This window comes from Pelecanus crispus, chromosome 4, assembly GCF_030463565.1.
Source record: "Pelecanus crispus isolate bPelCri1 chromosome 4, bPelCri1.pri, whole genome shotgun sequence".
Classification (NCBI taxonomy): Eukaryota; Metazoa; Chordata; class Aves; order Pelecaniformes; family Pelecanidae; genus Pelecanus; species Pelecanus crispus.
The window spans coordinates 40,199,299-40,250,691 of record NC_134646.1 but is presented as its reverse complement, the minus strand read 5'-3'; the positions used below and the strand labels follow the sequence as shown (position 1 = coordinate 40,250,691).

The window sequence follows — 51,393 nt, the reverse complement described above, 5'->3', positions numbered from 1 at the left end:
AGTTTACACAATGTATTCTCTGTGTTACCTGGATCTATATTTAAGACAGGCAGCAATAAATTATCACTTTCCATCAGTTTTTTGTGTTAATTTTGCTATTTGTTTCATTTATGAAGCAGATACTTATAATACTCTTTAAACATTCAGCAGCTGTGATAAACACTATCTTCCTGCTCCTGTAACAACAGATTTGTGCTGACAACATCCACCACTGCCTTGTCATACCACTGCTGGAAAAACACGGGAACCTGCTGCCTGGTTCACTTTTGATTTCCAGAACAAATTATAAAAAAATTTAAAAATTTTAAAAATTGCCTCTCTCGTTGTTGCTGTACTTAGCAGAGCAACTAGCACAGGGAAGTTGCCAATGAAGAACTGTACCAACCAAGTATATCTTGTAAATGTGTTTTCTAAGTCAGGAAGAGAAACTGAAATGTTCAAGCACACAGAAAGAGGTAGTTGAGATTAGCGGTTTATAGGAAATCAAGTAACTTTGACAGATTTTTGAAAAACACGTGAACTCTTAAAGATTTTGTCACAGGGAAGCTCTTTGCTAGGAATTTTTTCCTTTTTTTGTGCTAGTAACATCTTAAAAGTCTGCTGACATATGCTGTCATCTGACTAGCATGACAAGAGCCCTGTACACTGCCACAGTAAAACACACTCCTGTTATCCATATTTAATTTCTGTTTCTCTTCCTTCAGCTCAAGCTAGCTAGAATGCAGACAGCTCAATGCATTTAGTCCTTGGGATAAGGAAGCCTCAAAATACTTCAGAAGTGTCCTCCTGCAAATAAGCTGGAGGGTGGGGATTGGCATTCACATGCTCTTGTTCATGTGCAATTAGCATCCACGTGAGGAAGCAGATTCTTCAGCGGGAGAAGAGCTGGCTAGGGTGGATGATTTCTCCTGCTTCAGTGTATCTTTGTATTACAGTCCAGGCCCTCATCTGATTAAAATCCAGGTATTTCAATGAGATCAACAAAATCCTGCTAGTTTAAGACAGCTAAGGACCTGCTCCTTGGCTCTGATCCCCTTTGGGGTTGCAGGGAGTTCTCACAGTGTTGCAACAGGATGGACATGTCTCTTTTGGTCTCTAGCTAAAAAGAAAGGATGCACTGTTTTAAACCCCCAGAAAGAGAGACCTCTCTAACGTACACTCAGCCATGCCTCTGGGAAGGGGTGCCTGACAAACAACAAAACACCTTACCCCTGTTTGCCCAATAGCGACATCTGCGTCTTGTTAGCGACTCACAAACTTTTAAAATGGTTCTTCTCTCAGGTGGAAGTGAGCTGTATAACTTCATTCCATTGATGTGAATAGCTAACAATTTTGCCTCAAGCCTTTGCATTACTATTGTGTTTAGGTATGAAGTTAGATTCCTCTTGCCATGGAGGAGAGGAGCTGAAGTACAAGCAAAAATTTCATCTTTAATTAATTCGTCTTGGTCCCTCGTGTTCCAAAACTAATACCAATGCTCCAGAACTTAAGTATTTGCATGGATATTTTGTTATATTCAAATAAACTTTCTGAAATTTTATTTGAAGTACCTGCCATTCTTAACCCATGCTTATCACTAATACACTTTTAGGATGGGTCCCACTCACCTTGTATGTAAATCTCTGAGCCAGATAGTGGGTTGGTACTCCTGGGCAAGGTAGATACAACTCATTAAAAACATACATCAGCACATCTCCAAAGTGCAATATCACAAATATCACTTTTTTTTGTTTGAAACCAGCCATAATGGTGTGGATATTCAGTTGATTTGAACTTGGAGACCAACACTGAAGCTAGGGGAAGTATTTTCCTACTGTGGTTAGATCTTAAAAGATCTGTGCATGTGGGAATCAAGTTGCACTTCACTTTGTGGGACCTTCAAACCCCACACTTCCAAGGGTAGTCTCGTGGGAAATAAGAAAGGGATTTGTAGGTGGATGGAGATGTGATGGCATTTGAAAAAAACTGGTCCACAGGTGGCCTGAACCATTCTGCAGTGTTTGCAAATCTTTGTTTTTGTAAATTTTAAAGGGGAATAAAAGTACTGAACATATCCAAAGCATTACATAGATTTGAGATATTAACTTAAACGCCTCATGCTTTTGCAATGAGAATACATATGTTTTGTCATCAAAACCATGCAGGTACATCATAGCCCTGGTAGAACATCTCTTAGCCCCAAACATTTAAGGTTAAATCATACGGTATTTTCAACCTCTAGAATGCATTTGCAGCTCTTTTAAAGCAACTGAAAAAGCTTAATTGGCCCAGATGTACTCACTTACACAATTATAAAGTGAAATAGGGTAGACAACATTAAAGGCCGTGGATGTGGAATCCATAAAAATGTGATAACTTGTTCCAGCTGTAATTTCCCATAAAATAATTTTCATGAATTTATCTGCCCATCATTTCCCTGAATTCATCTGAAACACTGTATAGTGGTCAGAAAACCAGGAAAGAACTCACATTTCCCTTTTCTCCAGAGCAATTTCTGGGGCCAGATACCTTTCCCAGAGTAGCAAGAGAGAGTTAAGATCTAAATGTAGAATTATTCTGGAAAACAAGTAAGGATCCCTTTTTGGGGTTAATAAAGCATGACTAGTTTATTCCCTTCCACTCCTTCACCCTACTGTATGCAGTGTGACAAGACAGTCCTCTCAGCTGCACCAGGGAGTTCAGTAATTAATTCTCAACATCTTTCCTGAGATGCTGCAGAGTCCTTTTTTCACTGGACATAACTATGCAATTATTTACTCGGTGAAAAAAAACCCCAAATCTTAAAGGAAACAAAGCTTAGTCAAAATAGGGAAGATGGAGCAGAAATAAAATAAATACTAGCACTAAGCTATCTAGCTTCAGCCTTCTCATGACTTGAGCAAGACAGGCTATTCTCAACCTATTTACCCAGAAAGCATAAAGGTGTAGGTCTATAAAGCAAATCCTTGTGCTTACAGTCTCCTACCAGCCAGCCCCTGCTGATTTATTCAGGACAAGTGCCTGCCCATCTCGCAGCCTTATTAACCGTGCCTCATGGGGCTAAGGTGACTACTGTTTTCCAAGCCTATTTCCTCCAGCTACCTATGCAGGCCCTGAGGCTCACTGAGGATACAAAGACCCTTAATGCTGATTATTAGACACCCTTCAAGGGCTTACCGACCTAGTTTAGAAACCACATCTCACAGAGTGATCTTGGCCCTAGCCAGATTATGTATGCTGGTCGACACTTGAAACTTTTATTGGCTTGCCTGTGCAAGGTAAAGCGTGCCAACGTAGTCATGCCAGTAAAAGCTCAGTGAGAATACATAATTATAAAGATGCCTTTCACAGCTACAGCTTATTTCAGCCCCCTCACCAAGATGAGGCACTTAGAAGAACTTTCGGGAGAAGGGAGTTAATACTGGGACTATTGCTTTTACCATAGCTGTTTTAATTATAATCATGCAGTTAAAGCAGAAAAAAAAAATCCTGCACTGCCCTTTCAACTGAGAAGACAGGCATTTTTCATCACTCCTCCTAAAATCATTTCCCTCTGTTTTGAAGCATGGTTTGAGGCAAGCACTCCAAATCTTCTATCAAACTTGGCTCTCTCTGATGATCCCCTTAGGCTCCTGTTCTGCTGTATTAATTGAAGCTTAGTGCAGTAGGAAATTTGTCCTCATAAATTTTAGAAATGCTGCATATTTATCTAGTAGTACTACAACCTGAGATACATTTTAATTTTTGATGTCACTAATCACTTCTTTCATATGGAAAAACATGCTGCCATGGTGAAATCTTATGACTTTTTTAGGCAGGAAAACATCACAGAACATTAGGAAAGCGTAAAGATTTCCTTCCTTTATAATGCTTGCTGTGTGATACATCTTTGAACAAGTCACTAACATGTGTCCCTCCTTGTTATAAAGCATATAACAAAACATGTGCACCTACCTCGCAGGGGCGTTCTAAGGGCTGGTGCTTGTAAAGGCCTTTTGAGGATGAAAAGCATTATACGAGTATTGAGCACTAATCTCGGGCATGTGGACAAGCCGCGCACATTCGAAGTAAAAACCTTTCTAATAACATCCATCTGCATCTTGAATACAAGAAAGAAATCGTAAGACAGCCTGTCAATGATCAAGGCTTTTTCATGCAGCTCACCCTACTGTTTGGCGGCTGGCCAGCTCGGAGAGTCTACAGAGGAAAATGGCTCCGAAGGAAAAAATGTGCATGTTAAGCAGAGGACAGCCTTTGTGAAGGGTGAGAAAAAACAAGACAAATACCCTCAACTGCCAAAGTGCTCTCTGGTACATGGAGGAATGAAGTGAGACGAAAGGGAAGGAAGAAACTGCAGTAGGCAGGAGCCTCCTCTTCTCACTAAAGATAACTCTAGCCTGTATGCACTATAATGCCGAAATAAAACACATTTCTGCTTCAGGACCAGGCCTGCTTTACATTAAGGATGTGTCTCTGTGGAGAGGCTGGGAGAAGCCAGGGAAGAACTTATTTGGAAATGCGGCACCTAAGCCAACCAAGAAGGCATGCCGACCTTCAAAACTGTAGTAATGATACCACAAAGTCCTTCAAAAAAGTTTGTGGGGCAACGCAGTACAATCAGAGTATGCTGAGGAGGTCCAAGCGACTCTTCTTCAGATGGACTGATGCCGAGCTTTTTATTCAATGGGACTTATCTGACTGTCAAAGGCACTCTAACTGGTGCTGCTGACACGCAGGGCACTGGCTCCCTGAGTCCTCCCCTAATGTTACAAGCCCCCGTGCAGAATCATCAGCAAATTATTTTGCCTGACATATATATATATATATACACACACACACACGTATATATATCTCCAATGTCAGAACTAGCCCCCTTACTTCCTCTCACCAGTCATCTATGGATTCATTTCACTCAAGCTGTGCTCCAGCTGTACAGTGTTGCAATGCTGCAGCAAGCATATGGAGTTCCAGCCGATAGTCCTCCTTCACTTCCTACAGGCTTTCAGTTTCTCGCTCTCTCCCTACTGTACCTCCTGCACTACCTCTGATGCAGCAAGGTTTAGTTAAAATAAGCAGGAATTGAATTAATAACAAGAAAATCTCCATCTATCATCATATAGTTGGAGAACCTCATCTGGAAAGCTTTCCAGTCCTCCATTAAAATGTTTACATGCAAGATCATAATTTACATTTAGAAAGTACCTTTTATTCTGATAGCTCTTCTTTACTGAAAAGTTGATTCCAGTTATGACTCATGCGTAGCCTTTCATTGAAATTCCTGCTGTATAGACAGAGCCCAGAATTAAATATTTAAGCAGCTTTTAATTCATGTTATCTTGCCACAGATCAATTTAGCACGACTCATCAACTGCTAACATGATCAATAATTAACGTGGCTGCAGGTCATCTACATCAGAGTTCTGTTAGTCCTCTTCACGTCTTCCTGCGGTTCACTCCACGAGCCCAGGGACAACAGGCCAGCTCTGCCATGGCTCACTCGAGCATAATTCATAGAGGAGCTCAGTCCACTGAAATTAAAAAAAAAATTTAAAAACCCCAGAAAAAACCCTCAAAAACCCCCAAACCCCACACCAAAGCAAAAGATTTTGAATATGTTCTCAGAAGTGTTCAGGATCCAACAGATGAGCCCTGGTGAATTTTCCTACTGTAGGATGTTGCGTTACTAATCCCAGCATTTGATTTCCTGGCCTCCCTCTCTCCACAGCAGGGGTGGCAGAAGAGCATGTGTCCACACCTCAGCTGTTCCAGTCCAGAGCCTGGCGTCTTAACCCAAAATCTTTGCAGCTGAAACTGAGATGCCACAGGGTGGACTGACGCAAACACTGCTCACCCAGGTGGGAATATATGCCATCCAGTCAGTCTCTATAGGGATGGCAACCTGCAGCAGAGAGACTGGCAACTGAAAACAGTGGTGGTAGAGATCCATGGCATGCAAAAGTGAACTTAGTACTAGCGTTCATTTGGCTCGTTTTTTTGGATGAATTTTGCAGTGTAGCTGCCCTAACATGAGCTTGAGAGAAGTGATTCAAATGTAGGCAAAGCCAGTAAATACTCCAATAAAAACAGTAACTTGCCTGAGATTTCCAGGGCTTTTTATTAACCAAATTCAGACCTGCCATAAGTACTGACAAACATATTCATTCTCATAGGAAAAACAAAGCAAAACAAAACCACACTGTGCAGCGACAGACAAAGCACAATCTTCAGAGTCAAACCTTGGGAAGCATGAAAATCACATATTAAGGGTAAAGGCTTTAGTATGCCTTACCATATTCACACCACCTACAATAGCGTCGCTACCAAATAAATAGTATCATTAATGTCTGCTACCCATAAATCCCAGTAAGAAAAACGTAAGGGTTTTTCTTTTCCCCAGCCTTTATGCAAAAACCTTAGCAGCAAGTTCATGCATTCTTGTATTTGTAGATTGCTTCACCCAGTTATCACAGTTGTTCATTTAGAAAGTCTGTTTTAAAATAAAATAATCTACCAAGTCTAAGCAGGTAGAAAAAACAGAATGTGTGCTGCAGCTGCAGTGTCACCTCATACCTCCCTCCATCTCAGAAACAGACCCCTCCAGCAAGACAGCTTGTTTGTAAGGCCTGAGGAAGTCCTGATGTCCACCATGCAGCTGCTTCAAAACTGGATGTACCTTTACAAACCTTTTTAATGGCATTACTGTTCTTGTTGCTGCTGAAAATTTTGAAGTTGTATGATTTAATCTGTAGTCCAATGACACAGCAGTCATATTTTCACATCTTCTCTCTTTCTGTGACTTATTAGGCTTTTTCTATACAGAATACAACCATGACAATTAGAAGGGTGGTCTTTTACTTTCATAATTAGACATGTACCGTCAATTGTAGAAGAAGTTCGCATCGTGTAAAGGCAGACAAGAAAAATGAAGGTTATCTCCTTTCCTGTATGAAAATCAGTACCAACAGAAGCACACCTAACAAGCGTAACATCACTTGTGTAAGTATAGCACCTCGTCCGCTACACTGGTATTTTAAACTGCTACAATTTTCCATGAAGATGAGGGCTTGAGGACAAAGCCAGCCTCGGCGCCTGTCTGTGCATGCTACCTCCCAGCTGCAAGGCAGCATGGCACACCATTGAGGATGACCATTGTAGATGACAGCAGGAGGCTGTACCCAGGCCCCCGGAGATGCCCGGCAGAGGCTGGGTCCGCTCCCACCCTGTCATGACAGAGCACAAAAGAATCTGGCTGAAAGGCTTGGGGAAGAGACTATTGGGAAAGTAAAGGGAGGAGTAGTGAGAAATGGGAGACACCAGACTGGGAAGAGGAGGAGAGACCAAGTCATGCTGGGAGGAGTAGCTGGAGGGTCAAGAGGAGGAGCCAGGAGCAAAATGTTGTTGAACAAGTAACCCTTGGTGATTCAGAGCCAGTGTCCACCAGCTCAGTTCTTATGCAGAAGATCAGTATTTGCCAGCAAGCGTGCACAGACAAGCATCGCCAAACAAACGCTCAGATGCTGCCCTTTAGGGATGGTTGGGAAAAACTATCAAAGCGACAATAAAAAAAGCCTCAGTACACAAGTCAGAGCTGCCACAAATGTTTAACTGGAGTGTTAACGAACACTGCCCTGTCCTTGATTATTCATTAATTAGAAGTCTTATTTCAGATGTGGTTGGAAATATACTGAAATCTCTTGCTTAGCATTTTTAGTATTGTATGTGTTGCTGAAGAACTGAGGATTTGTACTGCACCATACCAGTCCCTTTGGATTTGCACACGTAGAAATACCTCATGCCCTAAGGTGTTTACAAGTGAAAGAAAAAGCAGGAGACAACAGATGGAATCAGCAGCTGGAGGATCGGTAGAAATCAAGGCAGCTCTGACAGGCATGGCAGCTAGACTTTTGTCTGGGGTTCTCTTATTCCATATATTTTGCCAGCACAAAAAATAAAAAAAGAAAAAAATCAACAAAATTAGTGGGTGAACCAGAGAAAAAGTAACTCTAGAAAAAGACCTGCATGTCCTCACTTAGATCACTTTCATGGAGTGGAGGATCCTGAAGAGCCACAAGTGCTGCCCAGGAACCATCTTTTTGGATAAAAGCACCAAATAGCAGCTGAAACCCAGAAAGTGAGGGTTTCTACAGCTCTAGTTTCCTAAAGACAGATCATTTTATTTGTCAATGGGCAGTCTCCAGCAGACCTATTGCACCTGTGGAAACAGATGTGGGCCTCACTTGGAGCCAGCTCTCCAAGAACGCCTGCAGGGGCTGCCTCCCCAGGGCTGCCACCCTGCCAGCGGGGGGATCAGGCCAGGCCAACGCCAGGGACACTTGGCGTGGGGGATGATATGTCACAATGCATCAGTCCTTGGTGCCTCGCGGGGCGGGAAGAGCCCGCAGCCATCGTGGTGGTGGGCAGAGGAGCCCAGATGCAGCAGGGGCTGGACCCTTCCCAGGCAGGGAGAGCCCGCACCATGCCCTCCTCCCCCTGCAGAGCCTCAGCGGGGGAGGCACTCATGGAGGCAAGGGCGATATTTTCGGGTAGGTGATGACGCCGGAGTCTTAGAGCCCCTCGCATGCTGGGGATGCTGCTTCAGCCTGGAGCAGGACTGCAGGTCCCATGGGCACAGGGGAAGGGCAGCGCTACACACCACGTACGGACGACTGCATATCTGCATTGCTGGGGTTTGTCCAGTGAACCCCCATTTAACATGATAGACTGGCGATTAACATACAAGCAGCATGGATAAGAAAGGTTAATTAGTAGCAAAAACTGTATGTTAAATGGTGCCATAGTTTTTGTTTCATTGGACAGTTTGATGCTTAGATAGAAAGAACCCTAATTTCATTGTTCATATTTTTCCTATCAAGTCAGTATCTGGGTATTTTTCAACCACAAGGGAATTTTTATTGTGTGCTAGGCGCACACATGCAAGCACACCCAGAGACAGTAACAGGAACTGGATACTTTTTCAATTTGGAAGCTTTTGTGCCCTGCTCAGCAGTTCTCATTCATTACTTAAAAAGTGTGCCCCGCACCTGCATATTGAAGAAAAAGCCCTGGCAGTATTCGAGGAGAGAACGAGATTCTAGTCTGAGGGGCTGAATGAAAACCTCCTGCTGAGCGCCAGCAAGAATTTCTTGGTGTTTCTAGTTAACAGCAGTTACAGAGATGTTTTCCTACTACAGCTCCATTTGAATTTCAAATGCACCAGTATAAAAGAGCAGACTGAAGAATAAAACTGACGGCCCAAAAAACATGTACCTTTATGAAATGAATCTGAATTTGTCTTGGAGCCTGCTTTTCAATTATAGTGGTGGTCTGTGTATAGATTCGTGTTAATAAAGATTTTTTAGTAGTACAAATTTAGCGACTGAGACCTTTCAGTGCACCTGTATCTTGTAGCAATTAAACAATAATTGTATTAATTGTACTTTGATAGTCGCTTTCTTCCTTAAATGCCAAGATACTAGAAACAGCATCTGGATGCTACAAATTGTGTTACAATACAGTATGTGTATTTTAGTAGCACTGAACATATGAGTATGTGCTCTTCAAGTTATGCACAGCAGTAGTTCCTGCTATTGGGGTACGAGTCACAGGAACATAAAAACTGCAGTTTGGGGTCAGATTAAGAATTCATACCATCTAATATCCTTGCCAGAATTGCTTTTAGATCTCATTGACAGTTTTTGCCTTGCAGCTTCTTTGTGGCAAAAGGTGACTCAATTTAGCTATGAAGTGCGTGAAAAAGAATTTCCTTTGATGTTTTAAATCCATTCCCAGCAATTTAATTCTAGGTTTTGGCTTATGAAATGTTGCAATTGCTCCTTATTCAACTTCTTTAGAAAGGTCATTATTTAACAGCTCTCTACTACAGCCTCTTTGGTAATTTCTGAGAGAGAACATAAAATTTATTTAGACTTCCTGAAAAAGTGGAGTCAAACACATGGTCTTTAATTCCAGGTTACTGCTAATTTTCAGGTGTTAAGATTAACAGAATGGCACAGGTAGATAGGTACATCCACATCAACCACTTTCAGTACCTTTTCTTATTTTAACATGTCATTGAATGAGATTGGTAAGAATGGGAAACCAGAACAGCACACAGTATTCAAGATACAGGTGCAGCACCAATATATTCAGTGGCATAATATCTGGAGGTCATGTTGAGTTGCCTGTTTGCTGCAAGCCAACATGATACCATCCCCACTCCTTGCCAGAAGGAGCACATGGTGGTAAAATTGCATGGTCTATGTTGTATAAACAGCACCCAGTGACAAAACCAGCCTGTCAGTTTACCTACTCAACTCTTCTGCAGCATTGTTAATACCATTACAAAACAGAGCAAGTTTCAGAAAAATGTCAAGTTGGATAAACCTATTTTGATTCCAGTACTGTGCTACATGCTGTCCTAAGAGGTTTTTCTACCAAAAAGCTTTTCAACCCTGCTTTTTATCTAATATCATGGTAAGATTGCTGTTACTCTCAGTAGACGATGGATTACATTCTCTTAGGAGCACAGGTTTTATGGGGAAAGCACTTTTCCTGAGAAACTAATCTTGGGAAGTGCTTTGGACTCTTCTTGCTGACTGTCCTTAATCCAATAACGTTGCAACAGTATTGTGTGACACAGGCGCTGCTCCTGTGAATGATTTCTGCCAGGCAATTCTGAGACAAGAGGAATAGTCAAGGTTATTTTTAAAGCACCAGAAGTAACTTAATCGCAGCAACATAATCGCTAATCGAGAATGCACAGCTTGCTATTAGTGACACTGATATCTTGTAATGGGAAAAGTAAATTTCCCCTGATTATTTATAGAGTTCTGTTGCATGTAATGGAGCAAGAATGTTATTGCAGATTTACAAGTTAGCAGATTGGTTCACAATTAGCATATTGTTCATATGTATTCTAGGACTCTTAAGATAAAAAGCCAAGCATCTTTGTTTCAAGTTCCTAATATTCCAGATAGGCCTACAATTACTGCTCCATTTCCAGTGGTTTAAAGATTAGGAGATTAATTTTTTAAAAAATTCATTAAATAATTCCTTAAAAATAAAACGGGATTTGTTTATGTAATAGTATCTGTAAGCTTCTTGGTTCTGATTTCAACAAAATTTATGACTCTTTTGTTGTGATCCAATTTTTTAAAAAATAGTGTGCTCGCATACCTCCACAGCTGTATCCTAGAATTTCTACTGATCTCCTGACCCAACTGGCAGCCCTAAGGTCAAAAGCAGCTTGACCTTCTCATACAGCCTCAGAAACCATCTTCACAAGGAAGAAAAGATGATAAACTGAATGATAAACCTGACCAAGCAGGACTTCATCACTATATCATTTCAGTCATTCTCACAGAGGATCCTGATTAACTGCTTGAATCACTGTTAGCAGGTGACAGGAGGGTAGAGCTTGCTTTTATTCCTTCTGCCCTCTTCCAGCCTCAGGCTCTTAATCAAATTTAGGAGAAAAAGCTAAGCAAATAAAAGTGGAGTTCAATATTACTTGAAGTATGGTGCAGGTGATACATGTTACCTTTTGAAGATATTTAACTGGGGTATTAAAATGACACTTCTTGTGTCTAAGGGCCCCATTATCTCTGTCTTCATAACTTATGTAAAGAAGGAAAGTGCTTGCATTGGGTTTGCATGGCAAGGTTTCAGTAGTGGGGCGGGCTACAGGGGTGGTTTCTGTGAGAAGCTGCTAGAAGCTTCCCCTGTGTGTGATAGTGCCAATGCCAGCCGGCTCCAAGACAGACCCACCGCTGGCCAAGGCTGAGACCGTCAGCAGCTGTGGTAGCACCTCTGTGATAACATATTTAAGAAGGGAAAAAAACAAAAAAAACCACCAGGGCACAAACTGCAGCTGGAGTGATGAGTGAGAATATGAGAGAGGAACAACTCTGCAGACACCAAGGGCAGTGAAGAAGGAGGGGGAGGAGGTGCTGCAGGCACCAGAGCAGAGATTCCCCTGCAGCCCGTGGTGCAGCCCATGGTGAGGCAGGCTGTGCCCCTGCAGCCATGGAGGCCCACGGTGGAGCAGATATCCACCTGCACCCGGGGAGGACCCCACATTGGAGCAGGTGGATGCACCCAAAGAAGGCTGTGACCCCATGGGAAGCCCGTGCTGGAGCAGGCTCCTGGCAGGAGCTGTGGACCTGTGGAGAGAGAAGCCCAGGCTGGAGCAGATTTGGCAGGACTTGTGACTCTGTGGGGGACCCACGCTGGAGCAGTCTGTTCCCAAAGGACTGCACCACGTGGAAGGGACCCACACTGGAGCAGTTTGTGAAGAACTGTAGCCCGTGGGAAGGACTCAAGATGGAGAAGTTCATGGAGGACTGTCTCCTGTGGGAGGGACCCCGCACTGAAGCAGAGGAATAATGTGGGAAGTCCTTCCCTGAGGAGGAAGGAGTGGGAGAGACAACAAGTGAGTGATGAACTGATTGCAACCCCCATTCCCCATCCCTCTGTGCTGCTTGGGGGAAGGAGGTAGAGAAAAATCAGGAGTGAAGTTGAGCCTGGGAAGAGCCGGGGGGGGAAGGTATTTTAAGATTTGGTTTTATTTCTCATTACCCTACTCTGATTTGTTTGGCAATAAATTAAACTGATTTCCACAGCCTCACCCCCCCCCCAAAAAAAAACCCAAAACCCCAAAAAACAAAAAACCTTGTGGCTCAAGAGAAAGGCGGTTTAATTAAAAAAAACCAAAAGCAAAGTCTGCATGCAGAAGCAAAAAAAAAAAAAAAAAGGAAACAAAGATTTTGTTCTCTACTTCCCATCAGCAGGCGATGTCCAGCCACTTCTTGGGAAGCAGGGCTTTGGTACGTGTAGCAGTTGCTCCAGAAGACAAATGTAAATAACAAATGTCCCCCAGGCTTCCTTCACTCTTCCAGATGTTCACAAACAGGCTATGACTTGGGCTGCATCTGTCATCCTGACAGGGTGTTCAGGGCAGAAGCAGTATGCTCAGTTGTTGGGCACCAACACTGGCTTGGTTTGAGTCATCGTACTTGTCTGCTTCCTTGCGAAACTCACTCTTTGTCGGTTCAGGTCATTCCTGCTACATTACTTCCTACAACATACAACTCACAAAACAGATTATTTTTTCCCCCAAGGTTAGATCTCTTTGATGCACACACCAGGTCTCCCCATCCTTCCACATTACCCACCAAGTACACCCAGGTCCCTGAGCGAAGGCAATCCCAGAAATGGGTTTGCCTTTTCCCATGGGAGGAGGAATCCACACTGCCTTCCGCAGCCACTTCCCCATGTGCACTATGGGGACCTTATCTCCTCCCACAGTAGGTAGGGGTTTTGTTTGGGCAGGACCAAGACAATTAGCAGATCCTCTGGTGTTAACCAGCCAAGTGGCTTCTGCTAAATTCATATCACAGTGTTTCCATGCCCCATTGCCCAATGCACTCAACATAGTCTTTAACAGTCCATTATACCTCTCAATCTTTCCAGAGGCTTGTGGGTAATAGGGAATGTGATACACCCACTCAATGCCATATTTCTTTGCCCATGAGCAACCACTATGCGTACCAAAGCCCTGCTTCCCAGGAAGTGGCTGGACATTGCCTGCTGATGGGAAGTAGAGCACAAAATCTCTGTTTCCTTCTTTTTGCTTCTGCATGCAGCCTTTGCTTTTGCTTTATTTAATTAAACTGCCTTTCTCTTGACCCATGAGGGTTTTTTTTGGGGGGGGTGGTTTTTTTTTTTTTCCCATCTCACTTTCTTCCTACCTGTCCTGCTGAGGCGGGGAGCAATAGAACAGCTTGGTGGCACCTAGCAGCCACCCAAGGCCAAAGCCACCACAGTGCTAAAAAAGAACCATGACTATACAAGAGTCTGAACTTCCATACTCTACGCAAGTGCCGCAACTGATGGACTATTTGTGATTTCAGAACCTGCAGGAGGGTTAGATCGAAAGACTTAGACCATCCTTCTGCATCAGCCTTCACCTGCTGATTGCTGTAGCCCCTGGTTTGCACGCAGTCCCTCCAGGGACCCAAAGGCATTTACATCTGTGTGCGTGCCAGGGTGGGAGCACCGCTCTGGGTGCCATCCTCCTCAGGATGATGCTGGCTCAGCGGTTCTGACCTTCAACCACTTGTTCCCATCTCACACTGTTTGTTTTGGCACAACTGTTTCTCCCCAAGCCACTCCCTGAGGCTACATGGAAAATGAGATCAGTGAACTGATCTGGGCTAAAAATAACCAGGAAAAAAACCAAACCACGTGGTTGAGAAGCAGTTGTTTCAGCGCCATGGGCAGCCCCGGGTAGGCAGGCAGAGGGGCTGAAGCTGGCTGTGCTGCAAAGAATAGCATGTGGCATCCCACCTGGTGCTGGTGACTCTTATTAGATGGTGATCTCAGGGTAGTTCTCAGATCCTGGATTCCTATGCCAAGCAGGTGAACGTCATGATTTCCATTTGCATGGGTATACCCAGGAGGCTGAGATATCTCAGATACCTCTTTCCCTAAAGATAGGCAGACAGAAAGTCAAAAAACCAGCAGTAAGATGCAGAAACTGTTGATGCCTATGCTGTTCCTGATGAGTGATTACCTCTGTTTACTGATTGCCATTTGGTGCTTTTCAAGAGGAGATATATTTAATGGATGAAAGATAGAAAGCACTTTATGATGCTGAAACTCTGTCTCCATCTTTTGAAGGAAATAATGGAAGTAAAATAAGCCAGAGAGACATGTTCGCATTTGGAGTAATGTTTGAACTTACGGTCTGTAACAGAGCTTAAGCTTTTCATTATTTCTCCATTTCTTGTTTACAAATTAATATTTAGCACTCAGTCTGGCTTGACATCAGTTTTAAAACAGAATAGAAAACCTTCTTGTCACTGACTTAGAATCACTGGCCCTGGGGCTCTGCTTTCTGAGCAGCTCACTCCTGCAAAGCACAGAGTACCTTCAGCTCGTGTGGAAATTAATAGGTTCTGCTTGTAAACACACGTCTTGGGCCTGCTTATGCTTTTCATTAAGCCATCATGAAATAGCTATTCCTAGATAACGCCAGCTGTGGCCATTTTATACTGGAAAGCAATTGGGATGTTCCAGTTACTGGAACCAGGAACTCTTACTCCAGAAAAAGAAAGTCCACACATGGAATTAATTTGAAAAGAGTTAATCAGAGCAATACCAAGCACAACTCATGGTATTTCCTAAATGTTTCTATGGTTTATGTCAGGTTAAAGATGTTCATCACAGGGTGACACGGCAAATTTTCACCTTGACTCTCTGAAATCTTACACAAAATATGCTTAACTGTATCCACCGCAAGTAGTAATCCTAACCAACAGCTTCAGCTGGTCAAATTAGTGTCATCTGGAAGTTACCGTTTGGCCAGTAGGATGAACTATTTCTGTTGTTGTTGAGGGAGTGGGAGGACACTAATTCCCTAAAGGGTGTTGTAAATTTGAGCAATGGTTCTGTATTTAGTAACTATTTGGTTCTCTGATTTAAATGTACCCTACTAGGATATGTTCTTGCTAGGGAATAAGACTGCTAGGATTTATATGATTATTTATTTACATTAATATAAACAAAATTAAATTTTGCTTATAGTTAATATTTCAGCAGTAACAGTGAAACAAAAGGAAAACCAGTCTCAGTTTTATTTGAATAATTGTCATTCCTACCATCCTTTCTTCCCCCGTTTATCATTCTGGGAATATACCCACAGCTTTCTCCATAACCTTGATCAAATAAATATGTCTTTCACTGTGCCTGGAGAATCAGTGCATCTGGACCAAGCTAGGGAGCATACTGCAGAGATTTCAAGTCTCCACAGAGTATGTGCTGCCAGCAGTGCTTCTCTTTATCTGACCAAGAATAGCCTGCTCAAACGCCTTTGCTAAGCCAAAACTGTTGAGAGGCAGTCCCTCGGGAATCAAGTCAGGGTTTTTCCCAGTGACAGATATATTCCATCTTTATCCTTATTAATGGAACATTTATAATTGATTTTCTTTGTTTACTCTTTCCCTTATTCTACAAGGAAGAACAAAAGTCTAAACTTTGCTTTCTGTATGACAAACATGAAGGCATTCCTTACAGAGTATTAATCACACAGTGGGAAGCATTGGGAGACTGCTTGACTTTCTATTAAATCACAATTCAATTTCTACCAATTATTCAAATACGTTGTTTCTTCTGAAGCCCAGACAGAACAATAACACATGTAATTATTGAAGATTCTTCTCCGGAAAGGGGAATGTTCAGTTACATGAGAGCCCAGACTGTGGAGTTGAAAAATAATAAACCCAATGGAAAAATCAGGACGTAGTTCCAAGTTCTGGCAGCAAAGTTGATTTAAGAGGTTCCTGCTTGTTATTGTTGCACCTATGACACAGTCCACTGCCTCTGCACTTGTGCTGATGAAACTGTTTGGGGGATGTGCTGTAAACTGGACTAGTGAAACAATCTTAGGAAAATTTCCCCATCACCTTTAATTAACAGTGAAAAATGTTATATATTAGCAGGACACCGTCATGCAGAGGCCTTGGAACCACACTGTGTATCAGCTATTAACTCAGAGAAGCAGGCTCAGTTAGTCCCTGCTCCTCAGAGCTCAGCTGCTGATTACAGGATGCTGGAAATATGGATACAATGGTAAAGGAAGCATTGCATGGACTGCCAACACTTAAAATTTAGCCCCATGCTGAATAGGACTGAATCTAGTTCTAAAAGGTGCCCTTCCCTGTTAATGCAATACAGTCAAAACAAAAATCATCAGCCGTTACTGAGAGGCTAACCTGACTTTGAACTGAACTGGAGTGATCTTTGTTTCAACTGTCTCTGCACATAGTGATCTATTTTCAGTTAATATGGCTCCTGAGAAGACATATGGCTTGGAAATGAATCCCTTGCCTGGGAATAGGAGTCAAGTATTATCTACACTTGAAAGTTCAGTTGGATTAACATATAATTATAGAAACTATTCTGGAATAACTCTCCAAGTGTTTCACAAAAAGAACTCCTTTCTGTTCCTGTTTTGCTTCATCTATTTTCAACAGCTGCTCTGTGTGAAAACTCACCCTCCCATCCTGTACCTTTGGGGTTTTTTTTTTCTGATAACTATGATAGTTTGGAGGATGAATATTTTTTTCATCCTCAGCCTGGATCAATACAGCTCTACAAGCTAAAACAATAGCACAAATATCAGTAGACCAGCAGGGAACCAATTTAAATCTATACCAGCACTGAAATCGTCTGGCATCATCAGCTGCTGCTCCAGTAGGAGACTTTGTCAGCACACTTCTAATGGTTTGTCCTTTTAACTAAAAACATGGCTTGTGGCTTTTCCAGAGGCCTGAACCCACACTATGCTTTATAATGTCTCCGTGTGACAAAGCCTCAGGGCTGAGCCTGGTTCAAAAGGAGCTCTCGTTGATGCCCAAAGGCCTGTCTCCCACTATAATGATGAAACATTTGTAGAGCTTTACATATTTCCGCCCCCCCCCCCCCCCCCTAAATATGGATGACAGGTATTCCCTCTTCAGCTGAAAACCTGTGTGGGTTTGTCTGGCTAATGATATTCGATGGCTGAATCCTTATAAAGTTCCGGTTATAGAGGTGATGATGGAAACGGTAACAAGACTGTCCCTCTCAGGCAATTGTGATCTTAACAACTCAGTCATACTAAATTTGGGGTATCATTTTTGAAGCTATTATCCAAGTGCTTTGTAATATCTATTATAGGCAGAATCTGCCTTCAGATGCTGTCAAGCTCTAACAACCCTCAGTTTTGGCAGTAAAAATATCAATACTAATCTCAGGCTGTAAATTGATGCTATAGGGACTTTGGTGATTTATGAGTTCCCATAATACTCTTTTGCCCTGTCTGCACAGGTGAGAGACACAGCTTGCAATCACAAGCCCTCAGGTTAAGTTTCTAGTTATCTGTGTTGCTAAAGCAGTTTTCTAAATACTTGATTTACTTATTTATATTTAGTCCGTACAGCCCATAACAGCAGCTTATGAATTTCACAGTGCTCCTCGCAAAGAGCACCGCTGCCTCTGTTTTACAGACTGTGAAAGTGTGGTGTGGAGGTTACTGCTGAACCCCAGCATGAGTGAAACTCTGAGGTCAGCTCTGTGCCTTAGTCTCCCACCCTCCCACGCCTTGAGTTTTAACCAAAGAAAACTCAGGTACTCAGGCTGGGTGGGAGCCGTGATGCTTCCCAGACATGTCCCACCTGAAGGCTCAGTGGACCAGCAATGGGGAGTATGGCTTGGCTTCACTGTTCTTTTACTGTGCCTTCCGGATTTGCACCTGATCAGCTGGAACAGCATCTCATTCCATAAATTCAGACTGTTTCTTAATTCTACACTAAAATTCCTTGTAGACACATCTCTGAATGACCTGAAGAAAATCTCTTAAAATCACTGGGCTTTGTTATTTAAAGTGACTTTGATTCAATGACATTTTAACTTGACAATGAAATCAATTAAAATGAATTAAAGCCACTTTATTCCTGGATTAGAATACATATATTGACTTAATTTAGTAAACCAAAGCCACTTTAAACTCATATATTCTGCTAATACGCATTCATTTCCTGAACGTGTTTATAGAAATAAAACTGAAAGCACCATTTTAACAGGTAGATACCTAATAAAAAAAACAACAAAAATTTGCTTTTTACCAGAAGAAGGAGGCTAATTTTGTTTAATGTCATGCGCTTTTTTCAATAGCCAGATTTTCAGAGCAGAAAAAAAGGAATGTTTCAGTGAAAAAACCCAAACATGACTCTTACTCCAGGAGGCACAATCTAACAAAAGGTATAACAAGTGTGACGTTCTTGCAAAGCGGAACAGCTGTACAAAATTGTTGCTTTACAAGTAAGATAAAAGAAAATAAAGCACACTGAAATAGGTTAGTAGCAAAAATAATTTAAAGAACAAGTTTCTCTGTCTTTTCTGTCTACAAGGCCCGGATGCTATATGCGATTACAGAACAAGGAAGCCTGAACATACTCACAACATAGAAGCGACATCTCCAGCGATAGAGGGTACCCACAACCCTAACTCTTTGTGGTGTCTGGCCCCCCCATCCTTCATATATATCGCCTCGCAGACCTCACTACCCTGGCAAAATTGGGTGGAGCGTGAGGGAGCTCAGCCATTTCACCAGGAAACATCTCCAGAGTGGAGTGCAGATTAAGATACGGAAGACATCATATATGAAATTACCTGAGTGGCAGAAGAAAGTTGCACTCTGCTTTGCAGTTGCATTCTGAATTATCATTAGGGCTGAGATTAATCATAGACTAAGCAAAGAACAAGAGGGAATACAGCTGTTAGATTAAAAACTGCGCTAAGCAAAACATCAACCCAGGCCTACAGAAGCTTCCAGAAATATTTTTGTAACCGTTTGCCCAAAGTCAGGCTCCCAGGTGGATGAAGCTGCCTGCAAAATAACCTGACTAAAGCATCCTACTTAACATAATACAACAGCTGCTTTTAAGGGCTGAGTGGCTGTGGGCTGGATTTTCCCACATGACTAGAGTAGGCAGAGATGCAGGAGGAGCTGTTTGAGGGAGCGAGGTCTAACGTGATGAGCCATCAAGTGATCCCACCTGACCGAGTCCCAAACTCTGCAGAGAGACCCAAAGCATCAGATTTGCAGCCTCAGTGTGACCAGAATCCCGCAGGGTTTGTGTGCTCACAGATGCTTAAAGACCCTCAGTAACTCTGCAACCCTGCATGCTACTCAGTTTCATGCAGGGCATGGGGTGCGGAAATAGATAAGAAGCTTCAGACACCTGAATTTGTTCCTCTTTCCACGTTTTCTAGATCCTGATTTTGAACCTCTTTCTTACACATCTAGTTACAGCTGAATTTGTATTTGCAGTAGGTTATAATAAAAAGTCCTTCATCTTGATTCCTGCAACAATTTATATTTATATCTGTAGATATGAGACACATCACATTTTTCTTATACATACATATGCAAATTCACATGTGATCATATGGGTATATTTAACATCGCTATGTTTATTGCATATTATTGCATAGGCTAGGGTTTTGATTTTTTTAGGGCTGTATGAAAAAATGCTACAGTGTTTTTTTTCTAAAGCAAGCTTTTTCAATAGTTAACATGCTCTTACATTGTGCTGCAGTGTGTCTACATTGAACACGGTGTATCCCTCCAAGTATACCCTTCTTAAAACACCAAAAATAGAGAAAGTATGTAAGTTATTCATGGTTTTTGTCTGTTATACACCATGTTGAAAATAGACATAACTCATTAAGTGGACACAGCGAGGGGAAGGGAAATCGGTCCCTCCTGGGAGCAAATGAGCCTCCTTGGCAGGGAGGAAGCTTCCCAAGCACAGAGAGACAGCTAGAAAAAGCAAGTAGAAATGAGAAATCTTGGGAACTGGAAAGCTGTGGCATAATTGGGATTAGAAAAATGATGGGAATAGCAGATGCTCCTGAAGTGGTGGAAAGAAAAATAATTTTGGGGGGCCAAAGGACAGTGTGTAGCATTTGCTGCAGTCCAAGAAGCTGGTGAAAGGTTATTAGAGCAGGAGCAAACCTGGAAGAGAGGACCCATGCCACATGGACCAAGTGAGCAGGGTTAGGTACGTGTACAACCCTTTCAGAGCCTGTTTTCAGTCCATTTTCTGCAGTTATAAAATCTGCCTTGACTTAATATCTGCTCATGTGAAACCAACTTTTGCCCTTAAGTGGTCTTTTGCGTTTCTTGAGGACCTTTGAAGAAAAGTTGTAGGGCTTCCTTGAATCTGTAGCTGACTCGGAGTCCCCTGAAGTGGAAAAGATCAGCTGCTGGGTTATCAGCTCTGAACAGTCGCCCTTTTTGGTCCTCACGGGGGTCTGGTGTTCTCCTCCCAAGCACACAACAGACTGTCCTCCCCCTCCCAGGGGAAAGTAAAGCAAGGCAGAGGGGTAGATTTGCCTTTTTGATCCTCCCACCTGGATGCAGAGAACAAGAAGAGAAGGAACTCGCCCAATCTGTTTTCCCCTATTCACAGCTATTCACAAACAAAGGAATATATTCAGTAGCATGGCAGGAAAGAAGCTGCAGGTGGAAGTGTTTTAAGTGGATGGAGCTACTTGTCCGAGTTAACAAGCCCTTGAAATTGAGAAGCCTAACTGTACCAGATCTGTCTGAAAGGAAGTGATATCTGGTACGAAACTGGTAAATCTTTAGTTTCTAGGGGTTGATTCTTTGTGACTTAATGTAATGCAGGCAGATAAAAGTCAGCAGCATTCAGACACTCCGCAAGCCTCATTTGATCCCTGAGGACACCCTTTTTGCATTCTTGCTGTACACCACCTTTCTAGGTCAAACTCTGAATCTTCATAGACCATTTCTCTGCAATGTCTGAACAGACGTACAGTCCTGGCAAGAACTGTTGTATTGACTAACATTTGTCGTTACTCAAAAAACTTTTCCTGCTGAAACGAATCTGGTGTGAGTCCAAACTTGTGAAAACACAAATAAGGGTGTGCACATATATTACACATTTCCATAACCTCCATAAGTGTGTTATACCTATACACCAGGCTTGTGATATTGCTTTTCTGAATTTAACACTGCGTACCTGAATTTCTTCTTAACAAACAAGCGCCAACGTGCAGTACTGAGGGGCACTTTGGTACGTTTGCGCAGAGCTGTGCGTTCTTAGGAAGCAGCAGTCATTTAGGAAAGACTCGTCTGATATGAGCAGGTACATCCCAGGGACACTGCCGTATGCCAACAGACAGTCTGGATTTTAATAGCAGAGAGGAGGGATGTTAGGTCTCTCTCAATTACAGAAGAAGCCGCTGCATGAAACGTGTGATCATAGCTCGATACATTCTGCAGCTCTGGCTATGAGAGAGGCCAGCAAAAGCTGAGCTCTGCATAGGTGACCAGAGGTCCTCCTGCCTTGCCCCCTTGTCCCCTGTGTGGCAAAGAGCAGTTAAATATAGCATAAAATGTCACCTTTTTTTCCATTATCAGCTATCTATTCATAAATGAACTCTCCAATATAGAATGAACTCTCAATATTCAATGGGGTTTCTTTTTTATAGTCTACAGATTTTATGGTCTGCTTTGTATTTCTAAGTGGGCTTTTTCTAGTACTAAAATGGATCTGAACCATTTTCTTCATGTAAAATCAATAGCAGACATGGATTCCAAGTCTCTCTCTCAAATATCTAAGCATCAACAAATAATCACTAATCTCGTTTCTGATCTGCAGACATTGCTCCCAACACAGATTAAAACAAAACCAATTTAAGCTGCTTAGTGAAGTTAAAATAAATAGCTTTTAGAACAATTTATTAGAAAAATAAAGATTTTAGCTCATTATTTATCATATGATCTTTAAGAAAATTTAAGCTAAAATACAGTGCTTGTATTTACTCTCCTTTACACCACAGACACACTGTTGAGATATTCTAATCAAGCGTGTTTAAGACACCCAGCCTCATCAGAATAATGCTTTCAAACATATTGTACAAAGCGGTAATTCTTAACTTGCAGTGCTTCTGCCAGTGTTAACACCCCCAAATTTCTGAAAGTGAAAGCATATTGCATGCTGAACAAGGGCCTTAATGCTGTCACCATAGAGATGACACTTCACAACCCTTATTTGTGTCTCCTTGATTGCACTCTCTTTATAGACAAGTGCTTTTTGTTTCTTGAGGATGATTTCTCTAGATGATGTTTTAAATAATGTCTTTATAGAGACATAAATATTATTTTGCAGTATGATGAAATTTTCAAGATAAGGAATACAGTAACCCTTCAGATAGAAGACAGACAACAATCAGTTTGAATAAATGCGAAGGAAATTCCTTAGTCAAAATGACGAACAGACACTCTCTTTGTATCCATGGAAAAGGATGAAAGAACCTGTTATTTGTATTTGGCCAATGAACTTGAAAACACAGGGGAGAAAATATTTTGGGCAAACCAAAATAAAAATATTTTTGTAGGACTGGAAAACCAAAACCACTTATTTGTCCTTCAAAATCGGAAAAAAAAAAAAAAAAAGACATTTTGAAACTGGTTTTACAACATTTTTCTTTTTTTCCCAGTAGAATATTTTGCATTGTTGAGCTCAAATTCGTAAATGTTATTAGCTGCTTTCCAGTAAATAAAATACTTACAAAAATAACCACCCAGCCCCATTTAATAATAGCTAGAGAGTGAAAATCAATGTAGTGCACAAGGGCTATGCACTTCCAAGCTAGCTGCCTTTCGAGCTACACAATCTTACTGCAAGAAGCCCTTGCCCCCACCCACCATTGTGCAATTGCAGCAGGGAAGCAATTTCTCTGACCGGTGAAGTACCATGCACACTCGTAGTTCTGCATAAGTGCTTACTAAGAGCAAGGAAAATTATATACAATAACAAATGTCATACTTCATTTTAATATGAGAAGGGACTTCAGCACAAGGTTCATATCTCTGAACTGGGCGTATTTAAGCCTTACCATTCAGTGTGGGACACCTCTGCTGGTCAGCAACGTTTGTGGAGTTTGGTTTGCTGTGTGTAATTGCTTCCCCAGCCTTACTCCTGATGAACCCTACAGCAGACCCAAGGAGCAGCATTCCCTAAGTTACTGATCAAAACAGTTGCTTTGCCTCCTTTTTCTGACTTTTACTCTAGTTTATTCTTTCTTAATTGTGTTCGTTTCCATGACAGCTAGGCCCATATAAATAAAACCGCTTGAAATACCAATTTGATTAAGCTTATATCAAATGATAACAATCTAAACACTTCTGCAGTGATCAGCCCGCTCCTAAACACAGAAAGCTTTGCACTGTGACCCATGGGCCAAATCCAACCCAGAGGACAACTCCACCCGCCCTGCCACCCCTAATGGCCACGGTACGGGGAGACGGACTGAAGGCAGGTCATCTGCTCTTCCCAAATACTGCCTGTATTTGGAGCAAGGAGCTGCTGGTTCAGCTGACAGACTCTAAGCATCAACACTGTTACGTGCCAATCACCATGATGTCTGGGCTACATATGCTTAATAGCCACTGATTTCAGAAGCTGATTATCTAATTGCTCTGTCATGTCAGCTTTGACCTCACGCTTGGCCCAAATCCCCCAGTCTTTGATGTTGATTTTCTAGAAATAGCCTGGCTGCCTTTCCAGACAAGGAAAACCAAGCGCAGGGTAGGTGGTGTCAGGGGCTTGTGCTTTTGACCCTGAAGGCAATATGGATTCAACTGATTCGGGGCACTTGACTCTGTGAACTTGAGCCTGAACCCACACAGCTGGTATAGAGGGGGTAGACACGGCCGGCAGAGCTCTGTTTCTCAAGCTGTAGCAGGCAAAAGTGACCTGTGAGCTTAAACCTCCCCAAAGCAGGAATAGGCTCCCTTTTGTGCAAATGGTACAGTGGACTCAAACCCAATTAAAGTTTTTAAGAGTAATTTGCTGGTGCTCCTTTTACTAGAGTTTGAATGCTGAATTGCTCATATCTGCCAGAGAAAACCACAGAAGAACTTTGGTTTATCTCCTCTGACATCTCTGAGAAACAGCGCTGCTATATGCTCCCCTTATCTCTCAACACACCTTATCAAGGAAAAAAACAACCCCCAGAAAAATGTAACTCCCAGTGACTGACGTGATGGATGTCCCCATGCAGGCTGCCTTGCCGTCGCCCAGGGTATCAGCTGGGACATCTTGGGGGGCTGCTGTGGGGGGAGCCGCCCGCAGCCTGCCCCAGCGCAGCCTGCAGCACCCCGGGCAGGCGGGAGGGTCTGCACCCCCCTCCATGCTGTGGGTTGCTGTGACAGCCACGGGAGTGCTGGCAAGTCCCTCTCCGTCTGCGCAAAGGGGATAAATCTGCACGCCTGAGTCCAAGCACCGATGTCCACCCTCGTAATGTCTCTAACTGGGCTATGGCACCCGCACAAGGGAAATGCAATTTTCCCTCGGAGCAGTCGTTCCCCAGCGTTCAGACTCGCTGGTACTGCAACTGTGGCACGGGTTCACACATAAAATGGGATCTCTTTTCAGCCTTTGGTCGGGAACAGGAACGCTTATTTTTTCAAGTGCGTGTGTAAATTCTTCATCAGTTGAAGGAGGCCACCAGACAGACGCGACTGTTTTAGTACAGTCCTAAGGAAAACAAAGAGAAAGAGGAGAACGGGATAGCAAGGATGAAGGAAAGGACAGTCGCAAGTGGGGACACAACTGGGGGACATGGGCCAGTTCGAAGCCTTTGTCTGGCTACTGGTCTAAGTACAGCTTAGGCAAATCATGAGCTACATCAACACTACTTGAATTCTGTGGGTTAAGAAAAAAGAAATTGCCTAAGCAATTGTCACTGCTTTGTCTATGTCTGACATTTTCACTGCTCAATTGCACAGAACCTGAACAACACCGAGCAAATAAGGCCAAGAAGCAGAGAAGTCAGGGAGGCCAATTAAGCCACCCTGTTTTGGCGAGCTTCAGAGGAGCTCTGATTCAGCTATTTGTACCAATTCTTTTCCCAACATATGTCCGAGTCCTGCCCGCAGATAAGCATGACAGGAATTCAAATAAAGACTACTCGGGGCATAGGTGTTCCTGAAAAACACACATGTTATGCTGTGTTGCTTCTTTCCCCAAGACAAATGTAATATACGTGATTATCTCACTCAAGCAAGTTAAGTTAAAAAAACAGCTTCTTGCTGAAGATTGAACCTTGACTCACTTACAGTGATATCTGCTGTCCTGGCTGCGTTTGTGTCCTGTGATCTCAGAAGTACAGTCTGTCACGGACTTTGGGTTTTATCCCTTTTCTGTTTTCCATTTGTGACCTTTAGATGCATTTTAAATAATCCCTTACCTTTCCAACAATTCTTCCTCTGCTTAAAAAATCTGCAGAAATGCATTTCTCTAAGTGACACTTTATTACCTCTTTAGATAATTCTTTTCAAAATTTTAATGGAGTCAAACCGCTGCCAAGCTCACTGTCTCCGCAACCCTTGCACAATGTGGAAGCAAGTAATGATTGTTATTTTTCACGTTCTCTAGTTTCAGTGTCATATCTCCAGCTAAATCTTCCAGATGGAAATGGACCTGGTCTTCCTTCCCAGTACTACTGGAGAGGGGGACGTATACCTTAAGGTTAACGTTGTACCGTGTTTTATTTCTGTTTGACAGACAGGACCAACTCGACAGGCTGCTGAAGATAAAGCAACACATTGGTACCAAAGTCATTGGTAACCACTTATTAATTTTTTTAAAATTTGCTCTAATCACTGCCCTATGAGGACGTTCCCTGAGAATTCCTGGAATAGGCAAATTATTGGCATACTTGACTTTGAAGCTCAAGAGATCTAATGAAAGCCTACCGCTGGCACCCACTGCTGTAGAAAACTATTGAGAATAGAGTATTTAGCTGATATTTTTTTCATAAATCAATAGAAGTATTCCAGAGCTAAACTACAATAAATTTCAAGCAGCCAGAAGAGCTCTCTGGGGAATATTTAATCCCCTTTGAAGAGAGAGCCCTGTTTCACAGAACCCCAGTTAGTTTTTAGTGAGAATTAATTTTTCCAGTTACTTTGATTAATGCATCTTGAAAGAAATCTCAGGTTTATAAAGCAATAATTAGTAATAATGATCTTCAGCTATAAATGTGCTACAGAAATCGGAGAGTGACAGCAGAAAAAAACCTTATGAGACTGGCAGAGCTCCTCCAGCAAAACCATGCATGTGAAAAGAACTTACACTATTCCGCTAATATATAAGACTTTAAGAGGTTCTCCATGACCAGGAGCTTCGACTGCTGAGGCATTCGTAATGGAGACCTCGGTAAAACACGAACCGGTGAAAAGGACTAAGGGCATTTATGGAGAAGGACCGCCCAAGTTTTGTTGTACCTCCTCTCCTTCCCCCAAGAATAACCCAGTGGGAAATACAGTCTATTACTGAGTGCAAGGCAATGATCTCCACTGGAAAATGGGACACACCTAAATTCCCTAGGACTCGCCTGGGAAGCAGCAGGTGATGACTGAAGCGCATTCACAGTCACAGCGGGTCTCCAGACATGCCCACCTGCTCCCAGGGCCACAGGAACGTGTCCTGCCCCTTCTCAGCAGTCATAACTGCATCTCTGCATTGCCTCAGATGCACCAAGCAGCACGGTGCCGCAGAAGGGCAAGGTCGCACAGCCACGGCTCTGCTCAGCCTCTTCCTCCCTCCTCTTTGCTCTCACCTGCATGTGCTGCAAACAGGAGCCGCTGCCCTCAGGACACTGCTTCCCTGCCCAGTGCCCTGTAGTACAAGGAGCTCTCACAGCGTGTTAGGCGGTTTCTTTTTTTCCCTTGCCGGTTTGTACAACCTGGAGCAGGCTGGGGGCTCAATCAGGTGCGATAGATACACCCAGGAAACGCCTGCACAGCTCCTCCAAGCTGAACTCCACGTTGCTGGTAGTAGCAGCAGCACTGGGAACAGATGGGCCAGCTGGTCTTCAAAAGCTATAATCGTTCCCTAAACTATGGCACGGGTATGCTTCCTAGTGTGCGGGGAGTAGGAAGTCATTATCAACTTACTGCTTATTTTGGTTATTACAGTAGCATGTGGTTGAGACTCTTGTAGACTGGTCACAAGCTACAACACAAAAATCACTTCCACAAAATCTGTGATCCCATGGTGTCTTCAGTCCAACACTGGAAGGCAGCCAGTGCCATCAGGCAGCATTGCAGCTTTGTCGTTTTTGTAAAGCATTCATAAAACATGCACCTTATTAAGCACTTGGAAAGTAATCTTCTTAGTTTAAATTGATTGTTGAACAAAGAAGCAGCAGTTTGCTGTTGGGGAATGTTTTATTTGCTTTTCACCATAGGAAGGTGGATAGGAAAACAAAGACACACAAGTTGGAACTAAATAAATTAAATGCATTCAATTAGCTAATGGAGTGTCTCACAAAAGGTTGCACTGTTAGAAAATTAAATTAGTTCTTCCTAATATGCTGAGATTCTTTAAGTCATTAACACCTTTGTTTTTGGAAACTGTCTGAAATATTCAGGGAATTATTTTTAACTGTAAGCTTTTTGCTTTCTTTGCCATACCTTTCAGTCCTGATTCTCTTCAGTCTTATAATTAGTGCTAATTTGTGGAAAGCATTTCTAAGATAAATAACTTTGGTGAAATTCATGAGTACAAGGAACATATTTCAGATTTTTCTAATGGAACATGGTGTTCTCAGAGATCAGTTTCACAAGCTATTATATGATTTAGTACCACCGGTTACAAAAAGACTCAACTCAAGCATGTTCACTGATGGCTTCTTATGCCTTTTTACAGCAAAACAACTGAAAATGGAAGATGGAATTATTTTGAAATTGCGGTTCTGCCTTTGCAATGTTATTGTGGATGAGCTCCATCCAACTTATATTAGGTTAATTAACAGCAGTGTGGCATTTGCTGGGGACAGCTACAGAGTGGCCAGACGGACCTCTTTGGTGCTCTACCACAGTGGTGTGCTCTGCGTGGTGTAGTGGCAGAGACTTCCCATTCCCTTCACACCATCCCAGTTGGAATGCTGCAGGGTCTGTGGTTAGGAAGTGCAGTGCACGATCAGCCACGTCTTTATAACTCCATCTAGTCCTTCCTGAAGAGACAGGGGGAGAAGGGACAAGAAGATTTCCTGCAAGTACACACGTATTCAGTACACGCATTTTCAGAGCGTACCCCTTCCTCTTTGCAAGCGTATTTGATCTCACCCAAATCATGAGGTGGCGGGTCCAAGGTGCACCCCAGCCAAGCTAGAGATGAGGCTGGAGGAAGGAGCAGTGCTCAGCACTGCCTCTCATTCTCACTGGAGAGTAATCTGTCCCATGGAAAAACCCAAGGTCCGCATTAAAGGCAGCTCGACAGCAGGAAGCACAGGCAAAGGTCCTGCGCAGGGCTGTCAGGGTTGAAAAAGAGGTAGCTAGGGACATAAAGGCACTTTTCACCAAGAGCATTTCTTTCCCAGGCAAGCAAAACAGCAAAGTACATACGGAGATCCGTTATCTTGATATTCACGTGCTTAAAATCAAGCACTTTGCTGGATGAGATCTGGCATGCCCTTATGTAAGCAAATTATTTTTTTCTGCTTCTAGCCTAATAGAGATTGGAATATTTTGAGAACTCATAGGTCTCATTGCTATGGAAACTAACTCTGTATCTTTAGGTCAGTCTTGCTATCTCTGATTTGCAGAGTCCGCATCTGATCTTAAAAAAAAAAAAAAAAAAAAAAAGAAGAAGAAAAAAAAAGCCCTAGCTGTATTTGCTGTTTCAGCCCCACTCCCCTTTGTCTCACTTCTGTAGCCAAAAGCAGAGTCCAACAGCCTTTACAGGGAAGAGAGTTTGTAATAATAGCAGTCCAGTGCCAGGTTACTGGTTTCAATGCCAACAAGAAGTGAGGGGATTTACGCTGACAGTATGGACAACTGACCTCATCCAGGGGTAGACATCCCCATAGGGAAACTGGCCTCATACAACTGCGATCTCTTTTTTTCTCTCTTGCTTGGGTGAGCAAACCAAAATGCTCACCAATGCTCTGAAATGCTAAACAACACTTTTCCAATCCAGAGCTTAACAGTGGGAGGATTTACCACTGCATGAACAAGGAGAACTGCTGCCACAGGAGCGATTGAACTGGTACCATCTCAGTAAAACAGACTGGCCCCATCTTGCGCCAGGACATCTGCCTTATTGTGAAATCTGGGGTTTTCCCTCTCCCTCCCAACCTCTCTCCTTCTGCACAACTTCAGCTATCCTCATCTCATGGTTTACCCAAACTTGGACCAGCAACAAGATACAAGAGAGGTAAACACTCCCATAGGGAAACTGATACTTGACACACCTCAGTTTCTTTATAGTACTGATGGAGTTATAACATGCTTTTGCTCAGAAGTGAGATGTATTATAAATTCTGCTGTAAAAAAAAATTACTCTTTTGGCAAAAATGGTAAATCTACCAAGAAGGCAGTGCTTGTCAGTAAAAATGAAATATTTTTCTCCAAACTGCAAACACTTATACCTGCTTAATACATTTAATGGTTGGACTGGATGATCTTAAAGGTCTTTTCCAACCTAAACGATTCTGTGATCACTTTCTAATTTAGCACATATAATCTATATACCTTAGTACAGGATAAATGTGCCTTCTCCGGGTGGCCTCAGCATCCATGGCTATAGGGGGAGTTCTGTCCATATTCTTCTCTGCTATTGTTTGCTATTTTCCATTTTTTCCGTTTTCCATTTTTTCCCCTTTGGAGAATGAGGTTAATCTCTTCTGTTGGCTCAAAGATGTTTTGGTTTTGGTTTTGGTTTTGGTGTTTTTTCCCATAAAATTAATCTTGTATTCCTACTAAACTGGTGCAGCTCCTTTTTCTGAAATTTTCCCCCAGAGTGAGAGAAATCACTATCTCACCATGCTCCCCTTTTACCCAAGCCAAATATTAAATATATAAGATCATAGGCAAACACTCAAACTCCTGGAGAATCAGGATTATGCAATGGTGGAAAATGAGAAGAAAGCATTTTTTAAAGGTTGAAGGGAATTCAGCTTCAATAGACAGGGAAAAATCCCACAAGTTTAATTCTTGTAATGGATGGCAGTGACACACGCTCTGCTTTCTGGGATGAGTATTATTCCATAAAGGAATGCAATATGAACCAGTAGTTAAACTAGGACAGATGTTACTGGAAATATTTAAAAGATGTTTACTTTATATTATTAGTGATCAAATATGCAATGTTCTTGGGTATGTCATCCTCATGACTTCCCACAAGACATAATATTTTCCTTGTTGGAAAAAGCAAATAACTAAGTTGTAGGCAGCTTTTTAGTAACTGAGATATTTTTGACTGGTGATGTAGCTGCTTAAATATCCACCAGAACCACCATCCCCCAACCCAACCGCTTCCCTGGGCTTGCCTCCCTTATTCCCTCCACACCATAAAAATGCTTCCCCCATCTCCCAGTTACCGCCTCCCAGCCCAGCACTGGTACTTTCCTTGGTAGGATTCCAGTGAGGAATTTCCACCCTCAACTCCCTGGAGCAAGCTGTCCCTTCCTCCCTCAGCCACCACTCAGAATAACCTGTTTCTTCCTGGCATTTACTGGGTGAACCTCTCTGGGCTTGACTCAAGAAATGAAAAGAAATTTTTCTGATTGGAATGTGAAACTGGCAAACGTGGGGTTTTCCTTCACAAAGCTTGCAAAGGTTTCAGGTATTGCAGTAAAACTGCTGCAGTCTTCTCTGAGGACATGCTTGTAGTGATTAAAAAAAAAAATAATTAAAAAATCACTGCAGTTAATATGTTCCTGTGAAGTTAAAGCTGATTTAAGACTGCTCAAAGTTGCATTAATATAATCCCCTTTAACTAATCAGGTGCGAGTTGTGTGTGGAATGTACCCAAATCCTCTGTTATAGATGAAAAAAAGACTGATCAGCTGCAAATAAAAGGGAGGCGTGAACTCTGCCTTCTTTTTTTCTCTCTCTCGAGCCTCCCACTCCTTCAGAACCAAAGCAGACCCTATTGCACTAAAGCAGGGACAGCACAGAAGAGAAAACATTTCTTCATGGTCCCCTTACTGCTTCCCCCTGCTGAACACCCTGTCCTTCATCACCTGCCCGACGCAAGCGTCATCCTGGTTGCCCCCAGCAGCCTCTGGCTTCTGCACCCTCCCGCCCCGCTTCCCCCGAATAACTGCAGCCATGTCACCCCAGGGAGGCCGGACCAAATGTTATTTTTTTAAGGAACAATGACCCATATCACGTTTGTGAAGCCAAAAAAGCAACACCGTTGTCTTCCCCATTTCATCCTTATTATATACTCCCATGTTGTTGAACTCCTCTTTGGTTTCTTAGAGTCCATTTACCCTCCTTTTTCGGTTCCCTACCCATTGCTCAATCACCTCCAGCCACCGGGGCTGGCGTGGTGGAGCAGAGGGGTTGCGCAGTGGGAGGTCACCGCACGGGGCTGCGGCTGCATTGAGGGGAAGGTCACGGGTCATGGCTGGGCCTCGTGCTCCGAGTTTGCCATGCAAGGGGGTTACCCTCTGCTGCAGCAACACGTTTTGTCCCCTTGGCTCCCCAGCCTCCTTCCTCTTTTTCCTCCCGGTTTTGCTCTGCTTTCCTGCACGAAGCACGAAACTGGAGTAGCCAGAAAGGTGACTGCTGCCATTTTCCAACTACCTCTCCCACACATCCATCTTTTATGGGGATCAAACATTTTTGCCTTATTGTGAACTTTTCTGGCCCATTGGCGACGGCCGGTGAAGGAGGCTTGCTTCTAGAAGAGCTGAAGCTCTGTGCTGAGGTGGAAAGGCAAAATATTGGGGAGAGCTCTGTGTACTGGCCAAATAGCAAGCCTTCCTCAGGCTCCTACTTTTTAAATGCTCATCTGCTAAATATGTTGCTTTTACATCATTTACAGAATGTTTCCCTGCCTTTTCTATATACATTTGCTCAGTATGGTCATATATTACTTTTCTCATCAGCCTGAGGGCACAGAAATTGATACAGGTCTTACACCACTGCAATCCCATTGACTTCAAGGGAATTACTTCCCATTAGAGCAAGTGAAATCAGAACGAATAAATACACCATTTCTCTGCTATTCACCGTTAATGCTGTAAAGCCCACTGGAGTAGTCAGAGAAAGCTGGAGACTGACTCTCGCTTTACTCTTGTTCAGTGCTGTTCCTTAGCGTACGACAGGATAAACGACTTGTTCAGATACACCTACAGAGTGAGGTAAGAAAATAAACTCTTACATGTGTATCACTTTCTGTCTCAGGTCTCACTGGCATGTAGATCAGCACCTGCCTGTCTCGCCATGCAGTAGACCAGCTGTGGCACGCAGGGTGCAGGACGGGTAGCGCAGGGCATCCTCTTTCTCACTGAACTGCTCTGGCAGAGTGCAGAGAGCCAGTGACAGAATAATTATCTGCTATCTATCTTAACTATCAATTTGGAAATCCTTTTTTTTTTATTTTCTCTAGCTCTTTCTGTTGGGAATCAAAGCACTCAAGCCATTCAGTCACCCACAGAGGGCTTTCATCCTCATCTTATAAATGGGAAAACCCTGAGACCCAGAGATCTGAAACTATTTGTCCTTGGCCATAGATGTGGTGGAGCCAGAAATAGTTCCCAGTTCCAGATTGCCACTTGAATATATTTAACCACAAGATCATCCTTCTTCTTCATTACTTCATAGTGTTTAATTTAAACACGCAAACATAAGAAGGCAACAAAACAAAAGAAAGAAAACCTCAGGCCAAGATCCACTGTGAGTCAGACACACAAAGCTGCCAAACTGCATCCAGCCATCACATGGTTGCTGTAGGAAATGCTGGCAGTTGCCTCCCTATGCAGAGGTCAGTTAGGATTGGATACCATGGAGATAACCCCTGGATGGGCTGTGAGTTGTTCTGGAAGAGGAAGACAAAGGATCTGTCAAAGCCAGGCACATTTTCGAGACACATCCTCACAAACAGACCCAGAAGCCACCAACCTGAGCTATGTCCTAAGTGGATCTCAAGTCACAAATGCCTTGGGGAGCCCCTACTGGGTCCGGCTGGCCTTCAGTTTCCCTCCACGTGTATTCATACAATAGTCTATGCCAATTTTTTAATCCAGAATTTACTAATGACAGTCTTTCTCTTCCCAATGTTAATGTATTTTTCCTGGTATCTTCCTTTTAGACAAAAAGAAATAATGAAAATCTCAATAATTAGCATCTCACAGTTCTTTGTGATGAAGAGGTCATGTACTTTCCCAACAGCTTCTATCTCCATGGATACAACCAAGGCTACTGATAAGGCTATGGTGGTATTCTTCTGAGCTTTACCTATGTACTTAGCTATATCTGTTGAAGTGAGCCGCAGCAAAATGGTTCAAAACACAGACATGTTCAGAGATGAAGGCGGCAGTTCCAGCTCATAGCTGTCACGTCTCACTGTACACAGTGTTGTTCCCAATGGAGAAGTTAGTTTTCCTACCTTCACACTGTCAGCTGCAAGCTGATTCAAATCTTGAAGGTTCACTTTATGTACAAGACCTAGAACATATTTTTGTTTTATGTGATGAACTACAAAAATTTTCTTGTCTGTGCCCTCTGCTGATATTCTGATAAACTGTCCTCATTCTCGGTAATGAACATATCTTCCATTTTTCTCTAAAAAAAAATAGATTTCCCCTACCCTTCTCACTCCCCTCCTCCAAGTTAGAAATGTCAGAATGTAGAAATTACAATTGCTGACGCTGTGCTTGCTGCAGGACTACCGAGAAGTGGGGTTTTGGTATAAGCAGAAATTTGACTTGCTGTTTTCTCAGCCTTCAGCTGAGGGACAGAGGATGTTGTTTCTTGCATAAAGGGGTTTCACAAAGAACTCACATGACCTGTTCCCAGCCACTGCTGGTTTATAGTTTGAGTTAAAATTGCAGGCAAATAAGTAAGGATTTACTTGGCTTGACTAAATGTTTCTACTTTAAAAAAAAATGAATTCATGAAAACATTGCAGCTCAAGTTTCTCTCATTTCTCATATCACTACCTCATGACTTCAGGCTACCCTGTAGCAAAACTGTGGAAGTTGAGATTTAATATTTGCAGCAACTGATTTGCACAGGCTACAACAAATCCTTTTGCAGATTTGCAGAAGAAAGAGTCACAATCAGCTCAGTCGCTTTGTTCCCACCTTAGATTTCACTGTTGCAAAAGGCAGTTCAATTTCATATAATCACAACAGCAAACAGCTATAACAGAATACATTAAAACCACATTTGTTCAATAAAAGAATGCCATTTCACAAAAGGTCATGCTTTCAGTTTTGAGGAGGCTGCTAGTCACAAGCAAAATGCCAATATATCATATCACAAAGCATTGACTTGTCCATTCCCGAGCTGCCTTAGCTACAAAAATGAGACAAATAGTATTTACCTACCTTCTGAGATGATGAAATATTTGGTCATAAGTTAAAAATGCATACTACTGAATACTTAAAATAAGGCATATGTGAAATAAGACATACAGTTCCATAAAGTGGATAACATATGGGAAATGCACTGTTAAGGGTCTCATCAGGAGAAACAATAATCTTGGAAAAAACGGTAACTATCAGTTTTAGCAGTTTACCTAATTGTGCACAACTTTCCACAGCATCTATTTAGAAGACAGCTACTTGATACTAAACTTTAAATATTTTAGACAAACTGCCATTTTAGGGCGTTTCCTCTCTCCACCTAGAAGACTGCAGCCACAGCAGTCTGTTTCCAGTGATGGTGCAAAGGACACTGCCATAGATATATAACACTTCTGCATTATCTCATCCATAGCTCTAAAGTGTTATTTCCTATCATTTTAGCCTGCATCCTATAAAGTTTCCAACATCTTTTAAAGGTGATTTTTACGCTAGAAGAAAATTTGCTTTTAACCCGGGGTAAATTTATTGCATCATTTAATCTGCAACCTCCTCTTGAATACAAGAGCCTAGCTCTTTGTCCATTTGTCTCTTGGGCACTTAGTTAATTAAGAAGGAGAATTTTGCTGATTGTATTGGCTAAATTTTTGTCTTTTTAAAATGTTGTCCAAGCAAAAAGATGAGTACTCATCAGTCCAGATAGATGGGGAGAAATATAGTACTGCTATGATATTAATTCTTCTCTTTTTTTGTCCTAAATGATATCTTAAAGTAAGTCAGGTTTCTGTATGTCAAGTAGTAGAGGCAGCAGCACCTGTAATTATAATTCCTTTTAAGGAACTAATTTTTTGTGATTTATATCTTTTCCAAAGAAACGATTCCATTACAATGGCTAACAGTGGATGGGCAGTCACATTTGTTAAAAGATTCAGCTATAATGGATCAACTTTATCTCAGAAACTGGGGAATGGAAAAGTACATTGCTTTCCCTTTATTATAAAACACAAGTAAAAGGAATGGATTCTGTTAGCTCTCACACCTAGTAACTCCAGAAAGGACACCTGAAATTCTCCAAGTTTGCCACCATGACGAGGTTGTGTGTTTGCACTTTCCACCTGACCAAGCCCTACAGCTTGGGGCAAGCAGTTCATCACTCTCAGAAGCAATCTATAAGAATTTGTCACCTAAGTTCAGTGAATATCCCCAGTACTGCATGTGCTCCACATCCTTTGAACAGGGAAAAGACAGAACAGTCTAAAGATGAGAAAGTATGAAAATAATGCAAAGTGAGAGAAGGGGGCTGTGAAGATGGAAAAAGATGAGAGCAGAAAAGCCCAAAACCAACAGCAGGAGCAGAGGGTGGGGGAAAAGGCAGAAGCTGGAGAGGTAGAGGTGGGAAGTGAAGAGGTCTTTAATCAGTCCTCTCTCACACTTTGTTTCAGAATTTGACAATGAACAGACAGCTCTTGAGCCTCAACATACCTCTGCTGTCTAGCAAACAGCTACAAAAATCCAGCGGGGAAAAACATGCTTTCTCATTTCCCTCATGTTGTCTTCTGCAACCTTAATTTTATTTTAATTTCTTTTTTCCAATGTAATAAAAAATCCCTACTGTAGCAGCATTAACAGACAATCAGGTTTGACTGTTGGGCAAAGCACAGGAGGAATGCAAATAATCAACAAGGAGTTGACAACCTAGAAATTCTGGTCCCCTTACAGAATAACTGCTGTGTGGATATAAATTCTTCCTCCTATCAGTTACATACAGGCTTTTTTGGCTGTGTACATCTTAAACATCAATTATCCATGCAACTTAGGAAAAAAAAAATGGTAATTGATGCTCTCTTACTCAAAGCAAATTTTGAGAGAAAATTAGTGCTCTAAATGGCAAAATATTCAAACAAAAGCACCGATTATAACTCTGTTATTGATATGAGCTTTTAAATGGCATATGACACATCCAGATTAGTTCAGTAAGAAAACAGGTTTAGGGTTGGATAGTAGCTGAGATTTTTTTTGTTGGTTTTATGGTGAAGGATAGCCAGATGGATAAGGATTTTATTATAGGTATTGGCAAGTTAATGCTGCTGAAAGCCTGACACATGACGCATTGACTCAAAGTTGGAACATTAGATTTTCATCGACATTAAATTCAAGCAATTTTTCTGAAACTGCAGCCTGGATGTGCCACCATGGTTTGCGTGTTACCTACCTGAAAAGAAGAAAGACCACACACATCGCAAATCGTCCTGTCTGAAGTGATGCGAAGAACGTTCACCACAAAAGAGCCAGAATTCTTGAAAACTAGTGTGTGCAAACACGTATGCTAAGCTGTGCTCACCTGCACACCCCGCTCGAGGGCAGGTCACAGAGCACACTGCCCTCTTCACATCACCTGGCCTGGAAAACTGGTTTTCACCATCAGTCATCTTCTGCCTTCCAGTCCAGCCTTCAGACCAGGAAGAAGCACTCCACTAATCCTCAAACCCTGTACTGTAGCCGAACCCCTAATACATATGTGATCTGTTGAAAATACATGCACCATATTCATCAGTTAAATCCCCGATTTGCTAATTCAGATATGAAAACGGTGTTGGCTTGGAATGCCTGAACCAAAGCAATCCGGCTGGACTCGAGCAGTCTCCAAAGAAGTCACCCGTGGGTGACATTTATCTTTGTTTCTTCATTTGTAGCATAGACAAAGGGAGCCATTTACATTCCTGAAAGATCTTGTCTCAGCAGTTTCCCTTTTGAGACCGTACAGTAAGGGAAAGAGCTAACTAATCTATTTGTGGCCTTCAAATAGTACACCAGAAACTTTATAAGCATGGACAGGTGCCTGCCTAGGAAAGCTGGTCATCTAATTTTAGATACGCCAAGATGAACAGGAGGAAAAAATATTATAGAGAGAGTAGGGTTAGCAAAGAAAGAATTCTGGACTGTAAGAGACCAGAGTAACTTGATCAGTGCACATCCACGTAGCATGACATTTTGTTATTAACACAAAGGATAAAAAAACTTTACTGATAATATCACTTGATCTGCAGTGATTAAACATCTCCCTGGAGTTTTTCCTCTCACCAGAACACAAATTCTTCCTAAATTTGGCCCCTTTCTCTTAGCCAGCCTCACATCAGACCTTCTCCAATAGCACAGATTTCAGCTGCAATAGTGGACACCAGTTATCTGAGTCACCACAGTAAGGTCACCTGAACTGAGCCAACTGCAGCAATCGGCAAGGCGGGGGGGCTCACAAAAATGAGCAGAAAGCTGCTGTATTTGAGCTATAGCAGAGAAGGTCAACGTTTTCCTGGCTAATCAGGGATTTGGGTCAGGAGACATTGGAAATTAGGTAGGTTTTGGATGCTGCTTCCACCGAAACCAGGATCTGCTTGGCTTGTGGTGCCTTCCAGCATTCAGCAGCCCAGCTGGAAGCCATAAGCAGCTATCAGCTTGGGGCTCATGACATCACTGTGGCACTGAGCACATTTTTCACATACTAAGACAGCATGGATACAGGCTGTTAGCTGAGGGAGTTTATTAAACAGCTGAACTGCCGGCTGCAGACGCTTCATTTCTGCAGGTTAAGCTTTTTGTTTTGTTGCAGTGGACACATTTTTCAGCTGCAAAGAGTTTATTAAAAAAAAAAAAAAACAACATTGACATTAGCATCAGTTAAACTCTCGTGTCAGAACACCTAAAAACTAATTTTTCAAACGCACACAATGCCTTGTGATTCCTCTTTGGTTTTCTAATGGGGCCGGGGATCTGGTTGTAAATTTTACTCACCAGTAACTCCGCTGTCTTGTGAAACGTGCAGAAAACCCAGAAAGCAGTTTGATAAAGGAAGGCACATATCTAACTTAGAATCATAGAATCCTAGAATCATTTAGGTTGGAAAAGACCTTTAAGATCATCCAGTCCAACCATTAACCTACACTACCAAGTCTACTCTAAACCAATCAAGGGTAGACTAGACTAAACCATGTCCCGAAACTTCAGTAAGGCCAGCCCCTGGGAGTAAGACAGCTTTGTACCACGGCACAGGCAGTCTTGTGAAAGAGAAATGCATCAGCCACGTACTCTGCCCTGTAGCCCCATGGAAGCTATGCTGAACCACAGGCTGAGGGGCCAGCTTTTCACCTTATTCTACCTTTGGGAAAGAGGAACTACCATTGTTGAGGAATTTTGCAGTGTGCTAAGAGGCTCACAGTCCCAGGACAGATGGAGATGGTGAAAGAGGCTACATCTGTCAAGTTAAAGGACTAAATCATTGCTTTGGTCACGTGCCTCTGGCAGCCACCACCCGCTCACCTGCAGTTGCATTGCCTTTTTCTGTGCTGCAGGAGCACAGTGTCACCAATGCAAGAGAGGAGGACTCATCTGGGGGCTCAGATGGGGGAAACGAACATTCACACCCTTACAATGGGCCATGCTGCCAGTAGCCCATGGTCTGGTTTTAGACCTGAGGGAGAAAGGTCAAGCCTAAGCCCAGAGCTCTGCTGCAGCCCTACAGACACTGGCACAACACACAGGAGAAAACTGTATCCTGACACAGAGGCTGTGGTTGGGCATCCACTCTTCATGAGAGCTGATTTAGAAGAGTCACGTCTTTTGATTTCAGAGCTTGTAAAGTCTTGCTCATGAACTCCAGAGTGAGAAATGCATAGAGAACTAGTCTCAGAGGTCTACTTAAGTCTACTGTGTATTGACCAGGTAGCAGTCAGCTGCCCAGCAAAACAGACTTCTGTTAGGTCTGAGCGATTTCTGAAGATGGCACAGTATCAGACCTACACTAACAAAATGCTTTTATTTCAAAGTTTTAGCATTTCAAAGTTCAGATGTGCAGCTGTCACATTTACAGGTAATTTTAAATTGAATTTTTACTGTGCCAGGAAGCATTGGATGCCAGCAAGAGTGAAACACAGAAGGCAGCTTTATTTCTGTTGCTGATTTTAAGGCAAGTTTTTAATAGCTTCCAGTTAGCTTGGGCAAAGGAAGCTAGCTGCAAAGTAAATTACAGAAATTTAAGATTTGCTACACTTAATGTATAACTGAAATAATACACTGCAGAAGGCACAAATAGCACCATAGCGGTTACAAATCCTGAACTGGAGGGACATGCGACCAAAATAACTGAGGACAAGTTACACTGAAGTACAAATCTGAAAAACAATTTAAAAGTTGATATCATTAATTCCAGTTCCAGTGGGACTCCCATGCCCCAAACACAGCATAGCTTGAGTGATTACTACTACTTTGGGGTTTCCTCCTGATTTTTTTATAGGCTAGCTAGTGTGAAGCCCCAATCTCACCTCAGCAAAAAGCTTTGAAAGAGGAGGCAACATTTTCTTATTCTCTGTTGGCAGCATACAGCCACTTTTCCATGCACTGGACAGGAGTTTAAAAAGAGATGTGGACTCTTGTCTTCTACCCAGTCATGACTGTTAGGTTCTGATTTAAGACCTTTGAACTATGGAGTGTTTTCTTAGCTATTAAGGCATGATTTGACCTTGACTTCCAAGCAGCCACTGCTCAAAGCCTTTGCATTCTTCTTCAAATTGTTCCACCTCTTTATGGATTTTTCCGGCCAACCCTTTTGATCCTATTTGAAGAAGCTGAGTGGGGGCAGTTCATTGCATGGAAGAGTATTAGGCCTGAAGAACAACAGCTGTAGCTCCAGCAGAAGTTAGAAAAACTTTTATACGGCATTGTCCTCCTTATAATTCCTACAAAGCTGCCTTCTGAGCGCAAAATACGCTTAGCAGTTCATCTCAATTCTCTAATGACTTTGCCTTTCCCCAGCCAGCAGAACAGCAATTTTGCAGCTGCCGCTACTACACCTAATTTATCAGCAGCTTGCTTTGCCGGCACTTGGAGCACTGACAATTGTGGTCATAACTCACGTGGAACCGGGACTCCACTTTTGAAGGAAACAAGAGCTACATGATGCCCTTCTACAGTTTTCACAGCTGTGGGAGATGCTCGGCTGGATTGCTGGGTCCCGCTCCCACTGATGTCCATCGCCAGCTCCATGTCCCTGTCGATGCTCTGTAACGATCAGGAGGCAGAGTCACAAACTGGAAACACGATTAATATATTCTGCACTTTTCCAGGAGTTACTCCTCTTGTTAGAGTGTTATTAAGGTCAGAAATAATGGCAGCTACCCTCACAGGGGGCTTCTGTGGTGAGGAAGGGAACAATAAGGGTATATTTCAACAGGTTACCTTAGACAGTCTCCGGTGGAATAACAATCAGGTCCGATATGACATACCACGAAGGGTAATAGGTCTGCAAAGCTGAGCTATCTGGTGCCAATCTAGAGCTAGGCAAGCAATCTGAAACCAGCTTTTACACTAACTGCAGCTGGGGAAAAGGAGAATTGACTTGGCACCAGTCCCACAAAACACGTGTTTCGATATTATAGCCAGCTGTAGCTCTGTTACTTCACCCATCCTTCGGGGTGCAGTTTTCATGTTACAGCTAAGCAGAAGTAATGGGCAGGCGATGCTGGAAAGGGGAGTCGTGCTTCTCCCTCGCATTTTCAACACCTGGCTATGCATTCTCCAGGCATCAGTAGTAGCTCTCATCTGACCCCTACTGCAAGCAGGTAGGTAAGGGTAGATTTCCACCAGCAAGCACGAATGATCCGCAGTAGATTAGCTTAACTAATGTGAAACTCACTGCCCAGGATTCCCATTTCACCCCTGCTTTAAGTGAACTACGCTGAAAGGGGCAGACCTGTTGTCCTCTTCACCTGCTGCAGCCACTTCCCTTGCACTGGCAGTAGCACCCGCACACTTGGGTGATGAGCTCAGAGACCCAAACTCATCCGATGAGCACAAAGATCAAAACAATGTGCTTATTGGTTGGACAGGGCTCTGAGCAACCTGATCTAGCTGAAGATGTCCCTGGTCACTGCAGGGGGGTAGGACTAGATGACCTTTAAAGGTCCCTTCCAACCCAAACTACTCTATAATTCTATAAACAGTATTCCTTCCCATCGCAGGTGCCTAGCCTTCTCTTTCTCTCGCTGTCAAACCTCGCATTTCTTCCCCTTGACATGTGAGAAAAACTCGGACTCCAACTGGGTTTGTCATTTGCTGTTCTTCAGAAACAAGTGGTGCCTCTCAACCACTCATTTTTACAAGAGCCACTACTTAATCTCAAGCAGCAGAAAGAAATAATTTAATATCCTTTGTTTCGAGACACAGTTTGTATGTTTGTCTAATTATCCAAAAGGCACCTTATCCTCAAGGGCACCCACCATCTCCAGCTACCCAGCAGCTGGCCAAAATCAGCCAGCTCCCCACCAACAACGGCCAGGATTGCCATGGCAATTTATCCCCTTACAGAATGACAGTCACATCTTGTCTGGTCATGGTTGCTTTTCATCTTCTGATTCCCACCACATGGATTAAAATAAAATAAGCAGCACCAAGACTGAATCAGGAACTCATAACAGACACTGGTACAGAGTCAAGTGGCATTTATGACCCATAATTTTACTTTTTTGCTCATTCTTCTTATATTTCCTCCTGCCTCTATCCTTTCACATAGTTTAAAGCGATAACACCGGTTCCAGTATTTCAGCTCACGTGCGTACTTCAGAGCCAAACTGCATTATATCACTCTTTTATATTAAAATAGACAGATATAAAGACGCTACATTGCCACAGCAGAACATTCATTGCAGATACCTGCACATCAATGCATAAAAGCTAGTGCAGAAACTGTTTCTGCAAAGGAGTGAGTTAACATCTTGTACAGTCCACATGCTTGCCTGTAACACCTTCCCACTGCCTCAACAAGAAACTCACTCGGAGACAAGTTTGATCTTTCAATTCTGCCTTTATTTTTCTAAAAACTAGCACTTCTCTTGAGTGGTTACTGACTCCTGCTATTTCTCACGAAGTGTTGTTCTGCAGCTTGTCATGAGTTACTTTTCCCCACATCATTCATGCATCCCAAGTGAAAAATAAAGATGCATAAGAGCAAAGAAGCAGGTGTTTGGAAAACCAAAATACATTTCTTTGGCAGCATCCATATAGCAGATACTTTCAGCTAAGCTATCCTTATAGGCACAATTGCAATTGTACACAATAAGCTTTTGAGGCAGTATATAAGAATGAGAGAACTCTTTTTCTCTTTTTTCTTTCCCAAAAGACAGATGACTGGATGCCAGACACTATGTCTCTGACTCTTTAAAGCAACTGCCAGGAAGGGAAAAGGGAGGTGTATGCATCCCCCCCACCCCAGCTTGGCCAGTAGGACTGTCCAATGACAAAGGCATTATTTTAGGACTCAGAAGATCAGGTACGAACCTTTGCCACAGCCTCCCTGCATACTTTTGGCGAATTGCCTCATCCTTTTTTAATGAACAGTGGTAATTACTAGAATGCTGAGAAAACAAACACGAGCTGCTTTTATGCTGAGCCACAGACACAGGCTGAAAATTCCTGACCTGCCACCAGCCAAGCTTAATCAAGAATTAGGAATGGTTAATCAGTGTGGTTAACTCGGCATGGTACTGAGATTAAGATGTGTTACAGAGTGACTAGAGACAGGTTTAGTGAATCCAGAGACCATCTCACTATTGCTGCGTAGTGCCACGCTGCCAAGCTGTGCTATCAGGACGCTCTGCGCTATATATCATCGCAGAGCACGTAAAACTGCATTTAACTCGAGCAAGTCCTCCACGCTAAAGTTCACAGTCATGTTTCAACCTCAACCACAATGCAACCCAGCTCAGTGTCAGAGCTCTGAGAAAAAGGGCAGCGGTGTGCGTGTTGGCAGCCAACCACCATCAAACCGTTGGAAGCGTTACAATTAAAGCATAGTCTGATGCTGCCAGAGACTTCACCCCAGACGGCGAGCAAGCTCATCTGTGTGCAAAATTGTAGTTACATGCTGTTTAGAATAGTCCCATTTTGTTGGGGAAAGAGTGACACTTAGCGATACTCAGCAACCAGCAGCGAGCCGACCTGCAGGTGCACTTTGCCGCTGGGGTTCATCGGGCCAGCGATTTCTAGGGACCCCTCCTCTAGGTGCCTTGGCTCTCGAGATGGGACCACCCAGCTCTTAGCTCTCCGGCCAGACCAAGGTTTGAAATCTCCTCAGAACAAATCGTGAAGTCTATATCAGCTTTCTCCAGGGCTGGCAGAGCAGTTGCTAGCCACAAAAATAGACATGCAGAAAAAGCTTCATATATTTAGAAGAAAAGCAGAGAATACTCATTTAAAAAGAAGCAAGGGAAGGAGGCGGCAAGTCAGCTTTCTTGTAAAGTTTAGTGTGATCCCAGAGATGAACTAGTTAGATTAGCAGCACTGTAGTTTGAACATCACAAGGCTCAGTACAGGAACCTTTTAAAGATGAGAACAGCGTTCCCGAGTTACCAGCTTCCTCATCTACCAAGAGCATAGGCACTCACATCTGGGACGTCACCACGTCTTCTTCAGAGCTTCTTTAATTCAAGCATATAATAATGCCCAACTACTCCAACCGCTCCCACTAGCCAATGAATTACCTACGACACTCAGAATTTATTTAGCAACATTACAAATGGGCTTTGCATCTTTTGCTTTTGGTGTTTACCCACTGCTGAGCAACAGGAGAGGCTCCTGCATTCTTGTGGGAAGAAAATTGCACATGGAAAACCAGAGGCGGCTGTCTACCTTTGGGGTGTAGCCATAGCTAGGTCTAACACAAATGGTTTAGATACCAGAGGCCTGACAAGCTCACTTGAAATATTGGTGTCTAAGTTACGTCCCCAGTTGTACTGCGCTGACAGAGGTCAGTTCGTCGCTCACTTTGGGCATCGCATCAGGTAGGCATGCAGAGGACCCTGCTCAACAAGCCTTCGCATTCAGTCACCCTTTCACGTTAGGGACGCCAAACCCTGCCAGGAGACAGCCAGAAGTGCAATTATGGTTAAGAGCGGGGCAAAGGAAAAAGGTTAGTTCTCCCTCAGTGCTAACTCCATTTTGGTTTATCTTCCCGCCAGGCAGCCCACTCCCTATATTCTTGAACAAGGCCACCATGCAAGGGACAGGCTAGCCTGCGACTCAGGCAGCTACCATGGCTGTCTTCACCCACGCAGCAAACAGGCTGCAATGATTCGGGCATCCCAGGCACCTCTGCTTCCCAAATCAAAAGATAAGGTATATTTTGTCTATTAGAAACAAACCTGAAGAATTAAAGCGCTTGCACCACGACTGTAGTGCCCTCACATAAGCCCATCCCCTACAGAGGATGGGAGGAGCTGATGGCTTGGAAATGTGATTTTTAATTTCACATTGCTCATGGTGTGGCCATGTTTTAATGTCAAAAAAGTTGTATGTTTTAGGGAATCACAAATAGTTCAACAAAAAAATGCTCAATTCAAAACCCCTATATTTTTTAAAGCTAAAGTAAACAATTTTAGGAGACTTGTCCATCTTAAGGCCAACAGTGACCGTGCAGATCTTAAAAAGAAAAAGGTGATACAATACTGTAGAAAATGAAGTGAAAACATTTATGTCACAGTAATGCACAGAAAATAAGAGAAAACTACCCAGGCTCATTTTACCTAGGGAAAAAGAGATGAGGTAGTAAAATAAAGGTAAAATACTAATTAAACTTAAGGACATATTTGAAACATTTTTTTTTTATACACAGGGTTGGAATTCAATCCAATGGAAGGGAAAACAGTTTTGTGAGCCAAATGTCCCAGCTCTTGACCCCACAGCACTCTTATCAGACAGCACAACCACTCCCTGGGAAGATCTCAAGCAGACCTAAGCATCACTTCATATTTCCACATTTGCAAACATCTCTCTGCCCGTAGGAGGGAGAGCTGGCTTTCTTGGTGGGAAACACCATTTTGCCAGATCACGGTGGAATCTCTCCTGTAGCTCAAAACGGAGGAAATCCAGTTTATGAGATTATATTTATTTTTAAGTGCTTGACTGTCACTCCTAAGCCCTTCGGCCTTGCGTTGACCTTTAGGATTTCAAGACAAGATGCTACTCTACTTGTACTGCTTAAACTGTTTTAGCTTTGGGATTGTGCCAGACAACTGACTGCAACTATTATAAGAGTCATTTTCCAGCATGTGGATTACTAGCATGTGGCCACTTAAGCTAATTTTATATGGGATCAGAAGCCCTATAGGTCACAGTCTCATGGTTTGTCACTCAGCTGCACGTCCTTTATGTCCAAAATCCTGTTTCATATGTTCAGTCATGCTCTCTTCAACCATGTATGTACAGAAAAACCAAAGAATATGGTGCATGGATGATTAGCAGAAAGCTTTGCTGTTATACGACTTCTTCATTTAGAGAGAAAAGGAGGGAGAAAGACTGGCAGAATTCTGGCACAAACCTTAGTTATTTTGTTCACGCTTAATTACGCCTGCTGTAGCCTTGAAGTCATTACATACAAGGAGGATCTCTTCATTGGGTCTGTGATCCTCCTTGCTATTTATATAAGAGGAAAAACAGTTAAATCAGTTGATCATTAATATTTGTATTATTAAGTCACATCTTTTGAACAAATCACAGAATCTGACCGCAGAGTTTGAGAGTTTTTCAAATCTAGGTATTATTTTCTCTTTTGCAGCTGTTGGTTTTAAGAGCTCCTCGGCAGCCCTCTCAGCCATACCACGTAAGTATTTATTAATACAGGTCTCCACCCTTTCCCAGTGCTTGACCATTTTATACTGGTCAGCCTGCGCATCTGGCCTCTTGCTAACCTGCCACAGTCCCAATCATATGAATTCTGAAAGAGATTGGCTAAGTGTCCTTTAGAAAAAAGTTAAACCAGTTGATATGACCAACAGCTTAACTACAATTTTTTTAAAAGTAGTGAAGTCAGAGCAGAGGAGCTTCATGGAGTCCTACAAAGCCTGGGTAGAAGCCCCGGTTGCTGTCCCACCAAATCGCTGAGCCAATCCAATGGCCCACAAGTATCAAAGACAGCAGGAGCTGGAGCAGTCTCAACTCCTTTTCTCTCTTGTTCCTAGCTTAGGAGCCCCATCTCTTCCATTGCCCTTATGCTAGCACTTACTGGAGCCAAATTCAATGTTAACCCAGCAGACAACCATCAGCAGCTTGTTTTCTGCAAACATGCTGCACCTGGAGATGAGTGATTCAACGAGCAACAGAGCAAGCCACTGCATAAGCGACTTGCAGATTCAGCTAGCATGACAGGAGGGAAGACCGGACAGGGTAATGGGGTCTTCCCCTTGTTACAGGGTTAGCTATTAAAGTGTTTCAAGCCTTCTCATGAAAGCACACTTAGAGAGAGGGAGGCAGCTGCAGAAGTTGTCAAGAAGCAAGCTGGAGTGAGGTTACAATTCACTACAGCACCATTGTTCGATGTACTATTTTTCACACTAAAAAACCCCTTTCATTCTCATGAACACCAAATCTAGCTAACCTCTATAACAGGTCACCATTTGTACAGGAGTATTAACAGGAGCACAAATTACACAGGAGTTGTAGTAGACAACACAACAGACATTTCTCCTTCCTTCAAGTGTGTGCTAGCACCTTTGAGCACGAGAAAATAAGTAGACTTATTTCCAAATGCTCCAGTTGATAATTACTGCAGCCAGACCAGAAAGCCAGAAACTGTATTCAGAGCACTGTGAAAAGTCCTTGACGCCAAAGTTCCTGGGCTTTTGTTTTATTTCCAATCTTTGTTAACCTGACCAACAAGCAAGCCTCAAACATTTCAGTCTACAGGTAAGAAGTGCTTACACCCTACAAATCAGACTATACCGCAGACCTGGTCAAAGATGTTCAGCATAATTACAGTTGATCCTCTCTCCTCCATTTTTATTTTGTATATAAGGACTTTCCAGTAAGCTGCAGAATATTGTATAGAAATTCAGGTCATGGAGAGTTTGACACAAATTGAAAACCTCTTTATTTTAAACTAATTCATGTCAAATCCATCAACCAATTCATAATCTAGTAGACACAAGGTGTCACTCATCCCTGTTAAGTAATTTTTAAAATTGGACACATTATGTAAGAGGAACGCATTTTTCAGATAGCTCTTTTCACATGCACTTGAGCTAAGTACCAGCCACACAGGTGCGTGGAACCTTTGCAGGACCTATTCCAACAGTCAGCATCTTCACTTTCCATTGCTTTTTGCAGTTAGTTTTCACACTGTAAGAGCTCTTGTTTACACATGTAAGTGGGGTAAAGCTTCCAAAGATGCTAACAGTGTTCAATCAGGTTTGAAATTTTGTGAAGCTTTCCTGTTAGACATTTCTTGCAACATTTACTTACTCCGCTAATGAGTTATCAGATGTCCATGCACTATTAGATCTCAGCTACAACAGCTATTTCAGAAGTAAGTTTTAAGAAGGAAGATACAAAATACCACTTACATTCATTTCAGAAAGTTTATTGCACCAAATGCCGCAAAGAAATAGACCAAAATGATAGCGTACATAAACAGCTATAAGAAAAAAACCCATGTAGTTTGACATTGGTATTCAGTCATTCCTAAAAAAGCCTATGTTCTCCAAACATGCAATAGCAACACACATTGTTTTTTCTACTATGGAAAACCTGCTATGTATGTCAAATTAGCCCACTTGACCTCAAAAAAAAAAGTCTACAGTATATTTGACAGTTCAGACTCAATTTTGATTTGTGTCCTTTTAACTGAAGTAGAAGTTATACTTGAGGGATAAGTGATCATTTTGTGTAAACTTTATATACACGAGTTTGGTGTGTCTGAAAAGGGTTTTTGACTTTAAGAGTAAAGATACATATAGTAGGGAGTGGGGAAAAGTATCAGTCTGTAACTCTGGAGGATGCCATTAGAAATGTGAATTACAGAATCAGTGTCTATTGGTTTCTTTTGGTCAAAAGAAAGTTGTATACATTAGTTCAGCGAGTACCTACCTAAACTAAAATGTTTAGCTCTCAGTATCATTTGGGGTTAAAGAATTCATTTAGATTAAATACTACAATTTCGCAGTTCATTCCTCCCCTCTGTGTATGAAGGTTTAGCCTTGCCTGAAAAAAAAGCATACATTCTTTAAATTGCACTGTGTAAACTGCATTTATGTGGGATTTTGGAAAGACTGTGCACTCCCACTTATCCAAGAAAGTATGTATTTAAGTTTACAAAAAACTACATAATACTGATAAGAACAACTTTGGAATCTTTGAAAATTAAGCTACATTGTCAATTTTAGACACATCTGTACATTCATATCACTTTTCATCCTATTAAAATAAAAACAGAAACATGCCCTAAAGATGTCTAACAACACATCTGTAAATACTTACTGCCCTGTCATGCCACACTATTTTACATAAACAGCAAGATGCTACCAAAAACAAGTTAAAGACTTGGAGTCAAAAAAAGCCCTAGAAGGTGGAATCCTGTCAACTGAGGTAGTACATTTGGTGGAGGGGGAAAACATGTATTTAACTTTCTTTAGTCTAAAGCCTTTTAAAGGTAATAATCAGCTTTCATTCTGGATTTTCTTTCCCCCAAAACTAAAACCGTGAGAACAAGATAGTTCATCACGTAATTTGTGAAGAGCAGCAAAATGTTAGAGAAAGCAGCAAGAACTATGAAGTTTTAGCCTGGGCTGAAGAAAATCCAAGTGCTTTTGACCATCGGTTAATTTGATGTCTTGCCAAAAGGCAGACTTTTTTTTTTTTAATAATAGTTGATGTAGTAAAATCAGGTGTTACTGATCATGGTATTAGTCTTGAAATCACTGAATGTCGGCTGACCTTTGACTTCCCTAGTGCACTCTATAAAAACAAAAGCACATATTTCTATGTTAGCACATACTTCTTTGAAGAATTGTCAGTCTGTTCAGATAAAAACCCAACTAATAGTTTAAGAGAACTGGAATTGACTTTTAATGAATTGACTTTTAATGAACTCTGCTACTATGTAAGAGTGACATGAAATAGAGAAAGTACATGAGGTTTCTATATACACTCAGGGAAGCGGTTTCATAGTCTTACACATGCGGACACACACACTCTCCATCACAGGGGTAGTTTAGGAATATGTGACTTGCTCTACGGTTCTTACTTTGCCTTAACCTTGTGGAATAGAGAGTGATATCTGCTAACAGCTATATGCAGAGGTAAGTTTACTTTCCAGCAGATAGAAGGATTCACAGACCAAAGATATGAAAAGTTTGCTTAACTATAAGCAGTAGGAGAAAACCTGAACCATAAAAAGATTTTAGCCTTTTTAGGCAGAATACTAGGGACAAGTATGAAAATGCGATAAAAGAAACATCTGGAATGTCAGGTCAGAAACCCAGCATATAAGGAATAGCTTTAGAAGCATTGTATCAGAATAAGTATCCCTCCACTTGGAAACAACCTCTCTTCACAGTAGGTCAGTCTACCTGTTTCCCTCAAAAAGCAACACAAGGTTAATCAAGACCCCCATCACATTTAAACAACTCACAATATGCACATTTCATTATTTCAAATCATTGAAAGTTTACTGTAGAAAAGTCCAAACATCAAGGTAGTAGGAAATAAAACCACTTTTAATAAAAGTGTGTCCCTTCAGTGTTAAAAATCTGTAATCACCAATGAGGAGAAATCACAACCGGTGACCAGGAGTTTCTTATTAGTATTCACTATTCCCAAGCAATTGTGTTACTAGCAATTTGCTTGCAAGCTGACAATTTCAGACACCTCATTCCTGCTGGCTCACAACAGAACAGTCCAACATTGAGATTTCCATTTCTTTAAGAATGTTTGTTTTGATCCTTTGTTCCTTCCTCAGTCTGGTCCACAGTTTCATATCCAGCTTAACAGTGCTTTATGCAATAAAAGTAAATTTTTTTTTTTTTTTACATTCATGGTATCAACCACATGAAAACAGTAAAATACAAAATTTTATTTTGCTTTCTAGAAACACAGAAGGCCAGTATCAACTAGTGGAGAAGTAGTTTCTGGTCTCAGAGTAGTTAACCCATTAAGGAAAGGCACCCAGATGATAGTTCAAGATTTCTGTAGAATCAAAAAGGGTAATGGCAAACATTCATAGCACTATCAAATATTGGGGTTTGCCCCCTACATTTCATTTTACTTCAAACAATGCTGTTTTTTCATTCCTACTTAGAAGTAACAACTAGTAGCTGGAAAAAAGTAATACTTTTGACTACAGGTTTGGTGGGGGGTTGTTTGTTGTCTTTTATTTCCCCAATAAGACTGTCTTCAGTTTGTGCCAATTGCTTGGTGTACGTGTGCACAGACACGCGCTAACAGCACTGGTATCACACAGAAGTTTGTCAAATTCATACTCCTCGGAGATAGTAATACTTGATGACACCAAGATACAGGTTTAGTTCCCAGGATTACAGTCATACAGAAACTCAGAAGAGTTATTGAAGTTGCATCAGCAACAAATGTAAACTTGTAGCAGAAATTCCATAAGGCTTTCCCACAAAATCCCTATCTCAGATGTCCATTCCATTCCACTTCTAGCCATGGCCTCATTCGAATGCCTCCTCATTA

The 51,393-nt window shown here is 42.2% G+C and overlaps 1 protein-coding gene across 1 annotated transcript; it reads left to right on the top strand.

Annotated features, from left to right (window-relative positions):
* The first annotated feature begins 8,203 nt into the window (after positions 1-8,203).
* Positions 8,204-47,012, top strand: SPMIP2 (sperm microtubule inner protein 2). The gene is given in 8 exon segments (XM_075709494.1): positions 8,204-8,522; positions 18,930-19,054; positions 19,056-19,151; positions 23,668-23,677; positions 26,122-26,182; positions 44,889-45,045; positions 46,484-46,528; positions 46,887-47,012. Coding segments are annotated over 8 exon segments (939 nt in total).
* Positions 47,013-51,393: the final 4,381 nt, after the last annotated feature.